Source organism: Uloborus diversus, chromosome 4 (genome assembly GCF_026930045.1).
Source record: "Uloborus diversus isolate 005 chromosome 4, Udiv.v.3.1, whole genome shotgun sequence".
Lineage (NCBI taxonomy): Eukaryota > Metazoa > Arthropoda > Arachnida > Araneae > Uloboridae > Uloborus > Uloborus diversus.
In genome coordinates this window covers 141480277-141552365 of record NC_072734.1, presented here as the reverse complement: position 1 = coordinate 141552365, position 72089 = coordinate 141480277, and the positions used below count along the sequence as shown (strand labels likewise).

Sequence of the window (72089 nt, the reverse complement as noted above, 5' to 3'; positions counted from 1 at the left end):
GTTCTAAAATATTTATATATTAGTTTATTCACAAAATTTCTTTTGTCTCCTTTAAAGTGTTCACTCTTAGATGCAATACACTTGTTAGTTCCTTTTTTCCACTGTTAGAAGCTCCCCTGGAACTCTCTAACTTTGACCATGTCCAGTGCCCGTTGCGAAGTAGTTTTTACAGCCTCTAACATCATCAAAACGCTTCATTTTCAGATTTTTTTTCATCCTCGGGAACAGAAAAAGATCACAGGGGGCTAGGTCTGGCGAATACGGGGGTCGAAGAACGACTGGCCACCCCTGAGTGGCCAATTAGCGGTTAATAGTAAAGGTTGTGTGTGCGGGAGCGTTATCATTGTGAAGGAACCATCCTTCCAATCGCCATAGCGAGCTCCAACTCACTCTTGTTTCTTCTAAATTTTCGTCAATCGTAAAACGACCACTCTCGTTGATGTTTTGGCAGATTTTTTTCAAAGTTTTCATCATTTCGAGACTTTGAAGGGCGCTCAGAGCGAGCATGATCTTCAACATTCATGCTACCGCGTTTAAAACGCCCAGACCACTCGAAAACTTATGTACAGCTCATAGCATCGGTCTTGAAAGCTTGTTGAAACATTTGGTAAGCTAATCCGTTGTCGACTTTTCAAGCAGAAGAAGCAACATTTCAAGTTTAGTTTGTTCTTTTAAATCTGCCATGTAATGAGTTCGCAGGCGGAAAGAAACAGCACCTGAGAAAACCAACCCTACGATCTGACGGTATCAATTAAACTGACGACACTTGCACACCTGGTTTGTGAAGGTCTCTACTTGAGCCATCTAGCTGGAGAACACTCTACTACATCTAGGATTGGCATCGCACCATTAGTCCGGTTTCTTTTGAGTCCCCCCTCCTTTGTGTGTGTGAGCGTGCGTCTGTGTAGGACATGGACGCCTCCGACCGGGAGAAGCGGATAGCTCATGACCGGAGCAGCCGCGCCGCCTGCAGAGGCCGGTGGGCGGTGGTGCTGGTGTCCCTGGTCCAAGCTGAAAAATTAACCGGACATCAAGGACAGTCAAGTGAGGACAATAAGCGATCGTGATTGCTCAAAAAAAACGTGGTTGAAATATAAATACCCGAGATATAAAAAAAAAAGCGCGTTGAAAATCATCCTTTTCCCGGATTTCAAACTGTTTTGTATCAACTTGCACAGCTATAGGTGCTAAAGGGCTCTTGACCATTGGAAAACTGCAGTTTCATACGTTTGAAAAGTCTCTTTCAAATTGTCGTCTCTAGTAATATATTTTGCTTTTTAGCTCCGGGTTTGAATTGAGTTGAGCCTTGAACTTTTCGCTAAAATAGATGTTCTAATTAATGGAGAAAATTGGAGCAAGCATTATCCGCAACTCCAACTAACTATAGGGGGCACTGCAGTCACTGTCTAATGGCCGACTTAAAAACTAAAACAAACGCATGTGGTAACGAAGAAAATGCTAAAAGTATTGTGATTTTTGGTCGTATGTATGATTTTTTTGCTTTATTCATTTGAAAAGATTTTTCAAAGTCTTTTGGTTATTCTGACCCATATAGAAAGAGATTAGAAACCAAAAAGTATTACGAAAGTAAACAATTAATGCAGAACACACAGTAAGTTGTTCTGAAGCAGCCATTTTCACGATGTTGAATTCGGAATTCATAAATTTTTGGTTCGCTTCGAACGGCATTTTCATTTTGTACCGTTTTTTCTATACATTAGTACATATTAAGTTCAGTTTCGTGACATTTCCAGCATTTGTTGACATTTTTGTCACATTGTGCACATACGTGGCAGACTGTCAAGAGTAACGTTTAACACTAGATAATTTATTTCTATGACTATATGATTGGATATCCAAAGAAATCATGCATTTAATTCATTCGTCATGGAAATGATTTACCTGATATGCGAAATCTTGTCAAGATACATTATTCTTTCACACAATTTTAAAACCATAACCCTATAAACATATTTTTGGCGAAATTTATTTTTTATTGTTCAAATTCTTAACGTTCTTTTTGGATTTTTCAATCTGTTCTGCGATAAATATTTTCAAGAAAATTTATTTGCATACTGTCTATTTCAGTAGGATACTGTAGTAACAAAGGTTATTTAAATCATTTATGTGGAATTAGGTTAATTAAAAGTGCCCAGTCAATGTTGTTAAGTTTTTTTTTTTTTTTTTCATCGAATTGAAAAACTGATATTTATTCAAATTCACTCAGAACAAAATAAATAAAATGTATACTCACAGTTTATATATGGTGGTAGTTTTCTTTTCAGTTGATTGACCATTATTTCTTTTTACTTACCGAATTCTGTAATCTTACTATCATTTTATTCCACTCATGATAAAAATTAAAATGGTTTAACTAAAAACGCGAAATCTCGCCAAGGCTACTTTGCTCGCACAATACTAAAACTATAACCCTAAACAAATTTGGCGAAACCTTTCAGCTGAGAATAAAAGGAATAAAGTAAATTCTTTCTCGGTTAAACATTTTTCATTTTGTTCTACGATAATAAATTCAAGAAAATATTTTGCATACTGTCCATTCCAACTAAATGCTGCTGTAAAATATGATTAGTTAAATTAATTTAAGATTAAAAAAAAACTCATATTCTTACAAATTCATACAAAACAATAAAAAATTTTACCTCGTATAACGTTATCCAATTTTGTTAATCCAGAGTTTTCTTGTTTACGCTTCCACCATTTAATACTTTTTTGAAAGAAATAAGGAAAACTAACATTATTTTGAGAAGCTCAAGAATACTACTAAGGGACGAATTAATTTCTGTAGCTGAAAGCAAACTAAGACACATGGATTGCGTTAATAAATACTTAGAACAAACTGCCTGTGTTTACGTCAACAGACACACGTGGAACGCAACGTGGCAATGTTTTAGTTTCATCGGCAGTTTTGTAAATCACCGCAAGGTAGCGTATTCGAGCGCTGGAGATCCGAATTGGACGCAGAAAAAAAAAAAAATCTTTTCAAAGACATATAGTGCTAAAGGGTTTGGGAAATCTTTCCTCCCGTTAATGCGCAATTTACGTGAAATTTAGCTTAAAATTAATTATGAAAAGAACTAATTCAAAATTTAAAATAAAAAACCCATAGGGTTCGAAATAATATTGTAAAAATTTCAAAGCTTTAGGTGCTATGGGGTCTTTTGGAAGCAGGCCCGCCACAAACAGAATTTCACAATGTCTCTCATTGACGTTACTTTTTTTTTTAAATATAGATATTGTTAAAATTGCATGAACGTCAGCTTACAACCAACTGATGTGTAGTTTTCATGATAAGATACAAAATATGATTTATGTCACTTTTTATCATCGGTCTTCAGAGTTCAAAGTGTGCGTTTGAATTTATACTCCTTAATTTATTTTTTTTAATTCAAATTCTAGTAAAAATCATGGAATGGTTTCAATCATAAAGTTAATATAAAAATTAGTGATTGTGCATCCCCTTTCTCTCCAAGATAGAAACAGGTAGTCGACATGAAGTCAAAGTAGTGGTCAAATAAAGAGCGGCTATTTTGTATTTGGCATCCCTCTTGTCACGTCATTGCGAAGTTAAATTACTTGAGGGGGCCGTGGTGGCTAAAGCCCTCGATCGGTCTCTTAAGTGGCGACACGCTCCTGCGTCCGCCATTTTGTGTCGCTCCGCAACTTTCTCCCTATCTCAACAATAGAAAAATACAGAGTTTCGCACATTGAAAAGTATCTTTTTATCAACCAATGTTTACAGATTTTTAATCGTAACTTATGTAACTGATAATATACATACCAAAATGTTGAATTTTACCTTAGTAAAATATTTTTTTTTATTATTAAACCGAATATTAGTAAAAAGGTGTTTTGAAGAAATTTTCGACCATTTTTAAGAGTAATTTCTTTTTTTCCCCCCATAAAGACCTTCTGAGTTACAAATTACTTGAAGTGCTTTAAATATGCGTGTTATTATTAGAAAGTTGGTGTAGTAGAACCAGGGGTGGATACAGAAAAATCTCTCGGAGGGGGCCCGAGAAATTGAATAGCACTTCCTCCTCCCCCTGCCACATACGATGTTTCATAACAAAGTTTTCAGTACTTTATTTTAAAATGTCTTCCTCTTTTTTTTAATTTTTTTTTTAGGATTCCTTAAACTAATGATCCACTTCTAAATACATACATATTATGTACCAATATACTTTGAATGTGGACGTAAAACATCTTTAACATTTTAAACCAATTAAATACTAAACCAAATATAATGTTACCGAAATGCTATACAATGAGCGGTTTTAATTTTAGGAACAATGTCGTAATGCTTATAATACGAGGGCAAGGTTATTCAATAAAAAAATATACCCATACCTCATTTAAGATTTTAAAATTATTTTATAGTATTTTAACTATAAAGTATTATTTAATTAAGAAAATCATAGCTATTAAACATATAAGTTTTATTGAAAAATTCAGGACAATTTCTGTGTAGATTTCAAAGCAGTTGCTGATTGTTCTTGAAGCTATGATACAGTTGAGATAACAAATTCATATCACATGCCGCCTCCATTAATATCATGGTTTTCTCAAGAAACTATGATATGATTTCTTTCATTTTCCATTTTTTATAAGCTGAAAAAGAAAAAGCTATTGTTTCGAAAATAGCTTTCTGGATCAAAATAATTCTTTTAGGCACGCATGAACATTTTTTGAAGAATGTTAGTTATTGATTCCATCAAAGAAAAATTAATGGACGAATTAAGATATTGCGCTCCCTTGAATTCAAAACCAACAAGTTAAATGTATAAATGTATTCTGCCACTCTAGGACTCCAGTATGACTTCTTTAGCAAACAAAAATGCTATTATTCAAAATATGCTCTATGTGTTTTGTGTTCTGTTTAATTAACTATATTAAAAAAATGCTATGGAGAAGTCAATTAAAAAATAGTGAATAAAATAGATAAATAAATTCATCCTTTTGGGGGGGCACGGGCCTCCTGCCCCCCCCCCTTTAATCCGCAACTGAGTAGAACAGTAGTGAGCTAAATTAACTATGTCATAAATGGTTTGTAACTTGGACAACAGTTAGAACTTATTCATGCAAAGCAACATCATTTATATTACTAATGTGTGTAGTTTTCTTATGGAAATTATTTACTTCTAAAAAATTGCAAAATTTCTTTTTGTCTTAATTAATAAGGTTTTATTTTCAGCAGGACTCTTCCATGTTTTTTTCTAACACTTTCTTTTTTCTCATGACGATTTTACTTTAAAAAATGCCTTTCATTTAAACCAGATTTTTAAGGATACTACTAGTTCTTAAAAATTCAACAAACTGGTAATAAAATGTTTTAACCATTTTTAAATCAATATTTAAAAAATAATAATAATTGAATTATTTGATACCAATAGGAATTCAAAAAAAAAAGAGTGCAGATTAGCAGATTACATATGTGACGAACTATTATAAATAGCAATAATGAATTTATAAATTAACAGATACTGGGATAAATCATATATATGTACATTTTTTATTAAAAAGATTTTCACATCAAAGTAAAAATTAAATGAAAACAGATTTTTCCCGGGGGGGGGGGAATCTTCACAAAATTATATAACTTGGCTTGAGTTACATGTTACTATAATCTCAAAGAAGCTTAATTTGTTTAATGAATAATTTCACACTTTTAATCTCTTAATAATTTTGCTAGTTATTGAGACATTTCGGAACTAACTAAACAATAGAAAATTTACATTAAAAATAAATAAAATAATTAGTACATTTAAATTTTGACGGTTTTGTTATCTTAAACTCAGAAAAATCAGTTTTAAAACCAGGGCAAATATTTTACTACTGCTAGCAATTTATTAGGTGCCGTTACATAGTTGAGCTTTACAATATTTGAAGGAACTATTTATGATGATTTTAGTGAATGTCGTAGTTATCCCATAAAAATTTACAAACCATCAGACAGTTTCATGAAGAGTAAAAAATATTACAATTTCAACAAGAGTTTCAAAAAGTATCTGAAATTGCACAGCAAAATTGAAGAAAACATTTAAAATACATAAATAATCTTTCAATGTATTTCGATATAGTAATTTTGAACTGCTAGAACATCTTAATGCACTACACCGAAGAATCTTCACATTAAAGATAGCGTTTGATGAAAAATACGCATAGCAAAGAGAAAATATCTAGTATTCCGTACACTGAAATCACACAGGCAACGACACAAAATGGCGGACTGAACTCACGTGACTGCCCGCCTCCGATCGCAGTCGAAAGCGGCGCGCAGTGCACGGATCAAATCCAGGGCTTTAGTGGTGGCCTGATCGGTAAGGCATTGGACTTGGGGCTGGAGGGTCTCGGTTTCGATCCTCGCTGATCGAAGATCCGTAGTCGTCATTTATGGTGACTGGGTGACGTTAAATATGCTCGTAGTCACAATGTCCTCCTAGTGAAACGATACCTCTGGGGGTGCCAGACCAGAAAGTTATTCGGCTCCTGTCCTGGTTCTAAATTCTCGAACTGTCCATAGATGGCACCACCATTTAGTGTGTTGCCTTCTGAAGGCAAGGCTCCTGGCACGCAGTCCTTCATAGTTTGAGGGCCGGAGGTGCCTTTGATAAATGATAGTTGAAATTACGTGAGTAGTGGAAAAGGCCGGCCTTTTCCCACTACTTACGAGTTTAACTAAGTTTGTATACAGTAAACTTCCGATTACCCGCGGATCTTATTACTTTTTTTTTTTGTAACGGTCATTAAATGTTTTTAAAACTTTTGTGTTATTGTTCGTTTTTAGCTTTGCGTATATGTTTAATATTCAATGTTTGCAGATGCAATGTTTTTAGCTATAATTGAAATGTATATGTGAGCACTATTCATATTTTTTAGCTATTGCGTACACTAGTATGGTGTTTTACCTATTATTCGGATAATCCGCGGTTACTTTGCCACCATAGTCCGTGGATAATCGGGAGTTTTCTGTACTTGGCTAAAAGAGCATTCCGCTTGTCATCAAAACTGCTTTCATGAGCGCTCTAGCTCTGTTCTTACTCTATGGTATCTGTCCTCAACATAAGTTCTGCACGCAATGTACGACACAAGTTAGATTTTAGTTAAATTTTATAAACAGAGAAAAACATTGTAGGGTTGTTCGGCGGAACAACGGCCATTTTGTCTCGCATGTAAGAGCCAATATATTTCACTATAAAATATTAATTTAAATGGTAAAGAAATTTTTTTTACTTGTTTGTGTTTTCTTAAGCAACAAAATTTCTTCATTACTTTTTGAATTATTAGTTTAAACTAAAAATACAGTCAGACCCCGATTTAACGATTTAATCGGGACCGAAACTTTTATACGTTAAATCGGGGTCATTCGTAATATCGGGGTGCGATTTTTTTTTTGCTGCATTTACCTTATTTAAAGCACCTAATAAACAACTGCGCAAAAATATCCATGATTTGAATGTGTACACTTTTTATTCAGCGTTTGGTGACTTATTACTCACTAGTTAATTTCAAACTACTGAATAATAGATGTGTAACAGTTCCCTAGATACTTGACTCGAAATAGTTCTCAATCGTCTTTATGGAGAGATGAAAATACTGTTTCATTTGCAGCGTGCTGCATGAGACATGTTTTCAGTTTCCAGGCTATGTAAAGCAATTGAAAAGTAAGTTTTAATAGGAGTTTCATCATCGCTTTCTGCATCAAAATCAATATTCGGTTGGTTGTCTCCTCGCCCGTTAAAAATTGCTGATTCCAAGAAAAATCTTTTTTTTTTTTATATTTCGGACAATATGGATAAAGCATTTGTAAAAACAATCCAATATTTCCGAACTCAAATCAACAAGAAAAAAAAATTGTTTTTTCGGCTGTTAAAATAATTTGATAATTCGGGGTTTATTATTCGGTAAATAGGGGTTTTTGCCTTTATTTTAGGCGGGGAAAAAGAAAAATTCGTTAAATCGCGAAATTCGTTAAATAGAGGTTCTTCAAATCGGGGCCTGACTGTATTACCTGTTTACGTGCGGGAGAAGACGGCCGTTTTCCCATGAAAGAGCCCTACAATGTAATTGTTTTCACTCTCTCTCTCTCGAAGTTTTCTCAAGTCTCTCCAACTGACTTCATTTTTACAAATAAATTAATCGACTGTATATTGCAACAAATGTAAAACAAGTATTCTTTGTTTTAAATAAGCGCGTATTATAGTACTTGCTAGAAAAAGGATGACACCCTATGATAAGCCCTTAATATGAGTTTCAATGATCAAGTGTTTGTTAAATACTGTCTAATGCTTTCACGGCCGGCGTCAATATGGGGAGATAACATTTCCGGGTTTATTGGCCGTGGTCTAATAGGAGTAGAAATTCCAGACGTTTTCGGCTTGCTTGCTTCGCTGCAGCCATCATCAGTGGTTTGAGTTTCGTGAGACTGATTCCTGGCTTCGGTGGGTCCGGTATTTAAGCAAACTGTTGCTGGGCTGCTGGTCCTGATTGGGAGGCGTTCTCAAGCCGCTGGGTGATCCTTGTACCTGATTGGATGGGATTCACAAGCCGTGGTAGCTACCGGTTTCTGATTGGATGGGACCACAGTATGTATTAGACTGTTGTGACGAGCGGATCTAAGGGCAGGGTGCCATGTTTTTGGTAAATTGAAATTCTCCTCTTTTCTGTTGAAATTAAAGGGGGTGTTTGAAAATTTCTATAGCTTCGCGATGAAGACGGGCAAAGCAATGAGATGTTGTAGCCAAGATTTCTGTGTCATTAAATTTGATGCTGTGGACTCCTTCTTGTTGGCTGTGTTCGACTGCAGCTGACTTATCATAGTTTCCTAAACGGCAATGAAGAGCATGCTCAGAAAGGCGTGTCTTGATGCAGCGCTTCGTAGTTCCGACGGAAACTGATCCACAGGAGCACGGAATTTTGTAAACTCCAGATGTGGAGAAAGGGTCACGGGGGTCCTTCAGCGGGCGATAACAATTCCTAAGTTGAGTGGTGGGCTTGAAAATGGTCTTTCACCATGGAGAAGGAGAGCAATAATCAGCTGCCTTTTCTTAGACGTTCTTGTGACGAAAAAGGAAGACGGGACGCTCGGCCACCAAGTGTACCGCAAGCCCACACACACAGACCGTTACCTTCATAAGAACTCAAACCACCACCCGAGACAAAAAATGGCTGTCATCAATACCCTTATGCACCGAGCAGAAAGAATCTGCGAAACGACACATTTGAAGAAGGAACTGAAACACCTTGAGCTAGCATTTCAAGCCAATGGATTCACTAGAGGAGAAATTAGAAGAGCCCTTCATCCCAGGAGGTCCCAAAATAACGAACAGAAGTCTACTCCATCTGAACCATTAGGGAAAGTGTTCTTACCCTACCTACACAGAGTTACTGACCGAATTGGAAAACTTGAAAAAAAATAGAACCGACTTCAAAATTGCTCTAAAAAGTGAAAAATAATTTTATTCTTTAAACACCATCAATAATGCTTTTAAACATAATTTTTGAAGTTGGCGCAAAAACAAAACGTAAAATCCAGTGTAACCATGCTTCGTTCATATTTTTTTCAGAAAAGCATCCAAAGTTACGAACGAAACATTTATATCATTATTTAAATATGTTGTCATCAATGCATAATTTATGTGATAGTGAAGAAACTGGGCCTGGTTAAATTTATAGTTGTAGTTGAGTTTTGGCTGTGGATGATTTTATCTATCGTTTTTGCGCCAACTTCAAAAATTATGTTTAAAAGCATTATCGATGGTGTTTAAAGAATAAAATTATTTTTCACTTTTTAGAGCAATTTTGAAGTTGGTTCTATTTTTTTTTCAAAATTTTTTTTATTTTACTCTTTTTAGTGTAAATGTAGGTATTTCAGAAATAGTAAGAAGTTACCATCACGAAACTTCACCTTATTTTTTTCATAAAAATGCTCCATACTAAAAAAAAAAAAAAAAAAAAAAACTATAAACACGCTTTAAACTTTAAGTGATTGGCACTAAAAACTTATCTTTGTTCCTCTTTGGAATTAATGTGTAGTTAATTTAATTATAACCATTTAAGTATTACGTTTTTCCTAACTAATTTACATTTCACAGCATTTAAGTTGCTCATGATGCAATTCTGTATTTTCTTACTTAGACCTCATCGTTTGTTATTGGCATAGATGATAACGAAAAAAATACTACTGTGTAGTTGAGGCAAACCTAATGGTAGCATTGTGAAGGCTAAGCAGATCCTAATCACTGCATCACCTCGCTTCCAGGTTAGGTTTACCCTCACTATGGAGCAATACACTGAAGAAGGGAAGATTTCGATAATTCACATAAGGTTCTCTAAATCAGCAAGGTTACCAAAATAAAATTATTTACGCCAAAAATGAGACGACCGCGCCACAGATTCCTGATTATTATCGAAATATCCCCCCTGAAGAAACTTGATGCTTGCTTCAGAGAAGCCTTCATTCAAAATTATCTCCTTTAAAAAATCTAGCATGTTAAAATGTTATTATATTATATTTAAAATATAAATCAATATCCAAAGCTTTTTCAATTTATTAAGCTTAGAAATTGTTTTGCGACAGCAGAAGTTCAAGCTTAATTAGTCGAACCGATTTCCGAAAGAAGTTTCATAATTTCACTATGGATATGCCTTGTAAAAAAAATCATTCCATTTCAAAAGATATTTTATTATTTCATTTTTGATTTATGAACGTTGAAAAATATAAAACAGTTTTAAAACCATACACAAATTTAATAAATAACATTTAAAAAATAAAGCTATTTTGAAAATTTTGCAAAATATATGACATCACTATTTTAGTTTTATTAAAACAGTTTGAAAGATTGATTTGCATAGAACTTAAATATTGCGCAATAATTTTACAAAATTGCTAATTTCACAAAATTGACTAGAACAATACATGTAAAATAATAAAATAAAATAGGTAAATCATTATAATTTTGGAACAAAGTAAGAAATCACTATTCAATTCAAAGCAAGTTAATGTTATGTTTACATTTTCATAAAAGAAAGCACACATTTTCTGACGTTGTTAAACCACTTGGCTTAACTGACTGCTAAGATTTGGAAAAAAACACGCTTCATATAAAAAGATACACATAACAAAGGTAAAAATGGAAGACTTTGAAGGTTTCACAAACTTCTAATAGGTTAAGCACAGTATAAAAGTTTTGGGTAGGAACAAAAACGCCATTTTTGGATTTCCGATTAAAATGAATAAATGCATTAATAAATAATTACTAAGATTAAAATCGGTTTTAAATGTCAGCTAAGTTGAATCAAATGAACCCAACAGTCGTGTTCCTGACAAGTATATAGCTTAAACAATTGGAATGCTTTTTTCGCCTTTAAACTTAGACCCCAATATGCAATATAGAATATAAAAGTTCTAATCTATTATGGTGTCATTCCTCCTGATGCTAGCGTATTTCAAAAAAAAAAAAAAAATGTTTGTATTGATATTGAACTGGCAAATTATTGATGTAACACAAAAAGTTCAAATGTTGGCACAACAGTGTTTTTTTTTTTATATTGTGTGAAAAATAAAGTATTGCTAGGGTTTACAAAAGCAGCTTCAAGTATTTGTATTACAATTATCACTAATTGCAGAAGATTTTTTGTCTAGACAGCAAAATGTCTGGTTAAGTTAATTTACTTGTTCAGCGTCATACTTGTATAACAAGAAGAAAACACTCATTAACCTGAGGTAAATAAAACTTGAATAATAATGAATGTTTCTGGTAAAGAAAAAAAAAGGTGTTTTAAGATAAACCAAATTTATACGCCATTAAAAAAGACTATTTCTGTGACACTCTATAAGAGTCTGGCATTTATGCTGTTATTGTTTTTCTGGGCAAACGTATAAGAAATCCTTAACTGACACTTACGGCATAGCACGTGTTTTAGGTTTTCTTTACAGACTTGCCAAGGACTAAAAGAATTGAAATAAAGTTTAACCTAAAATGTTATTAATTATTCAATGTTGTACGATAGAGAAGTTTTAAAGCTGAATAAATGTATAATGACTAGGCATTTCTCTTTCAACATTGCAAATAGAGATAAAAAAAAAAACAACAGATTAGTGTAACAAGTTTTTTGCTGTATTAAAACGAATTTTTTTGACATGCTTCCTACACATATTGTAATTTAAGTAAAAATAATTAAAATATATTTTCAACAAATTGAGTCAAAAATTTTAAAGCATTTCAAAGAAAAAAATTTCAATAAATCTTTGTATAAGAATGCATGTTCTTGGAGTAAAATAAGGTTTTACTTGCATTATTAAAGCATTGTTATAAAATAAATAACTTTTTTTACAGCAAATATTTAAGTTAAAAAACAACTGCAGTGCATTTAATTAACAACGAAGTCCATCACTTTGAACTTAAATCGCAATGCAGTTCAATATTCGAAGATCTGTTTTTGCACTTTGAAGCCTCAGTATCAACAATAGTCTTCGGATATTGCGCTAAATCCATTTTGACATCTTTTTAGCTTAAAAATAAAAACCGGCCATGAAAATTGTGAGCAAGTGCCGAGCCATATTAATAACAAAACGTGGAACTTATTCAGCACTTCTTGATAGATGAGTTATTCCTAAATCACAAGCTCTTTTTACCGTATTTCAAAACTTTTCGGAACCAACAGCAAATTCAAGTTGTAGATTAGATCCACTGTTGACGATCCATTTGAGCAGCATGGGGTCTTTCGTCTGTTAAAAAATCACTAGGTTATTATACTTCATGCTTAGGTTGCATAAATTAGTGGGGTCTTTGTTGCGCTGATTAATGAATGAATTTAACATAAAACGATCAAGTTACGACACAGTAACGAAAATTCAGCTCCATGGTTCTGAACCAAAACCCTGACGATTTCTTGATTCAAGTTTGAAATTTAAGTAGAATTTTAGATCAATCATCAATAATTCTTTCACTCACATTAAAAACATTCTTTCGTATTGTTCAGACTTTTGATAGCATTTGAGAATAGAAGGATTTATATGGTGTACATTTTTTGACACAGCAAACTTCGCTAAACAACTTTTTTGTTAATGGAAGCTCAGACACTGGATTTTAAACATGCCGCACACAGATCAATACGTACACCTGGGTGAAACTCTTTCGCGTAGGATTGGAAACATTCCTTAGAAAGTGCAGGACTGGAAAGATGTTGTAGCTCACACCCATCACTGATGATCCGTTTGTGCACCATGAGGCCTTTCTATCACATCAACAACAGTTGCTTCAGAAGATAATGCTTTTAGTGTAGCAAGATTATTTTGATGTTGCTTCAACTCATCCCCAAATGCCAGAAGTCCTAACTGAGCATGTGATGCTTCTCCTAAAGCACGGGATCGCAAACACGATCGATATTGGTCAACAGACAGATCAGTATCACAGACCTTTTCGTGCCAAATATGAAATATTCCAGGATCCGTCGCTCTTACAACTATCAGATCGCTCCTTACATATTTTCTATACAACATGACGTCTTCGCCACCCCAGCCAACAATGTCCTCATCGAATCCTTTAATGTTCATGAAGTCGCTACGATATTGACATGTCATCCCGAATCCAAAATCCCTCCAGAAACCCGAATCTCTGGAGATAGTTAGCTGCTCTGCGTCCGATGGAGTGTCTTTGCCCTGCAAAGAGTAGACTAGAGAGGGGTTAAAGAGGCTGAAAACGATCGGATAATACACTTTCTTGCCAGGAGCTGCGTTGAGGCGACAACGTTCGAGGAACCTATTTGTGAAAACGATGTCGACATCACAAAGGAAAAGCAAGACATCATTTTTCGGCCAGTGCTGTGCACCCACTTGCAGACCTTTTCCTCTGGAGAATGTCTCGTTTAAAGTTAAAAGTTTCAAATTGCGGAACTTAGTTTCTCGAGACACTTTAGTGAGTATTACACGCACATCATGCAAGCCTTCTTCGCCAAAGTATACAACAGTTAGGAAGACTTTTTTATCATGCTTTATAGCTACCTTCGCAAATCTATCCATGAACGTCCTAAAAGCGTCAATTCTACCCGACAAGGGAAGGATGACATTAATCAGTTCTTTACTGGTCTTTATTCTGTCATTAAATATAGTTTGAACAGGCCCAAAGGGCCTCATCAACGTCACCTTGAGATACACCCGAGAAGCATTTTTCTCTTTAAAGTACAACTCATATTGTGTGCCAGTGGTGGGTTCGCTTCTGAACAAACCTTCAGCGAAGTCGTCAACTGTATATCGTTGCTTGCCTTTTCTATCTTTATTGATCACATCAAGCGCCCTCACGAAAACCTCTAGAAGGTCTTTCCTCTTGTACCCAATCGGTTTTTCGACAACTCGTTTTCCGAGTCCCAAACTGACTGGATAGACTCTTCCAAAAGTGAAGTGGGTAAAGGGGACGATTTCGTACTCGTTGTTAAGCTGGACACCATGCTTTACTTCAGCGGATGCCACTTGCTTCCTCAAGTATTCAGAACATTCGGAAGATTTTATTCCTTCAATCGCTTGTTTTGAGGGCGGTTCTACAATTGGCACAGAGACGGAATCGACGAATGGCTTTTGTAAGTCAGACACCTGTAACAGAAATCGAGTTAGGCAATTTTAGAAAAAACACGAGAAAAGAAAAAAGACAACATTTTTAAAATACCGATTTTAATTTTAAAAAGTGATAGCAATAATTAAAAAAAAGCTCTTTTATTAAGTTATAAAAATTGTCTTGAACCTAATTTTAGGTTCTCACAGTTAGCTTCACGTGTCAAAGTACACTATATGACCAAAAGTATTGAGACACTTTCAAAAATTCACATTTTAAAGAATTTCTGAAGAAATATAAAGCCAATTGCTTTAACACTTTTGTCACATAAAAAGTACGCTCCATCAGTCATTTTGCAATAAAAATCACATCACGCGTTTCGGGGGTCAGCAATAAATTAAGGAAAGAAAAATGTTTTTTGTTCATCAATCGTCGTTAAAAGCTCAGAATAAGCTGTAAATTAGAATTTAGTTAGCTTACTATGTACAATCATTTTTCATACTTTTGAAAAGGCATCACGAAAATACAAGCATTTTATTTAAAAACTACAAATTTTATTTGAAGGTTTTTGGTTCATAACATGCAGAGTTTTTCATCAAAGCTTACGAAACTTTTAGAAAACTTGTATGCTGTCAAGAGAAGCATAATACTAAAATTTGAAGTTTAAATGTTTGAAATTTGATAAAATATGTACATTTAAAGCAATTAATTTATCACTGCGCATGTGCGATAGATAGCATTTTATAATGATCATCATCTAATGCCCAACTAGATTCCTCAACTCATAAAAAAATTCCAGTTCAATATCACAAAAATTTAGAAAGTTATCAGGAAACTAATGAGCCGAATTTGAATGACTCTTGGATAGTGTACGAATCGCGATGGATCGTTCGCAAATAAGCTGTTTTTATCATGAATCACACTGAACGGTTGCAAGGAAATAATACAAACTTCCGAGCGAATCCTCACGGTTCGTCGCCTACCCAAGAATGATTGAAATTCGGCTCATTAGATCGCTGATAACTTTCTGAACTTTTAAGATATTTAACTGGAATTTTTTTATGAGTTGAAGAAGTTAATTGGATTTTAGATTTTGAAAGTTTTAAATTGCTATCTTTTGCGCATGCTCAGTGAAAAACTAATTGCTTTAAATGCCCATATTTTATCAAATTTTAAACGTTTTAATATCAAATTTTAGTATTATGCTTCTCTTGTATGCTGTCAAGTTTTTTGAAAGTTTCGTAAGCTTTGATGAAAATCTTTGCATGTTATGAGCCAAAACCCTGCAGATAAAATTTGTAGTTTTTAAAGAAATGCTTATATTTTCGTGAATATCAGTAATACCTTCTCAAAAGTATGAAAAATGATCACACGTAGAAAGCCAACTAATTTCTGAAATTTACAGCTTATTCACATCTATTTACGATGAATGATGACTAAAAAACATTTTTGCTTTCTTCAATTAGCTACTGATCCCCGAAACGCAAGGGTAATATAATTTTTATGTCAGAATATATTTTTGTTTAAAAATAAAGGTAATTTTTTTTCTTCACTTTCTCCCGTTACATTCTGCACACACACACACACCTATTATGTAGACAAACGCATGTAAACCCTCTCCCATAATATTTAACTAATTTAATCTTTATTTACGATAGTGTTAATACAGTAGCACGTAGCAGTTCATGATCCAAACGTATTTTATTAAAAGCATAGCCTTCAATAAAGCAATATTCTAAAAGATTGAGGTTTCCTCTCCCATCTGTACCTTTTTTCTGTTTGTTATACATAGGCCTTCTGTTACATCTTGTCAACATTTGCAAAATTTACTAAAACATGGCAACGACTCGAGCAACAATGGAGAAACGAATGTAAATAAAAGAACGAGAGTCGATACTCCCTGCAATCGACTGTTAATACAAAAACAGAAAAAATTGCTTTTTTATCGCATATTCGACTTGCTGCTGTGTCAAATATGAAGTGGAAATTACTAATTCACGTGGTTTTTTTCCCCAAAGGAGAAGCTGGGCATTAAGCTATAAAATAAAAGTTACGTATAAAAAGAAATTATTTAATAGTATCTTGAATTTTATAAGGAATATAAAACAAAAATTGGCTGGAAACAGTGACGCGTAAACCAAAAGGGCAATTGAAAAGTTTGAAATAAAATTGCGACGGTCGTTTTGACGCCTGAATTGAAATTTATTCATGAATCGGAAAACGATTTGAAAAAGCAAATTACAAATTACCTAATGAGACCAGATCGGAGAAAGTATGGAAAAAGAATTCCGCTGGGTGCTTTCTTACGAAGTTATTGCTCGAATCCTTATGAGGTAATAAATAAAGGTCTAGGGCAACGGAATCGGAGGGAAAATTATCGGCTCCGTCTCCGAGAATTTTAAAGCCTTTGACGCCAACTCCTTTAACCCGAAATCAGGGTGGTCCCGACTGAGACTCTGCAGCACTTAAAGAGTATCATACTCTGGTGGAAAAGGAAAATGATCGACTCTGATTCCGACTCGGAATTTTAAAGCATTCGACTCCCAACGCCCATTCCTTTAACATTAACCCTAAAATCAGCCCGACTCTGGTTCCGTAGCCCTGATGAAAACTTTTAACTACTAGAATAGTAATTTAAGGTAGGTACAAAAATTTACTATGCATTAATATTAAACACGACTACAGATACCAACATACACAAGCTCATTTAAAAATAACTAAATACGTAAAACGTAATTGAGCAATTCCACTGACATTTTAAAAGTAAAACTGTACTTTTCAATATTCAACGTAAAATATACATTGTACAAAAGATTTTTTCTCCTCGATTATTTTATTTTTTAAGCTAATTTCAATGGTATAGTTGAATTATCCAAAATATATTTTGGGTGATCAAAAAAAAAAAAAAAAAAAAGTTATCAAAAGCATGATACCTGACTGAGATGCTACTTTTTAAAATGTCAGTTAGTTACTTTTTTTTACAATTTTTGAAAAATCATCCGAAATGTAATTCGAGAATTCAATTAAACCATTAAATTCAACTTAAAAAATACAATAATCCTAGAGAAAATATAGTTTGCACAAAGTATATTTTGCGTTGCACATTACAAAATGCTTATTGTTTTGTCTTAAAAATGTTAGTCATGGAATGCTCACCCGGGAAATTGTTCAAATACAAGTATGGGATTGAATTTCTAGAAATTTTAAAGCAAAAAACTATTTAATGGTGAATAAAATTACCATTCGATAAATTAAATAGCACAAGATTACCTTCAACAGTTTTGATCTTTTTGGTTTTAATCTATGTTTTATTTTTCTGAATTTGCGAAAGGCCTGTAAATCACTTTCTCTTTTAGCTCGGAAAGTGACCCAGAATTCACGAACTTTGAAATAAAATATTTTAATATTTCTTCAGATACAAGAAAAATAAAACCGCCTTTTTAAAGGTGACTTTCTCGCAAGTAAATAGTTTTTAAGATTTGAAATGAAAACTAAAAAAAAAAAAACGCACTTAAAATTAAAGATGTTCCTCCACTTGTGACCATATTTTGATAAGCAACAAGGCAGAAACATATTCCTCCAATCATACTTAGGCATAAAAAATGTATTTTATATAAAAAACAGACACAGATAGAAACCTTGCGGTTTGATCTTAGAGTATTAGTTGAAAGGTGGTATGCACCAACTGCAGGTTGCAATGTAAAGGGATCGAACCGGAATTCCCTACTTCTTACATTAAGCCGGCTTAATAGCATTCTCTTTGTAAACACACCCACAGCGTAGAAATATGAATGCATATTGAAGATCAAGATATAATTGCTAGGATTTTATTGCTTCGAAAAATGTACTCGCTGTCTCATGTGCCCAAGTTCAGAAAAATGAATTTTTAGTCCAAACTCAGTACAGATAGCTCCGAAGAACATAGTTAATTGGTTACAAGTTCTTCGAAACCGTCTCGCTCGAAACTACAACACATGAGATTCCGTTTCAGACGCATCCCTACCTCTTCTGATTTAAAAAAAAAAATTTGCTTTTGATCAACTTCCTTTTTTTTATCAGAAAAATGACATATTCGAAAATAATTTTGTATCAAATACTATAAAAGCACTTTTTTAAGCATTGCGAAATATTTAAACTTCATACATGTATCAGCTATCGTTTTTTTTTTCCAGCTCGCAAAAACAATTGATATTTTTATTTTTGGGAAAAATAAATGCCTAAACATTTGTAGAAAAGAATTATTCGAAAATCCTGTAACTTGAAACAGTGTACTTTGGTGAAAGGTATCCGTGTTCTTCGAAACGCATGTTCTTTAAGCAGTGTTCATCGGAGAGTAGCCTGTAGTTGACTTATTTTTATTAGTAACAAAATCACGATTCTTTAATCATATAAAAAATGACCTTTTTCTTCAGCCCATTTATCTCATCTTTCAGCCTTTTTATTTCAGCCCGGTGTTCTTCTTCCCTTCGATGCAAGAGGTCCAGGTAGTAGGAATCCGGAGACATGGACTGAGGCAGCAATGATCCTAAAGGAGAGGAACTGGCAGACGATCCCGAGATTTCGTCGTCGAGGCGCAGCCCGCAGCGACCGATGAATACCAAGAAAACGAGTGAAATGGCTGTCAACAGCAATAAGGTGCGAGTCACCAGTCGCATGCTACCGGAGAGATCATCCACCTGAATTGGGAAAGAAAGAGTCTTTCAATCGATAATAAGCGAGACAATAAAGTAAAAGTGAATTCGAATCTGTGGTCCGCGCGTCTCTACGGAGGGATGGAATACTTGTAAGGGGGTACGCAGCTGTTGCCAAAATGTCATTTTCAATGACCGTCTTTTCCACAAAAATAAAAAATAATTTAATGACGGAAAATAAGAAGCAATCGGATTTGAGAATTCACACAAGAATATCGCTATCTTTTCAATGACTCCACGGTTTGACAAAATTTTGCACTCAAATGCAAGTTTACCAATTGAGTTATTATTTCACTAAAGTTGTATTTTAAACTTCTATTTTATCTCAGAGTTTTCAAATACAGTAAATAATAAGTCAACGAACAAATTACAATGTAATCTATATAAATAAAACAGAATATATGTATATGTATGTATGTTCCCTATACAAATCCACAGTTTGCGTCGGATCCCGACCAAATTTGGCTGGGGGGTATTTGTGCTCCAGGGAAGGAAGGGAGGGGGTTTTCAAACGCCAAAAAAAGTACCGAACCGTTTGGTTTTTAATTTTAAGACCGAAACTGGCGTTTATCTATAATATGAGGGCGAAAAAATTAGAATAAAATATAAATGGAACCCCCTGATTTTTCTGCATCAGATAAAATTGTTCCTGTGTTCTAAGATAATTAGAACGGGAATTATAACTCTTCTTAACTAATATCGCGGTAAAATGTAGGTAAGCCTTTAATTAGAAATCCATTGTTGACCAATGCTTTTATTAAAATTTATAGCATGAAGGAAAGCATTGAGTTGAAAGCTATGATGCCATTTTTTGTCGGGAATATGGACAAATACAATTTCGGCTTTTGTTTTGATGACACGCGTCATCACTGTTGAACACGCGTCACTTTACATAACTTTTATTTTCCACGTAGACCGTGCTAAGCCGGCCGGCGCAACTAACAATAAATAAATGTTTTTCTGCGTAAAATCCTACTTTATATAAAGCATGATATTGTTTTTTTGTTACATTACTAAATTGTAGCTTCAGGACATAATTTTACTTCCGAAATTGGATTTTTGCTGAAATTTTCCTTGCAACACCGAAGGACGTTTCAGTAATTTTTTTAACAATTTTTGGCTGTTTAAAATGCTGTTGATTGAACTTTTCCTATTTAGCAAAAAGGAATTTATTTATTTATTGAATAACTTAAAAATTTAGTAGCCAATTAAAAGATAAAAATTCAAAGTATACAATGTGTAACATTATAAACATATTTGAAACATAGTTTCGCTTAGGATGTTTTAAATAAAAAAGTAATACTTTTAACTGCAGAAGAGTTTTCTTGTAAATATTTCATACGTATCCGCTTTTCTTGGCATTCATGCTATAGATGACCTGATTATAGATAGGATAAACCTGTCGCAATGCTAGGATTAGGATTTGCGTAGCCTTCACAATGCTGCCAGGTTAGGTTTGCCCCAACTATAGTAAGACTTTTTTTCGCTTTAGTTTGACTGGTTTATGATCCACCAGTTTAAAACCCTACAAAAAGGCCTAGGTGTTTTAGCTTTCGCTATTTTATCACAAGTACACCTTGCAATAAGTATAGTTTACACTTTCAACTTTTTTCAAAAGGCTAAAAAAAGAAGAAAAAAATGCTAAAATTTGGGCATTGCTTATTCAAAAGCTGTGCCAGGCTCGTCCTTATTTCCTTACATTATCGTTCATAACATCACCCCTTTCTTTGTTTTTCCATGCCTTGCTGTGTCAGAGTGGGGGGGGGGGGGAGTTTGCAGTGTACTGAGGTGGCAGTGAGCCTTTGCGTTAAGTAATAAACCTACATTTTCTTAAGCAGAATAGCTGAGGCAAAACAAGTTTCATGCATTTTTGATATGTGCGAGAACTTTTCCTCCTTTTCAGTTTCTTGACAAATTTTAAACGCGTTTTTATTCTTCGAGTCTAAACCAAGGTATGAAAACCGTGACCAGAGAATTCTGTTGAGTCAAAGAAGAGTTATCCTGTTAAGTTTTCCAAACCACAGAATCCCTACATTAGTAGACACGGAAAAGAATGAAGATTAAAATCTTGCAAGTCCGTCCGATTGTAGTATTGACGTGCGGCGATTTTCCAAAACTCTGTCGTATAATACGGCACAGAATGTTAAATAAACCTCGTCTTACGTAGAGTCCCTTAGCTTCATTTATAGGGACACTAGTCTTACGTATTTCGGAGTTTCTGCTGTATACGGCAAGACTAGTTTGCGTCTCTTATTTTATTATTCGTTCTTCTCTTCGAATTGACATGTTGTATTTAAATATTTAAAACCCGAGTAAAGCCGAGCGCCACAGCTACTTATTAATAAAGCACTAACCTAATCATTTTTGAAAATGAAATAAAAAATTTTAAAATGCCAAATTTGAAAGAAAAAAAAATTAAAAGCAAAGCAAAGAGCTTCAAATACTTTTTCAAATTCACACACTGCACACATTCAAGTACTGCTTATAACATAAGCGTTGATATAAAAATGTGGCTATAGTTGTTTCGTTGTTGCTAATCCTATCCGATTAGCTAAAGGCTAGACCAGATCCATGAGACCAAAAACTGTCAATCACCCTAAAACGAGCACGGGATTTCCGAAAAAGAGCTAGTTCAAAATAATTAGTTATTAAAAGATTTAAAATAATATTACTATTAAAAATATTAGATTAATATTGCTTTTTAAAATTTAATTATTTTGAAAGCCAGGATGTGAATGTATCCTTCTTCCGGTGCTGCAAGGTAGGCGTACTGCGGCGCCGGAAAGCGTACGAAACATAAACGTGTGATTAATAATTTTCGTGATGTATTTTTTAACTTTATCTTATCTGATTAAGGAAATTTTATTTTTGAAAGTCAGGGGGTGTAATTACACCACCTTGTCGGCAATCATGGACATAAACATGAGATTAATATCTTTCGTGATTTACTTAGTGGTTTAAGATTTGGTAGCATGTTTTGTGTTTAAAATGATTTTTTTTTTTTAAATTTAACACAAAGTTATTTTAAGATAGTTTAAATGTTAAAAAAAATATTTTTAAAAACTTTTTTTTTCTTTCAAAAACCGGAAAGGGGGGTGCGGGTGCAAGCGCACCCATGATATGGCTCCTTCACTTTTTCAAGGCACGAGTCACCACTGGATTTAGTTTAAGAAATTCCAAGTAAGATTCAAAAAAAAAAAAAAAAAAAAAAAAACAGGGGTGAATGAATGATTTTATATTTCCCACACACACACACACAAATGGGAAAGGTCTTGTTTCTAAATTTAAGACAAGTTAGATGTCCACTTAGGAGTCTTGATGTCTCAGTTTTCTGGTAATAAATTAAATTGCCTTTGAATTAAATTGAGTATCGTTGAACGACAGCTACAAATAGTAATCTATCAAGTTACAAGATAGTTACTTTTTTGGAAAACTAGAATCTTAACCATTGCTAACAATGAGTCTTAACCACTTTTGTGACAAAAGCAAAGAAAAAAAATTTAAGAAAACTTGTCTCTGTCAACTTCCAGAGACAAAACTTTGAAAACATAGTGTTAAGAATCGTCACAACATAGACATACACACACGCAAAATATTTTTCCTCTCATATTGAACAAAGAATTAACAAACGCTGCTATAGTCATTTTCCTGTCTATGTTTTACTAATAATAAAGCTGAAAGTCTGGATCTTTCTCTGTCAGGATCTCTGTGAGACGCATAGCGCCTAGACCGTTTGGCCGATTTTCATGAAATTTGGTACAAAATTAGTTTGTAGCATGGGAATGTTCACCTCGAAGCGATTTTTCGAAAACTCGATTTTGTTCTTTTTCTATTCCAATTTTAAGAACATTTTACCGAGCAAATTATCACAACGTGGACGAATAAATTACGAGATATCGTAACGTGGAACCGTAACATGGGCAAGTAAATGAATATAGTAAATTGGCGAGAAAATCATTATCCATTATTTGTAAATATACAGGCGAACCAAATGTCCTTTTAATTTTCTACTACGGGCAAAGCCCCATTCGGGTACACTAGTCTATAATAAATATAAATCATTTTCTTTCCTCCTTCAGGTCATATTTCTGAAAAGGATAAGAAATAAGTTTTGGCATTTTTTTTTCTGTTATACATAGATAAGTATCATAAATATTTTTTTAGTCATTTCAACTTTTTATCCAGATTATAAAAGAGAAAACCTGATTGATTCAATTCGTATTTTCCCCTAAAATTTGCTGAAAAGCTTTGTTTTACTGCTAGCATGATGGCACTGTCGCTGAAATGACGGGAAACGTTTAATCATTCGCGTGTGTACTTCTTGGCTTCATAAATTTTATGCGAATTTAATTGAGAGTATATGGAACTTGAGGGGAGAGAAACATCAGTCAATATTTGCAGGAATTTAGCATAATAATAATAAGATTCAGAAATTTGAAGTAGTTTTGGTTCGGAATGCTCTTGGACGGAGTTCATTAAGGAGCATTAGTGATTTTTATCAGAGAATTATTCTTTTTATTCTTACCATTTAAAACAGAGAGTATAGATATATATGTGTGTATGTATGTTCCATATACAAACACAGTTTATGTTGGATCTTGACCAAATTTGACAGGGAAGTACATGGGTATCCGAGAAGGAACGAGGTTGGTTTTTCGAACGCCAAAATAGGACCGTGCCGTTCGGAGTTTAATTTTAGAAACAAAAATGGTGCTTTCCTTTAATATAAGAGCAAAAAAAAAAGAAAAGAAAAGCCCGGAAAAACATAAATAAAATATTTATAGAAACCTTGATTTTTTTTTTTTTTTTTGCATCTGATAAAATTTGTTCTAATGTTCCAAGGAAATTAGAACGTGAATTACAACCGTTTTTATCTAACTTTATGCTAAAATGCAGGTATTCCTTCAAACTAGAAATTAATTGTTGATCACGGTCATTGTTGAACAATGCTTTTATTAAAATTTGTACCGTGAAGAAAATCATTGAGAAGAAAGATCTGTTCCCATTTTTTCCTCGAATATGAACAAGTAAAAATTCTGTAAAAATTCTAGCCTTTGTTTTGAGGCTTTTCCTGCCATCACAGGCTAATTCTGCAATCACTCCTTCTAATTGTAGAAAAATAACCAAAAAGGAAAATTTTTTAAATCTCCCAGCTATAGGGGGAATTTAAAAATTTTCCTTTTTTGATTATTTTTCTGCAATCTGTCGAGAAGTTTTACCGATTTTTTTTTTGTTCAAGCCTGACTGTCAAACACGCGTCACTTGGCCTAACTTTTATTTTCGAGGGTAGACCGTAAAAAGCCGGGCGACGCAGTTAGTATAAATTAAAAAATGAAAGACGTTTTGACTTGAATAAAAGTCATTTTTCGTTGTTACTTCGATAACAAAACATTAATCCTTCCACGAAATTATAAATCCATCCTCTCATCAATATCCCATCAATCACTTATTTCAAAGGGTTAATATTGCATCAATTACTTTTATCTGAAAGGGTTGGAAGGAAACTGCGGCATCTTAATTAGACGTTCTTTCAGAACATTAATGATTTTTATTTCGGATTTCTGCCACCTATTAATTAAAATGGGAAGTTGGTAAGAATTAACTTCCTGAAAGGTGATAGGATTATCGGATAAATAGCGCGCCTACCTTTCTCTTACGGAAATTTAGGCGGATACATAATTTTATTATTTAATAGATGATCTTGGTATGCCCAAACGCTGCCGAGATTAAAAGTATAACGGAAGTTTGTAAAATTATTCTCGTCGAATTGAAGAAAAAAGAAATGTAATTTGTGAAAAAATACAAATTCTCATTTAAATTGAATAATATGTTGCCTGAAAAAATACATATAATAATTCGAAATTTAAAAAAAGAAAAAAGTAGCAACAGCACTTAAGAACTAAATCATTCGCTGAAGATAAAATTCACTTCGCGCACAGTACATGGATCAAGTTAAATAAATACTTTTTGTTAACACACAACACACACATATAAAAAGTAAAATAGGAAATAACAGAGTCAAATAGCACAAATTGCAGATTACTGCAGACACGTGTTCGGCGTTACAAAGAACGCCTTTTTCAATGCAAAAAAAAAAGAGCTTACGGTTGTTTGCATTTTAAAGGCGTTCCTTATAACGCCGAAACACGTGTCTGCAGTAATCTGCAATTCGTGCTATTTGACGTCGCTATTTCTTATTTTACATGGAGCAAGTTAAAAACACCAAAAAGAAAAAACAGAAGAAGTAATGGCTAAATCCCACAAGAGCAATAAAACAAATAAATGGGAAAAAAGTCAGTCAGTTTACAGTGCTTTTAACTTCTCTTGGATTTCAGCGCCTATTCTAGATGTTTCTAACAACGGCGGGGCACGTTCTCGGGTATTCAGCATTCATTAAGGGCTGTCTATAATTGATGTTATAATTTATTTCAACATTTTAAACCCCCATCCCCTTTTGTCACAAAGTGTCACACTTCACCTTATCCTCTCCCTTTCCTTTGTCACTAGGTATGCTATTTTTTAAATAAATATGTTCTTAAAAAATGTGTGATGCTACACTTCTTATCACCTTCCCCTTGTCAAACTTTCACAATTTTACTAACCCCCCTTCCCCTTTCAAAGCGTGACATTATTTGAATATAGCTCCTCATTGAAATGTCTATGCAGATCTTGCAGTTTGGTGGTTAAAAGGATATTGTACCTACAAAGGTGACTAGTAATGCAGTTGTACATCCTAAAAGCAGCAACTGCTTGTTGTCTCGTAGAATCTAGGAAGCTATTCAGTTTCTTCCTAAACCTATCACCAATTTCTTCTTTCAAAACTGAAATGTGCGCGGAAGAAAGGCGAAACGTCATTTTCTACAACGAGGTGAGGAGTTCAATATGGTAACACCGAGCGTCTGTAGCAAGGGCGGACCCAGAAATGGTTTAAGGAGGGGCGGTTAATTATTTAGCTTACCTCTTACAACGGGGGGGGGGGGGGGGGCACATCATTTTTATCTAATAAAACTAAAATACGGAGATTTATGCAAGGAGGTTTATCAAACCTGTCTTTCCTTTTCTCATGAAAGAGGTATTCCAAAATTGCGTTTTAGAAAATTGCGTTCATTTTCGTAGCAATCTCGGGGGAATATTTCGAAACCCACTCTTCCTAACATGATCAAAGATCGTCGAAAATTGCGCTTTTTGGAACATCATCTTCAAAAATTTACCGAAGGGAAGTCATTGAACCTATTTCTTTCCGTAACACAATCTGAGATGTTTTCTGCAGTCGCGTCTTTAAGTTTACAAAATGCCACGGGGAAGGCTACCAAACTCCTCCTCGTTACGCATCACCAAAGATCGTCTGAAATTGCCTTTTTGAAACTTCAACCACGAAAAGTTTCCGGGAGGGAGATTCGAACCGCATTGCTTTTCTTAACGTCGTCAAAGACGGGCCATACTTGCGTTTCAGAGTTCAATTTGGAAAATTTGCATATGCACGGTTCCTCAATGGATCGGCCACATCGCCCCTTCCTTGTATCCGCCCTTAGTTGGTAGAGTAGAATTTGCCGTAGTATATCAACTATAAACAGGTAAGAAAGGCGAAGGATCAAAAGGGAAAATCACCCCAAAAGTACTCTGTACATTGAAGAAAGGCTGGAATTTTAAACTTTCAAACATGATTTTCTGGAGCACGGGGGGAACTGACATTTCGCTTTTCTTTTCTGTGACTTTCATTTGTTTCAATACTTAGTATCGATACTATTTTAAATAAGTTTATTGAGCACTAAAATCTGACTAAGAACTGGTCAACACGTTATATACGAGTGTTGAAACTTTAAAAGTGGCAACATTTCCGTAAAAATGTCACGCAACGAAATCGTAGAATATTCTTTATACAGACGTTAATTACGTACCAACCTTACTTCTCAGCAAAAAGACTATTTTTTTTAACTTCACGCGTACGCGGAGTAAAGCAAAGAAGTGTGACTTGTATTAACCCTTTAGTCTTAAGTAAGTGTTGTCATTAGATGCTGCCAAAACGAGAACAGAGTTGCATTTAAGATTGAATATGCCAGAGGTCGTTGGGCACGACAGTGTCATCAAGGTCTTCAAGAGGCTTGCAAGGAATTTGCATTGCTTAACAAAACTGCAGCAAGGTTAATAAAAACCTTCAACAAAGGACGCTACCTGCAGCGAGAGACACTAAAAATTACTTAGTTACAAATCTCGTCAGAGTTTGTAACTAAGTTGTTTATCAATTGCGTTTTGAAACCTCTAAATAACGTCTTGAAATAAAGCTGTCAGTTTACGAAAACGAAAGAATTTGATTGCCCCCCTCTTCCTAAAGTCACTTGGTAAAAAAAAAAAAAAAAAAACAGCACAAGCTCCCATTAGGGTCAGTCTGCATATCAAGTTTTGTTTAAACCTGGGCTGTGGAGTCGGAGGTCCAAGGTTTAAAATTCCAAGAGTCGGAGTCGGGCATGTTTCCATTAATTATGCAACCCTTCCAGTGCTTGCGGAATCGGACTGTTTTTTGGGTAAACGAGTTGGGGTTGAAGTCGAATGCTCTAAAGCTCCAGAAGCCGGAGTCGGTCATTTTCCCTCCCGACTCCGCAACCCTGGTTTTAACCATTACATTTTCCTTTGAGTTATAGCGGTTACACTAAATGAGGAAAACGCTCGATTTTCCTACCTTCCCAGCAGCAATTGGGGGCCAAAACTAATCAGCGTCAGTTCTCATTGATGTTTATGTGTAATACCAATTTTGTTTTGAAGTCTCCTTTTATTTCTTTAAATAAAGCAGTCACGCTTCTTGAGAAACATTCGATTAGTTTTCTTTACTTGTAGGAAATTGCACAAAACAATGTTGTTGTTACTAACTAAAAACAACACACTCACAGCACCAACTCCCGTTTGGCCAAAACTTGTACACGAATTTTGTTTAAATCTTTGAATTATTATTTCTAGACACCCCCCCCCCCCCAACAATCAAACTTAAAAATAATAACATACACTTGTACCCCTTCATGAAGTGATTGGTACAAAAAGTGATCAGTTACAGTTTCCCATTCAGAGGTAAATACATTTTCATTGTAATCAATTGATTTTTAACAACATAGTTAAAATATTGGCAGCTTGGTGGCGCTGCAAAATGATTAAAGTACCTTATCATTTCCTTTTGCCCCACATTCCCCTTATGTCAGATTCTTTATCGCAAATCATTAAACGCACTTTACCATTAACACATTACCATTAAAGCAACTCAAAACACAGCCCAAAATACCTTTCAACTTAACATCTTCCTTTCAACTTAGTCAAAAATACCACGTTCTCACAACCCTTCTGTTAAATTTTTCTCGGCAAAAGCGTCTATTATTTACAAGAAAGAATGAAGTTTCTGAGTCTGAATGCGGTATACAAGCTCGTTAAACAAATTTCCGTCAGCTCCGAAAAATGACAAATGAGCCTAAAACTCGATCTCGTGCAGCGGCAGCCCTTGGCACTATTGCTATGCAGGGGCTGCTTCCGGCTTCGGTAAGCACTTTAAACTTCGCACAGCTTATTCTTCAATCTTAAATTGCGTGTGCTATCAAGAGTAATTAGAAATAGTTCCGTTGTTGCCACAGGAGGCGAAGAAAAATGCTACTTCCAGCGAAAAATGAGGTCTTAAGAAAATGAAAGGAGGCAAGATAACATATGTTGCTATTAAGCGAAGAGAAAACGGGTTTTATGGTAATTTATCACAGAGAACAAAACTTAATACTTCATACATCAGAGTGTGGAAAAGCTGGTTTTTATAGTTATTGTAAAAACTGATGTTTACTATTTTCTATATTCTTATCAGAGAATTCTATAAATGAATATATATTATTTCGTCAAATGAATTTTATAAATTTTAAAAAAAAACAAGTGTTAATTTTTTTTAAAAATAATAATAGTTTTCGGAAACATTTATAAGTTTTAAATTAACAAAAAATTTCCACAAAATAATTGACTCACTTTACTCTACGAATTGGTAAAATGGCCCATTAAGCAAAAATTATGTTAACTTAAATGTTGGTGCACCTTCTATGCAATTTTTTTTCAAAACAAAAAAAGGGGGGGGTGGGGACATCTTCGATCCGTAAAGAAAATTAATTTGTTTTTATCAGTCAGGAAATGCAAAGTTTTCAAAAATCTGTTTTTGCAAAAGAAAAAGAAAAGAAGAGAAAAGAATAAGACAAAAGTAATATTTGAAAAAAAATTACCTCTCCGCGAATTTTTTACAAAAGCTCCTGTCGGCTCACGGGGCAAAAAAGGTCGACAAACGCTGGTCTAGAATAATAACAAAGCAGCTCAAAAAATGCAAACATTTCAGGAGAAGCAAAAAGATGAAAATAAAGAAATGGGGGAAAAAAGTGCGAGATACGAACTTATCCATCTAGTATGTATAAAAAAAAATTTATTATTATAATTTTTTTTTTGAGAAATGATGCTTTTATTCCAGGTCATAGATATACAGCCTGAGTAAAAACTTTAAGGTCAGTATAATTTTCTTTGAAAAAAGGAAAATGAAATTAAAGGGATTTTAATATTATTGTATTATTAATTATTAATGTTCATTGGTAAGAAATAACGCAACAGACAGGATTTGTAAAGCATGCAATAACAAGAAAAGCAGTGGTTTATTCAAAATTAGCATTTCAGCTTGAGTAAAAACTTTAAGGCCATTAGTATTTTTAAAAAACTGCAAGTACTTATACTGTAATAAATGTCACCTCAGTTAACAAGATTGTGGAAACTCTTCAACTTGCAGTTTTGTGATTAATTTCTTCAAAGTTTTTGTCATACTAATGACGATATCGTAAGGTAAAAAGTTAACTGTTCAAGAAAGTGGGCAGATTGAAGCTTTTTCTTCAACACGGATAAGTAGGCGTACTATTGCGAAAAAATAGGAAGATTGAAGACTGAAGTCAACATTTTTGTTCGATTTAAACACAATTAGGGTAAAAAGAAAACCCGGAAAAACTAAAAGCTTTTTTCTCGCGTCATGGAAGAAGAGTTTGGAAATTATTACATTACCTGAAAAGTACTCAACCAGTAAACTTATTCAGACGATTGGTTTAAATGTTTGCCAAAAACGATATATAACACAATTAGAAGGTGTGGAAATTTTATTAATGCTGCAAATTTGCTTATACCTCATTTATTGAAAATGCACAATATAGAGCGTTTCAACTTTAGCTAGGAAATCATGACCTGGGATAACCAATGAATCAAAAAAATTTTCCTAACAAAAAGAAATAGAGTTTGGATGGACCAAACGGACGGAAGTACTATTGGCATAATTTACGAAAAGAAAAAAATATTCTACAAGCGTCAATTAGATGGAGGCTCTGTCAGAACCTTGAGAGTGCTTTGCTTACAATGGTGTGTGCTCAGTTGCGTTTGTTTCGGGGAAAATGAACTCACAAGCATATCAAAATGTCCTCCCAACTCATCTGTTACCAAATGCTGAACTTATTGCTGGGAAAAATTGAAAATATCAGCAAAACAATGCATTTATCCATCCGAGTAACAGTGCAAAAAATAGGCTCCAAGTAAACAATGTTGAAAGTTTAGATGAGTTTATGCAAACACTGTTAAAAATTTTCCGGAAAATTTACGGTAATAGTTACTGGCATCCATGTTGCCAGTAACAATTACCGTAAAAATCAAATGTTACTGTAAAATTTTACGGTTTCCTTGTAGGCCGCAGCAACCAATTGGCGCTGGGATCGCTTATTTCTCCGGTAAAAATTACCGTAAAAATCGGCGATGCGTTAGCCCACCATTTTACAGTAACAATTACCAGAAAATCTTCCTGAATTTTTAACAGTGAAGGAAAGAGATTTTACTTCATCAATACAGCTGAAATCTACCGTCGAAGATGAATGCTAAAAAATACATCCCGAATTTTGTCAAAAACTAGTTTCATTCATAAAATTAAGAATATTTGAAGTAATTTGAAGGAATGTCTCCCACAAAAGCTTATAATTATTTGAATTTTTGTCCTCATATTCTTTTTTCTATGTTGGCTTTAAAGATTTTACTCAGGTTCAAATATTGATTTGTAATATTTTCTGACAATGAAATACTTACAATTAAATTTTTTTGTCTTTTTTACTTGCATTTAAGGTTCATAATTATCACTCATATGACTTTTTGATCCTAAGATTAAGGTGTGCCCAATTTCTCAAAAACTCACTGGACTTAAAGTTTTTACTCAAACTGTATCTATTCATCTATCTTGAAATAAGTCCAAAAAATACATATGATGAAAAATAAAATGTGGTGATTCTTTTAATCTAGTGATAACTTAGGTCTTTAAAGTGGCCACTGTGAGTATTCAGACGTCATTAAAAATCGCCGAAATGTTTTACACACTAGATTTTCTAAAAACCAAATGTGGCATCTGCACATGGATTTGTTCCGTAATGCAACACGTACCGCACGGTATTTCCGATAACAACGTGCTTTAGTTCAGGGCTGGCAAGTTTCGGCTTGGGCGGTTAAAACCACTGGTAGAAACCGGTGAAAACCGGCATGGCAAAAACCACTTTCTGCCACATTTTCGGCAGAAACTGGCAGAAACTCAAAATGACAAAAAAAAAAAAAAAAAAAAACCTATTGACAGACAGTAGAAAATGCATGGAAAAATTATTAATTGTTGACCAAAGCAAAGTTTAATTTACAATATTATCACAATTCAGAATCAAATGTTACATTGTTTGGACCCTGCAGTTGCTTCATGGAAAAGGTGGTTCCAAAAATCTAAATAATTTCTCAATTTAATATGCACGAATGAGAAACTTTAGAATATTCTTGCAACAGAAGAGCTAGCAGGCAATGCATCAAGGAACAAGCAATATTCATAAAACTTTAAAATTGTATATTTTTTTAAACTGGTCCATCATGTAGTAACTAGGGTAGTGGTAAAAATTCGACTGGAAAAATGTGTTTCGAGAAGTGGGGCCAATTTGTTTTGCAAGGCTGTGATATTACGTACAAAATCTAGATTAATATTGGGAAGTAAAATTTGACACTTTCTTCTTGAAGCACAAGATAATTTCAATCACAAGCAACTTAGATGAAGCTTATTTGGGGCAAATTACAAACAGTAATGCCAGTTTAATTCTGTATGTCACTCCTCTATCCTAAAAACCCATATGATTTTCGTCCTTTGTTATATTAATCCAAATGTTACGAGCATCAGCAATTGAAAAGTTCCCTTTCTGAACTAAATCAAGGGCACTAGCATAACATTTTATTTTTTACAATGATGAAATGAAGTTTAATTTTTTAGTTTAAACAAATATCATTTAGTAATTACTTTAGTTTTTTAAGATGATTTTAAGTTTTTGCCAGTTTATGCCGGTTTTAACCGGTTATAACCAGTTTCTGCCGGCAGAAAGCCAACCCTGCTTTAGTTTCATTTAAAGCAGAAATCGAGTACACCGAAATTTCATACATGAACAGGATAACTAAGCTGTTAAAAATTCAGAAAAATTTTAAGGTAAATATTGCTGAAAAATGTAGTCTGCACCGTACAGAATTTATTTTACAGTAAATTGTACTGAAAAAATAAATAATTGCAACGCTAATTGTTACACTCCGTGACTACGGGTGTAACTGATATAATTCCCCATTACCCCTCAATCGTCGAGACTCCTTTAAAAGAAAAATTCAAGTTCGTACTCCACTGCTTGAATCTCGATTTTTTTTACACAGCGTAACTAATCACAGCGTTTTTGTTTTTTTTCTAGTGTAAAAATGCACAGTAAAATAGGATTTAATGAAGAAAAGTACTGCCACCATTGATGCCAGTACTTTTTACAGTAAAATTTCAAGAAAAATTTCAGCAGCGTACTAACGAATGCACTATGTCCGCGAACGTAGAATAATCCCATATCAATAATTATCAATAAGTTAGATTCTATTTCATCAAAAGGGATAAAATAAAACCTGGATGACGGCAAAAAAAAAAAGTTTTACGAGAAAGATAAACTATGAAAATATTTTGCTCGTAAATTAATGTAAACTGGGAGATATTTTAGCTTAATTACTTCAGTTTTTTTGTTCATCACTAGCTGGGGGAAAAAACAGTTTGGAAAAATATTTTTATATTTTTGAATGAAACAAAACATTTTATGCTACGTTCACAACTTTACAAATATTAGTTTTTCAATTGATATTTTACTCATAATGTATTGTATATCACTTATGTTGTATTTCGCTGTGCTTTTAGCAAAGTTTATCCCAAAGAGCAGGAATTAGTAAATGGAGGGAGAAAGTCCAATCATTGACACAGAAAACGCTGAGGCAAAGATCCCAAGTCCCCCGTCTAACTCCGACGAATGGGAACACGTTTTACATGAAACGAGAGGAAGAAACCTGATTTCTTTCAATACTTTATTTTAAAATATATCACGTGACTTGAGATCCTTTCTTCAGGATTTAAAAGCTTCACTCTCTCCACCTTTTATACCTTCTCAATGATTTATCCGCGTCATAAATGTCAATTGAGAAAAGAAATAACTGAGCATTAAAAGAAAATCCAATGTTTAGTTCCCATGTTGTCATTTTTTATCCTGTTAGCAAGTCAAACATTCAAAATATGTTTTTGACTTTTTTTTTTTTACAACCGCATTGACATTTATTAATTATACATGTGATTGGCAACGAAAAAAAAAATAAATAAGGAGAAACTTTGAAGCTTTATAAGCAAGTTCTAAATGAAAACTGAATGAACTGAACTTGCCGCAATAAGAACCACTTTGAGTAAAAAGAATATTAATTGATTGAAAGAAGTTAATTAATCTTCTCTTCTTTGAAGGGGAAAAAGAGGAGAAAAACAACAGTGAAAGGAGGAAAAGCTGATTGATTGAACATTAATGAAGACAGAAACGGGATCTTAAATTCTAACAGTATATTCTGAGAGTAAACAGCAAAAAATTATGGCAAACCTTTTTCAGATGTGAGTTGTTTTGTTATCAATTTTTATTATTCAGTGGGTCAATGGATCCACGGGGAAGGAGGAGAGGGTATCAATACTTTAGTAATATTGAAAAGTTGCCAATAGAAAACTTTAGTTTATCTTCGTGCTGTAGAATGTGTGTAGAGAACGATGAGTAAATAACAGAATTTTTTAAAAAAAATACTAAGCACTTTTCATAATGCAGTCAAAAGGACAAAACTTCTCTGGGTCAGAGAGGACAATTTAAGAATTCCTGTAGTTTTCAAAAATTCCAAGAAAATGACACCACTAACGAAGGGGAGTACGGCTCAAATCATGAGGAGATTTTCTTATCATTATCTAGCTTTCAATCATAACTTTGAGTGCTGAAACAAGCATATTTTTCTTATTTGAAAAGTCTGGTTTGAAATGACTAGAACCGCACTTTTCTTCGTTTGTGGTGTCATTTTCTTGGAATTTTCGAAAACTGCAGGAATTCTTAAATTGTCTTTTCTGACCCAGAAAAGTTATTTTGTCCTTTTGAGTGCATTAAGAAAAGTGCTTAGTGTTTTAAAGAAATTTCTGTTATTTTATTTTTTTTTATTGTAAATGTATTTCAAAAATAGAATAATTTTACCATCAGGAAACTTCACCTTATTTTTCCATACATAAATGCTCGGTATTAAAAGGGAAAAATCCTATATACGTGTCTAAACTTGAAGCAGTTTTCACTAAAATTTAATCCTTGTCTAGGATTTATGCTTGCTAATTTCATACTTGATTCAAATAAGCCTTGATTAAAAATTTTCATTATGATTGCTTTTAACATTACTGTTGCAAGGCAGCAAAATGTGTAGCAATAGGTTTTATATTTAAATATTTAATGGAGAAATTACTTGAAATTTGCTGTTTTTCACTCAAACCGAAATAATAATTTTATTTTAGAATTTTAATTTTTCACCGCTAAGTTAAGATGAAGCAAATCATTTAGTGAAATCCCAAAGTCTTTAAGTGGTCTAGTTAGAGAGATATAAGTAAAATCAGGCCTCAGATTTCTCCGTGACAGAGGGCCAAGTATAATAAAAGTGCTTAAAAAAAACCTTTAAGAGGAGTCGGTACAATACCCTAAACACGCGTAATTGCTAAATTTTTTGAACATTTTTCTAAAAAAAGTCCTAATATTTGAAACTTACAATTTTCAGTGTTTTCAACCGATACAGAAGAGTCTTGTCATAAATACAGTTAATTTTAAAAAAAAAACTTCTTTTTTGGAAGATTTCATTAGAAATATTTTAGATACTTTCCTGTTTTTAAACAAGACACTCCGCATTAAATGAAAGGAAATATGACGAAAACAATGTTTTTTTACGACAGTATTCCCAATTACTGAAACTTTTCGCTTTTCAACCAAAAACAAAACAAAACAAAAACACTTGAACAACCGCCGGAGATCATTCCAATACTTACTTCACATTTTTCTCGATGTTTTCCGTCAACAATAAGAAACAAAAAAATAATTTTTTATCCCTTGTTTGTCCTACTTTTGTTGAGAAAGAATAAAAAAATGTAAATAGCGCAAACTTTCTAAATTTTCATCGCATATCTTATTGGGAAAAAAATATCTATTCATTTTCTTTTTTTTTTTGGAATTAGAAGAAAATAGTTTGCATTAATTAAAAGAATTGTTAAATGAAAATGAAAAGAACCTTAATTTGGCTTCTAAAAAATGCATTCCCAGAATTGTTTTTTTTTTGGTTGAAAATAGTGAAGATGTCGAAATTTCCTTGAACTCTGGAAGTAGAAGTTATTAAACGTTGATTTGAAAACGAAAAGTATCCGTAGCATAACTGCCATCATATTACAGTCGAACCCGCTTAATGGAATATCGGATAATAGAATATCCCGCTTAATGTAATAAAATTCCCATGTACTACACCGTTGATGTGTGTTATTTTTATCCCGGATAATGAAATATCCCGCTTATTAGAATAATTTTCCTTGACAAATTACCTATTCCATTAAGCGGGCTCGACTGTATATAATTACCATGTTGAGGATGCATTTAAATATCTCACAACCTTCTTGTCGGTTGCACTGAAGTCATACGGAGACTAAGACAGGGACTTTTTGGGGAAAGTGTCGAGGGGGGGGGGGCTGACATGAGATTTTATAAGAGATAACAGAAAGAGCTACGTAAAAACTAGCTTAGCTTTCTCAAATAAATGTAAAAGAAGTGGATTTTAAGACTGATTCTAAGGTAAAACCACCAGTAGAGTTCACACTTGTAATTAAAAAATCAACAAAAATGAGAACTACAGGCGCTAAGAGATTCGTTATGAGTAAGCCGAAAGGTAAGCATTGCAAATTTAAACCGTTTTGTACTTTTTATTATTTTTCTTGCTATTTTTCTTGATCAGTGCCAACTATTGTTTTTTTTTTTTTTTTTTTTTACCTTGCATGAAAATTTTTTTTTTTTCTATTCACGTTGCACCCTCAAAAAAAACGGAGTGTCTTATTAAGAAGAAAAAAAAAGTGTAGACTTAAATACTTCATAAATATTTAAAAGCAAGAAATGCTGTCGTAATGGGTGAAACGTTATGGCATAGTCGCAGAAAAGAGAATTTGCACTTTTTTCGCAATGACGTCGCAATTTAGCGATAAGGCCTTCTCTAGGTGACCTTTTGCACACGAATTGATTTAATCAAGTGTACTCGAAAATATGTACTAAATAGTTGCAGACCAATAGTTCCGATTACTAGTAACATTGCAGTCATAATTTCATATTTCAATAACTATGTGCCAACACCATTTCCCCGCGTGTACTCAGAATAAAATCAGTTGTTCTTTTTTATTTTCACTTCATATGGCACCATCAGTGTTATGGATGTCCGGAAATGTATGATGTTACAAAAGTTAACGTAACCTTAGCGGATACAATTTTTTTGTCTTTTCCCCTAAATATAAAACTTTCAACATCCCAGCTCTTATGAATAGAAATTTCCATGCAAATCTTTTAAAATTTTTCATGTACATAAATTTATGCAAACCGACTTTATTGTAAAAGTAATTAAAAATAACGTGTTTTAGACCATTTCAACTTTATTTATGTTGTATTTCTCAATCTGTTTTTGAAAAATTGTTATCATACGAAGTAAAAACAAAATGAAACCAAAGACTAAAAATATCATCGACACAAATATGGATTTTTTTTTTCAAATTAGCGATTAAACGAGACAAAAGTTGTGCGGAAGTTTATTTCGAAGTTTCAAAACTGTAGTTCCCTTTAAATTTTCTACATAATCTTTTATTATTGCTTTATATTTGTTTTCTTTGACTTTTCTTATTCTACTTTTGTTGCTTTGCTTTAGTTGCATTTATATTGAATGAGTTACTCAGATATAATTTTATTGTATTCAAATAGACTGTACTTAAAAAAATCAATGAAGTGGCATAACTGGATTTCCTTGAAGTGCCAAACAATAAGATCATAGCAATCAATTGGAATTAAATAATAGTCGTCGATTTCACTCTTGGGATTTGAAACGTAACTCAACTGTTTTTTGAAACAAGTCTGGAAAATTAACTTTAAGGAAATTCTTAGAAAAAATGCAAGGTCTTTGAAAATGTTAGATGTTAGCAGCGTTATTGCAAAATTTCCATACTTAAACACTACTTTTAACATAGATATATATTGAAAATTATGCATTATTTATAGGTAATTAAAGGATATTGACATAAAAAATGCTAACAACCAACAACTTTGATAATCTAAATGTAAAAACCTTCTTACCCGTGCACCAATTTTAGTTAATGGATTAGAAACAATATTTGTTTTATGATTATAGAACAGTTTTTAAACTCTCCATTTTTGAAAGATTTCGGACTTCAGTAAAATCGGTTTATTTTGGAGAGAAATTAAAATTTTCGAATAAAATAAAAGGGAAGCATTAGTTGGAATAACATGCCGGAACTTCGTTCCAACTAGCGTAAAAATACTGTAACGATGTATCAGCCACACCACATCCCTGGATGTGTGTACTTTTCAAAAGGTAATGGAACTACAAACGTAAAGTTAATAATTATAGAAATTTCATATCACTATGTAGTTTTTCAACCATCACACAGCATGGAAAAACATGTATTTTTTTTAAATATTTTTTCGAAGAATAAAAAAAAAAAAACTTTTTCAATTTATGTTAGGAACGTATCTAATTAGAGCTCAATGTCAAATACTTCATTCATAAGCTGTAAAAAAAAAAAAAAAAAAAAAAAAAAAAAAAAAACTAACACAATACAAAGTGAATGCAAAGTTAATAAAAGTTCAATTCTCTGTTTTCAATACGGTAAAATAACTTTTCCCGTAAGGTTAAGCAGTCATATTTTAGCTTCTTTTTCATTCCTTAGTAAGAGAAACTCGAAGGAAAGAAAGCAAACCGTAAAAAAGAATTTCTTCAGAAAGCCCGGAAGGCATTCCAATTACTGAAAACTCTTTTCTCCTCTACCGAATAAAAATATTATTTGTTGAACAGCAGTCAAGATCATTCCGATACAACTTCCTTTTTTCCCGTTGTTAGCCATCAAAAGTAGAGAACGAAAACATTTTTTTATTTTTTGGACTTGCGTTTTTATTTCAACAGAATGAGGAATCTCTGCGATAAATTATGATGCTTCCAAAACTCAATACTGTATGACAACAAAAAAATCTTTGCAGTAGTACGGCTTGTTTCGTTTGAAGTTAAGAAAAAACAAATGATTAGTAAAATAATAAGCTTTTATTACACCAATGTGTAACAAGTTTTAACCGTAACGCACTTGATTCACAAACGATTCCACACCAATTTAAACATACATTGGACATACAATGGGGTCGTTTCCAAAATTTTAAAAGTATTTTTTTCTGAAAGAGCATGCTTAAAAACATAGAATCTGATTATTTTTTAAATAATTTGTTTAAGTTTAATATTTTTAAAAAAAATACTTAAATCGGTGAACTTTCATCGTTAAACGCTTTTGCGGATGACATCACAAATGATGAAATGCCATTCAGTGTTGCCATTTTCACGGTCCAAAATATTAAATTCGCATCTTTACTCACGTGTATTGGCAACGGTATGGTTGATAGCAAGCGTCGGGCGCAATTGTAATTCGCTTCTTGATTATCATAACGTGGAAATGCGGTAGAAAGATACGCCATTGTGCATCATTTGTGACGTGATCAAGACCAAGCCTTGTTTGAAGAATCGGACATTTTAAAAAATTAATTAAAATATGACTGTTGGGAAAATGAAAGTATTTTCTAGGTCCATTGTTATTATTATTTTTTTTGCTTATTCTATCAATTTCAGTGACTAACAGTAGTACTTTTGGCTGAAGGAAACAACCCCATTGTACATAGATAAAAATGTTTAATGAATTTTATTTTTCGAATTTTTGGCTACATGTCACCTTTGATTTGCAGAGTAAAAAAAAGGATCAAACTAAATGTACAGATCCGTTATCATACTGAATATGAAATTGAATCGTTTTTATTAGAAAGTTATTTTTACTTTATTATAAAGGTCTGATTTTAAATGCTTTAACAGTTATTGCTAGGTTATTTATCTTTCAATCAACTTTAATTAAAGTGAGTGTTAATCAAGCATGTATAGAACAGTAAATTACTTAAGTTCACTACTTTCCTAGCTATGGGAGGCTAATTTGCAAGGCCTTGCACGCAAGCCATGTGTTAAGATGGCTGTGCCTCTGAAACCACCAAAGTTATGCGTAACTTTGTTGAAATCAAGGTTCTCTTCAAAATAAAATTTTGATTCTTCAGAGAATTAACAGAACTTCCCAGTTTCTTATGGCTTAGTCTCATAAAATGAAGTTACGTGACAACCAGGAGCCTCCGATTGGGAGGTCATGGGGGAAGTCGATGGGACTTTCCAAAAATTTCTTCATTCGGCAAATTTTGTCGGACGATTTTGTTGGCAAATTCGGTCATATATTGCAATTTGCACAAGCCCGAATATTCATTTTAATCCGATGTACTTTTATGCATCCGTATTTCATCATTCGGCAAAATTTGGAGTTCCATTCGACGAAGACAACCCAAAAATGTAAGTTAGGGGAGTCCCAAGTAGCGACTTCCACTTTCTACCTCATTGAATAACTTATAGTTTATTAAGTAATGGATTAATAGATGAGCCAGATAAGCTTAGCTTTAAAACAAAATAAAACAGAAAAAATCTAAGATTTTAATCTTAAATACACAATTGAAAAAAAACTAATAGCAGACAAGATGGTGATCATACAAATCAGTATCAAGTTATTTTTTACATTTAACTTCAAAGGAATGTTTAAATCAAATTATATCTCTCCCTTTATAACAGAAAGTTCTGCAGCAATTTAACAAAAACAAAGTTCAGATATTTTAATTAGTTCACAGATTAGCGCGAGAAATATTCCCTTTCGTGTTAAGTTCAATGAATGCAAAAAAGAAAAAAAATGTCGTCTGAAGTTTCGGTTCCAAATTAATAAGGCGTTATCTGGAAACGCTCTGCCGAGGAAGAGCGGATCTATATATTTATGAGGGAAAGTCGGGACACAAGCTGTTCAAGTTTTTATCGCTAATTTAAGTGCGGATGTGTAAAAGTTCGTCCTTTGTAAAGCGGGAAATTAATGATAATTTTTAATTTTCAATTTTCTAGCAGTTTAAAAGTTTCCATTTCAGTTTCAGAATAAAGTGAAAAACTGGTGGAACGAAATGTTGCGTGAAAGTTGAAATTAATTCGCTATGCTTATTTCCATTTGGGAGAAAAAATATTCATTAGTTTTTAAATAAAACGTTATCTATTGTGTGAAATAAAAATGGAAATACAACTCTTAAAATTCAGTAAATGATTCAAGCAGTGTTTTTGTTTCGTTGATTTCGGAAACATTTCACTGAAATTAAAAATAAGTTTTATGTAAATCATTAAATAGGATTATTTTTCAACACATTGATACATAGGGGTTGTTTAGGTTGATTATTATTTTTATACGGCAAAAATTTGCCTTACATTTATAATATGCTTAGTTATGTTGCAGTGGTCAGATGTAGTCTTTTTCTCATACTGAATTTAGAACCATTTTTCAAGACTATGAAAAACAAAAACTTAGGAACAAAATCAAAAACATTTCCCAATATTTATAATAAACATTTTAGTAAAAATACCTGTAAATATGTTAAAGAGCTTTATTCCAGTATTAAACCATTTAAGTTTTTGTGGGTTATCTTTTAAGTATCCAATGCTGAAATAGTCACTGTAGAAAAAACTCGCAAAATTAGCTTATAGGAATTTTCTGATTGAATTTGTCATGAGAAAAACATAATTACTTATTCAGCATTCAGACTGCTAAAACCAACTTATATTTGTAATTTAAAATCACATTAAAAATATTTGCTCTTTTTTTACAAAAAAAAAGGTTATCTCTATTATTTGTTTAGTCATTAAAATGTTTTCCGAGAATTTGTTCAAGTTGTAAATTGAATTTTAAATTCGCACGTTTCGATTGTGAGATGATTGACATGAGCACATTATCACTACAAAATTGGTTTCAGTGAAAATTTTACTTTAAGCAATGCTAGTGAGTGTCAAAAACTATCTGAAAAACTATACATTTTATTATAGCTAAATATAGTATAGAATTAACATATGTTCGGTATTAGTCTGAACCATTGAGAAGAGATAAAATGGAAGGAGTGGAGACTTTCTTAAGGTGAACCACAGACCCCTAAGTCACATGATAGATTTCAAAGCAAAGCATTGGAAGAAATCAGGTTTCTTTCGCTAGTTTCACGCAAAACGTGTCCACCATTCGTCGTTGTCGAGTCACGTGACTTGGTGTCGTAGCCTCAGCTTTTGCTAAACCAATGATTGGACTAGCTCCCTCCATTTATATTCCTGCTCTAAGGTCTGAACAGTCTTGAACAACTTTTGGGTTTACAAATATGACCGGAGTCTGAGATTGCTATGACCGGCAAGGAATTCTTGTTTAATATTTTGAACCTTTATGTTGAACTAAAATTTCTAGGATTGTTTAGGAGAGAGTATACAAGTTAGTAATGAAATCTCAAAATATTCCATCAATATGTTGTATTCGATGAACGTACATTGATACACTACGCAGTTCAAGACAAAATGCTAGACTGCATTTAAGTTCTGATAAAGTACTGAAGTACCAGATTCGATACAACTAAAAAGTAAGTAACTTTTTAAGGTGTTCCAAAAAAACTCTTACTTGGTGTATCAATATCTCTGAAATAACTAAGTTTCTTCAGATTATTTTCTCCAATGATGTCTTTTCCAATTATGGGCAATATTTGGCCTGCAGAAAAAGGTAGTCCTGCTTACTGCATTTGATAAATGTTAAAATTAATTCAGAACTTTCGAGTTGCGAGAGTTTTTATAACATGAAAGAAAGTATGCTTTTTTTCGCAAAAGTCATGAATTGAAAAGTGCAACTGAGTGACCCAACATATATTTTTGAGTGTGTGATATTTCAAAAGAAAGAAAAAAGAAAAGGTTAAGGCTTATATGTCGTATGTAGTCCCAATTCAGTCTTTAAAAACTAGGAAAATTAACACAAGCTGTGAAAAATTGATACAAAGTAATAACGAATACAGCCTAAATACTATGTCCAGGGTTGGATTTAAAAAAAAACAACAACAAAAGACGCTAGCTAGCACATTATAATGAATTCAAAGCATGTATGCCCATTAGGGTGTCCCAAGATATAATGGCGAAAAAAAAATTGTGAAATCGAATACGCATACCCTCCAAATTTTTTCCATTTCACCTCAGAAGCATGAGAAAAAAGTTTCATTGCAATAAAATAACGGGAACCCGTGCCGACTTGAGATCAAAGTTGGACCTGAAATCCTGTACGGCGTCTACAGTGGAAAGATTGCTAACTGCATAATTCCTTACTACACGCGACATCAATTTATTTAGAGCAGATATTTACAACAATATTAGACTAAAAGACACATTACTGCACATATTTTTAATTCAATGTTTGCTTTTTGCAGTCAGGATAGAGCTTCCGCTGCTCTTGAACTCAACGTAACACAGATTGTTTTTGTTCCTCATTAGCTGTTAGCAAACCATGAAAGTCCTGCATCATTTTTACAGCTCTTTCAGCTGCATCGTTTACTGCTCTAAGCATTGAGACAGTCTTTTTCACATCAAGGAATGAAATATTATTGACCATACCATAAAAGCTGGATGACTTTTTGTAGAGCAGCTTTTGAGATAATTGGGTCCACATTTTCGTACACTTTTATCAAAAAGCACAAGTCTGTTGGGTGCTTTGACTGCCAAAATGCATTGAAGCCATGGTTTCACGTATATTGTCACCACAAACAAGCAGACATCAAACAATGCTTCATTTTCCTTCGTATCTAATTTTAGTTGTGAACTAAATAAAATAGTAATAGTTTTAGGGAGTAAATCGCTTCGAGCCATCCATCGAGCTTTGTGCATGGCTCCCGGTGGTCTTATTTTAAATTCATTTTCTGTATCTCCACCTAAAAATATGATAGGCAGTTTTTTCAACTCTTGATAGTCATATTACTAAGTTTAGCACGGTAAAAGTCAAGTAAATTTTCCAAGTTAGGGTACAGTTCGAAACAACTCCGCAGCTCCTCCATACCACTGTATTTTAGTGCGATAGATCAGTACATATATATGAAGGCGGCAAGCAAAGGAAAGCATTTCTGTATCAAATTTTTGCTCAAGAATAGCGCAAGAACCACTTAAAGGACCTGTTCTGGAAGCTGTAGTACACAACAGAGAGTTTTAACTTTATCTTCGAGATTCCGATCTAAAACTGCCTTTCAAACAGCCTTTGTTTGTTCTTTTCCTGTGGAATTATCCAGTTTAGACTCAGCAATGAGTTGTTTGTCACATCCTTATGAAATAACTATAGATAAGCGATATTCTTTTGATTTTTTAGCACTCAAAGCAGGCAACAGTTTCATATCCCAAGGTAAATTCACAACAGATGGTACCTCGTACTGAAAACCAATTTTTCTTCTTTCCTCGTGATCCTTCCGCTTTTCGGTTCGAATTCTTTGAATTGAAGATTTACCTATGGGACATTCATCAATGTTACACCCAAGTGCGTCAATAGTAGCTTCAAGAATAATCTCGTATACTTGGACACCTGTCCAATGCAGCAACTGACTTTGGAGTAATAAAATCGCTCCTCATTACATATTTACTTGTTCCAGGTTCTGATAATACTTGTTCCAGGTTCTGGAATACTTGTTCCAGGTTCTGATATATTTGTTCCAGGTTCTAATATACTTGCTCCAGGTTCAGATAATCTTGTTCCAGGTACTGATTTATATGTTTCAGGGAAATTTTCTGAATTAACATTTTCACTAGAGCTCGAAGAGGAATCTTCTTGTACATGCTCATACAATTCCCAGGATGTTGAAGTGGAATCGTATTTGATGCGCCTGTTTTCTTCTTTGACAGCTGAAAGTCGATCCCTTTCCTCTTAGTCGGCAAGTTTTTTTTATCTACTCCACCTAAAGTGACCACGTCGGCTGGGCTCTCTTTGGAGTTGCAAGAAAATCCCATCTTCCTCTATTTTGATTAACTGAAGTGCATAAGCATGTGCAATATTGAATAAATTGTTTAAATTAGTCTAAAATTCTTGTTGGCGCTGCCTCAATACTACTTGCAGTTTCTTTGCATTTTTTCTTTTAAGTCTCTCTAAATTTGATTTAGATTTTTAAGTTTATTCACATAATTTGGCAACGATTTGGTGGGAATGCGTGCCTTTTCCCAAAAGATGATGCATTGCCAAATAGCGAGATTTGCACTTTCACTGATGGTTAAATTTTACTTCTCGAGTGTTATAAAACAAAACAGACAGAACTTGTCCGTTAGAGGGAAGTTTGCAAACCCGTAGTTTGGTGTTTTACGACTTCTATTAAAAATATCTATTTTTTCAAACTTTGCAATTCCACTGCCATGTTTCGTTCCCTATGGAAGGACTACACTGCGCTCGCTGACCGGAATGTATTCGTACTAACATGTTTGACGGTTTGCAAATTGCTACGGATAAGTCCCTCCCCCCTCCCCCAACATATGTTTTTCTGTTTTCATTTGTTTTCTGTGCACTATTTACAGTTGTTTTGAGCTTCGCAAAGTATCGCGTCGCCAGCATTCGCTTGCTTATGAATACGCGTGCTATTTACACGTTTAGGACTTTAGGCGCAAGTCGGCACGGGTTACTCTGCTTCAAATTGCATGAAACTTTTTTTACAACGGTTTTGATATAAAAGGAAAAAAATAAGAGGGTATGCATTTGAAGGAAACGACTTTCATTTTTTTGGGACACCCTAATGCCCATTGTCCAACCAGCGTTTGACAAGGGTGCCACATTTGGCTCGGAACCAGAAAGTGTTATAGTCGCAGTTATGAGAGCAATGAGTTTAGGTGGTATTTATGATACGTTGTCAAACTTTCACCTACTGAGGATCTCTTTTTCTCCATTACTAAAAGTAGGGAAGTCATTTAAAGCTCACTAGGAAAATTGCTTTCCTAAAAGCACTCTGTATCAAAAAAATCGTGCAAGGGGACGTCTACAAAGGATGTCACTCTTTAATAGGATTGCCAGACGTCCCGGTCTTCAGGGAAAATCCTGGTGTCCCGGCCGATTTACTTCAGGTCCCGGAAAAAGATAATTGTTATTAGATGACTAAAAAAGTCTGAGAAATATGAACTGTAAAGAATTTTTTCGATAATTACTTTGTAATATATTTGAAATATAGACTTATAAAATTAATATCGAATCAGATTGTTAGGATTTTTGCAAAAGTATTAAAACCTAAAAAGACTTTTCAAAAAAGTCCTAGCGAATGAAAAATACATGTAAATATTGTTCAAGTTTTTATTCCTTATTCAAAGTATTTCTTCTTACTAAAGTAACTAATAAATATTAACGTGTAAAAAATAAAATGTTTAAATTTATCTGCTGTGTTATTTATTATTACCCCTGTTTAGACTCATAATTAGTATTTATTCATAGCCTTGAGAATGAACAACCCTCTGAAATACGCTAAGAACCAGTCAGGGGTGTGTTCCCTTAAGGGGTGTTCGTGATCCGAAATGGGCTGACAACACATTTTAAAGCTGAAAAATTGTTTTTTAAAGAAGAAAACTTTTAAAATGTTTCTTTTTAATAATTTATGCTTGCATGTTGCAAAATTTTTTACGGGGGGGGGGGGGGGGGGGGGGGGGGGTTCGAACTCCTCATAGTTTCTGAAAATTTCACGCTGTCTTCAGAAAATTTTACTTGAGTCCACTATCACCTCCTGGTTTCCTTTTGAATACTAGAGGCCGGGAAGAGGGGGGGGGGGGTATTCCGGTGTTCCGGTTGGACATTTCAAAAATCTGGCAAGCCTACTCTTTAAGGAGGCGGGGTCGGGTCGTGAAATTGTGACAGTTTGTGTCAAGGTGGAGGGAGGGGGTCGTAAGATGTGTGAACATCATGCGTTCTTATGGAAATAGTGTAACGTGTAACAAGGGGAGGGGATTAGGTACAGTGTGACATTTTATAACAAAGGGGGTAGAGGGGGTCAAATATAATGTAAAAAGTGTGACATCATTTATGGACAGCTCCTAGTGATCTACAGCAAGCGTAAAACAGTCCGTGAATCCGTAAGTCCCGTGAGTCTGTTAAAAACAGAAAAATATGAGACGTAATTCTTTTACCATGATAAGTAGAATTTCATATCTATATATCAAGTACAGTACGCCCCACATAAGGCAGGGCCGGCAGACAAGATGCAAGCCCCTAGAACTGTATATGTAAAGCTTTCAACGCCACTTTTCGTGAAGGTTAGTACTCATTACAAATGGCATTCTGTGTATAAATAAGCAATGAAAATCGGTAATATAGCATGGGGAAATACAATCGAGTGTTTCCATTTACACCTAGTCTGTAGGGTAAATGGAAACGCGTTGGAACAAGAGGAAACATTCTTTTGCGTTAAAAAAAAAGGACAAAGTAAACTTTTTCCCACCCAGTTACTTCCAAACAGTTTTGGATACAATGCAAAAAGTTTTGCGCCTCAATTCATTCACACGAAAGAAAAAGATCTAAAGCTGAAACATCGAAATAATGTTTCTCTTTACTCCAACTGTGGTAGTGAAAAGCAAAGGGATGTAAGTGGACTTTTTAATGTTTTGGCGTTTAAAGTTTAGATCCTAGGTAGGCTTTCATTGATTTTTTCTCTAAATAATACTGTATAGCAGAACCCATCAAAGCTGCTAATATCATATCTTATCCTATAACAGAGGAAGGTTCGTCTACCATTTGTACCGGTTATCTCAAAATTTTTAATTTCTGCACTCACATCCCTTGAGTTTCTCACTGCCTCAACTGGCCTGAAACAATATTTCCTACAAGGCAAGACTATGTAAGCTTAAAACATTCGACAAAAGCGAATTAGCCGTTTTAATGTGGTCGTTTGTAATTCTTAACTTTTCGGCAAAAATCCTTTAATATTCTCATATCACATGACTTATAACTTATAGTAAGCACTTTAATCTTTTATGTGTTACATCTTTACTAATAATAAAGCTGAAAGTCTCTCTGTTTGGATATCAGGAGGATGTCTGGATGTCCGGAGGATGTCTGGATTTCTGTGACGCGCATAGCACCTAGACCGTTCAGCTGATTTTCATGAAATTTGGCACAAAGTTAGTTTATAGCATGGGGGTGTGCACCTTGAAGCGATTTTTCGAAAATTCGATGTGGTTCTTTTTCTATTCCAACAAAGCTATCATAAGGTGGACGAGTAAATTACGAAACTATCATAAATTGAAACCGTAACATGGGCATAAGCCATTTGGCGAGATACGAAATTATCATAACGTGGAACCGTAACATGGGTACAAGCCAATTGGTGAGAAAATTCACCATACATTATTTGTAAATTAGACCTTTTAATTTTTCTATAACGGGCAAAGCCGTGCGGGTACCACTAGTACCATATAAAGTGCTTATCATGTGGATTAAACATGTAATATTAAAGTTTTTCGCATTAAAGCTTTTATCATGTAACATTAAAATGTTTAATTTACAATGAATGTTACCAACCATTACACCGCAAGCATTCCTGCCTCTATATGATCGATGGATGTTTCAAATATCTTCCTATGTTAACTTATCAAAATAGAGAAGTTCATGTGTCTATTAAATGCTTATTGTCCTGTGTACTTGATGTGACGCCATAATTTTTTCTTTCTCGAAAACAACTGTTCGTAGAGAGGCAGATCTTTGGGAATTTTTTATGTTGTCCCAGAGAAAAATATGCAATTTAAAGAAAAAAAAAGAAAATACTTGCATATTAAATTTTGCAGCACTTTATTCTTTAAAGTGCTACACCTTATGGAATATTAAATACTGTTTAAAAACAACCAAATTAAAATTAATCATTGTAATCAAAGTTTAATAACCCTTTGCATTTAACGACAAAAAAAAATATTTGGCAAGGTTTGATATTTATTTGATGATGACTGATGATATTAATTACCAGTTATCAGACTAAAATAGCAAAAAATATCTCGAATAAATTGTAATTTAACTATATTTTAAGCAACTTGGGTTTGTATTTGTATGTAAAGCAAGATTCTTTATTGTATTTAACGCAACGTTCTTTATTTATAAAAAAATACCATGATTATCAAATCATACACAAGGAGAAGAATCAATTATTCATTTATACTCAATTGCATATACGCATAAACCGAATTAGCCATAACTGTATGAATTGTTTTTGATTTTGGGAATGATTTATTTTAAATTTACAATTATACTTAAAGTAGTTAAATGTACCCTGTTAAATAGAAATGCATTTATGTTTCCTCAAAATAATTAAACATTTTCTATTTTAAACGGGCGTAAAATTCAAATATTACTGTGTTAAAAATTTTGCTTCAAATATTCGGTATTCCGAAAAAGATCGTATTCGGTGCATTCCTTATTAATGTCGTGCTGTCATGCAGTGGCTCATAATCAGAACTTTTACAGTTTTAAACCACGATTACAGGTTATTGTTACCCTTTTTATCTACGCCTATTACGTACAGTGTACTTATACGAGAATAGTAAACTATTTCAAACTTATCATATACTGCTCTTATTCCTTTGAATTTTCCTTTCAGTTTTTTTTTTCTTTTCCTAACAAACCAATGTCTTTAGCTCTTTTAGGTTGCGACCACATAAGACAAATTTCAAAATAAAATATTAAAAAAAAATAAATAAATAAAATCTAAAGAATTTTCCATCAGCATGATTCGCACTAAAAAGTATGAGATAAAATAAGTATTTAATTTCTTGATTATAATGCTCAACAATTACAGCTCATCTTAATATACTTATATTTACGTTAATGCTAAAGCAGCCAGTAAAGTTAAAATTAACAATTTGATAGAAGAAACAGGCCTTATATTGTTTAGTACGAACAGCTTTTACTATACCGCCTATTTCTTCTATCAAATTTTTAATTTAACCTTTACTGGCTGCTTTAGCATTAACGTAAATATATTATGAACTGAAATTTTTGAGCATTATAATCAAGAAATCAATTACTTATTTTCTTGGCTGCTTTAGCATTAACGTAAATATAAGTATATTAAGATGAACTGTAGTTTTTGAGCATTATAATCAAGAAATTAAATACTTATTTTATTTCATACTTTTCAGTGCGAATCAAGCTGATAAAAGTGTCTTTAGATTTTAAATTTTTTAAATATTTTATTTCAAAGTTTTTCGTTTTATTATTTAAAACGAAAAAACTTTTGTACGAAAAAGCATAAACTTGTTAGCTTATATAATAATTTAATGGCCAAAATCCACAGCACACTCTCCTTTCTTCCGCTGGCCACCCCCAATATCTTCGTCTCTCGCCCTGTTACCACACGTCCCTTCCAAAATTCCGTTCTAAACGTCTTTACAGCGGAGCGGCCTGACGCATTGTGCCGTTAGAACACGAGGAATCTCACATAAGTGAAAATATTTATTTTAATGGCTTACATTTAGCTTACATAATAACTTAACTGCCAGAACCCACAAATGTATGCTTGCTTAGGTTTAGCCTTGAAACTTATGTGCGAAATTTATTAACAAAACTTTAGTTTTATGATTACAATAATTTCATTATTTCTGGCAATAACTGAAAAGCGGAGGTGTGTTACGTTTCACCGTGCTAATTTTAACCCGGCAATCGGAAAAAAAGTGTGAAAATTATGACGGAGAAAGCAAGCACAGAAAAAGTCTTTAATAACTTAAAACTGGACCAGAAGCAGTCTAAGATCTTTAAAATAACTTAGTACATAAAGAATTTAATTCCATGATTACAGAAGAAGAAAAAAACCCTCAATAATATCGTTCATTCTTTTCTCCATTAATGGTTCAACTTGCTGAACATTTTCACCATTATTATCAAATTAAAAGAACAACCATAAATGAAAACTCCTTTTCTCTTTGATGTTCTTTCTCCATTTCCCCGAAGAAATATGGCGTAAAATCGAAAATAGCCATTAATTTTTCGTCTAACAAAGTATAAAATTTTAAGCAAACATTCTTAACCAGCAAAAACTCCTCCTGAGCGTATCTTTCTGAACTTATAAATATATAGTTCATCTTAGAGTCAACAGAGCGAAAAGGGTAACGCCTGATTAATTTCCAAACGAAACTCTAGACGGCAAATTTTTTCCCCTCTTACACTAAAGTCGCTAAAAGAAATTCACAAAATTAAACGCGCCAATATATGAGCTAATTAAAATATTTTCCTCTTCGATTTCTTTCAAGTTCTCGCAGTCGCATTTCTCATTTTCCGTCCATTGAAACGAATGATCATAAGATTCATTGGGGCATTTTTAAATTGTTTAATCTTGAACGAAGTTCTAAATACTTGTTTGAATATTGATTAGCATAAATACTTTTCGTTATTGATGACGACGTTGCTACTTTTATTTGCTAGTTTTGAGAGAATGAGATTTTACTTATTTATTTTCTTCATTATGTTTTTGGCCCGCGTTACTTTCATAAAGTCTTTCATGACTTGAATTGAATATAATACATAAAGCATTCTGTTATAATGTTACACTCTAGTTTGCTTTAGTTAACTTTAAATTATTAATTTAAGTTTGTTAACTTATAATTTATATTATGTTATAATTTACATTAACTTATGATTAAACTCCCTATTATCCTCGGGGCGGATTATTTGTAAGTCAACCAACAGTCAGGAAAATGTATTTTCGCAGTAAAAAGCAAATTCCAATAGCTGTTTTTTTTTTTTTTTTTTGACGAAAAATTGTACATTTAACTCAGTTGTTTTCGCTTTATTTATTTCTTGTACATTTTTCATTGTACGTACACTTGTTCTTTATTGATGTTAAGTTCTGTTGTGCAAAAATATAAACATTTTTACTGTTGTTTGAAGAAAGTGTAATGCATCAATACAGAAAATATAGCTAAGGTTTTTGAGGAAGGACAATTTTTACTTTGTGTCCCTCATTTTAGCCTTTTCGCGGTTTATCCGCGGCTTTTATTGTCCACGGCACTTTAAACACCCAATGGGGTCGTTTCCAAAATTCTAAAAGTATTTTTTTCTGAAAGAGCATGCTTAAAAACATTGGATCTGACCATTTTTTAAATAATTCGTTTAAGTTTGATATTTTAAAAAAAATTCTTAAATCGGCGCGCTTTCAATGTTTATGCTTTTGTCCGGCGACATCACAAATGATGAAATGCCATTCTGTGTGGCCATTAACTGTGCAAACTATTTAATTCGCTTCTTTACTCACGTGTGCTGGCAAACGATATGGTTGATAGCAAGCGTAGAGCGCAATTTTAATTCGCTGCTTGATTATCATAGCGTGGAAACGCGGTACAAAGATGAGCCAAAAAGCATCATTTGTGACGTCATCAAGACCACGTCTTGTTTCAAAAATCGGACATTTAAAAAAAAAATAAGTAAAAAATAACTATCGGAGGAAATGAAAGTATTTTCTGGCTCTATGTTATTTTTTTTCTTTTGCTTATTCTATACATTTCAGTGACAAAAAGTACTACTTTTGACTGAAGGAAACAACCCCATTCCGTAGATAATCATGAGTTCACTGTTATTTGCATGTTTAACTTATAACTTATATCATATTTTATATTTCTATTTTCAACTAAAAGCAGTTAATGTTCGTTTAAAGAAACATTTCAGTGTATAAGAAACATATTGAGAATTAAAAATGGCTTTGCATGGTAATTAAAAATGTATCTACACGAAAAAAAAACCTTCATAAAGAAATTACTCTATGCCTAGTTCCGCGAGAGTATAGAGCACAGCTATCCTTTCGAAATTGCTGCCAATTTAAAATTTATATCATTTCAATTCATACAACACTGCCCGAAAGAAAACCTTCATACTCCTTAAATGTTGAAAACGTGACGGAAAAGTTTTTTTTCAGTCTTAAATATTTTTAAATAAAAAAATCAATAAATGAATAAAATAAAATAAACACTAAAGTAAACTAATGGTAGTACCTTCAGAAAATGTCTTAACACACATATTGAATGTCGTTATTTTTAATAATAATAATAACTTTGCTGCATGTTCCGTAAACCCCCAGAGGCATTGAATCGTGAAATTGCTGAAGAACGGGAAAAAATGCAAATTGACCGGCTCAGTCGATCTTCAGTGTGTTCATAATATGTCTGATATATTTATATAGCGTGATTTAGTTTTAACATAACAGACATCCTACACATTAGATATCTTTAAAAAAATAAATCACGAAGAAATGACTCATTTTATCGGCGATTTGAGGCGCTGATGGTGTGTTTATAAAACTTGTGATAAACGGATTTGTCCGATTAAATGTGGTAGGAGTTGTCGACTGAACTTGACCGCTGAGAAACAGCTGCTCAGCGAAATTTATTTTAATCATGATTTTTGAGGATGGATGCGAGTCTGTGGTTAACTGTTTAAATATTTTCTCAATATCTGTAGCATAATTATTAAAGAAAAATGCACTGTGCAGGGCTCCCAGCAAATTATTAGTTTTTCCCTATTTGAAAAGGGACTTAAATACTTAAAAAAGGGATCAAATGAGGACCTTAATCTTAACTGTATGAGTAACAATTAAGGGTGCATCGAGTAATCGTTGATAAGCAGACTATCTAAAATCGGCCAATTTCGGACAATTAATTGACTGATTTTTTAAAATTAAAATTACTTTTGCTTAGAACAAGTAGCTATGCTAAATGAATTTCATCTGATTAATCAGCTTAAATTATTTTATTTATTAAAATTACTTCGGCTTAGGACAAGAAACTTATGCTGAATTAGTTTAACCAATCGTTTTGAACTCGATCTGCCGTGCTTCCTGTTGATTTTAAATTTACAAACTATCATTTTAGGTTTCAGGGCTATGATAGAGGGACCTTCTGTAGGCTTTGCCTTCTACGGCAGTGGGTAGCGGTATGAAAAAAAGCTTTTCTTTTTTCTCTAGAAACAATGTACATGGATAAAATAATTTTCAGTGGAAAATTCAAAATAAAATTGAAATTTTAAAGGAAAAGACAAATAATCAGATTTAAAAAACAAAACAAAACAAAGAAAAACGGGACTTTTAGGTGCTTGAAACTGAAAAAGGAATTGTTGGGAGTAGGACCAGTTGGGAGCCCTGTATGGTTTTAAGATTCGCAGTATGCTGTTTTTTACTTTCTTTATAATTTACTTAAAAGAAGTTTTTGTTAGAAATGTTCAAAGAACTTTTTTTTGTTTTTTTGAACTTACAAATGACTCGTAATAGTTCTGGTGTTTTTTTTTCTGCTTAACAGATGATAAACAGCATTAGCTCGAAGTTTTTACCAATAGCAGTGCAAAATCAAATAATATTTCGGACTGATAGAACATAAATGTCTATCAGTCATCAGTCTATCATAATCTATATTTATCTTTAAAATCCGGCATCTTTTGTTTATTGTTACATGGCGTAGAAAATTTCGAATATATCAATATTTGAAATCGGGTCCATCAGTTGTGCTCATTCTGTCCGAGACGGACACACACTATAGAGTTATAAGGAAGGGGAGGGGGTGTCATGCTGAAAAAAAAATGGAGTTTTGGGTACAAAATTTTTTTGACACAGTTCAATAAAAAGTACCAAATCTACGAAGAATAAGGGCCCTAGTATGACCCAAACTTTTAAAATTAATACCAGAAGCAATGGCAAATATTGCAGTCGCCCGTACAAGTGAGTTCGATCGTAGAGACACGTCATAAAAATTTCACAATTCAGAAGACGTTCCGGACTTTTTAGTATTCATTATTAATTCAGACAAAAAAAACTAAGTAGGAAACATCACATTAGAGATGCACCGAATATTCGGTTGATATTAGGTATACTGCAAATTTGACAGACAAACCGAATATTCGGTTCGGCCGAACACTTAAATATTCTGCAACCGAATAGTAAACAATTTTAAATGTTTGAAAGTTGGTGAAAAATAAAATTTCTTACATAATGAATGAAAGTTACTATATATTATCATAGTGGAAAATTAATTCAAATTGTTTCTTACTAATTTATTACATTCAAAGTAATTTCAACGTGAGAGAGAGCAATAACATGTTAAACTTAAATATTGCTGCTTTTTAATTTTTATAAAGTTTTATGATGCAATACTATAACCTTATTATTACAAACTCAAATAAATGTAACACAGTAACCAGAAAAATAAAACTCAATGATAAGTAGTGATAAATATATGGTCAATTTATTTCTACTTAACATTAACTGCTAATCTTTACTAATAATAAAGCTCAAAGTCTCTCTGTCTGGATATCGGAATCTCTTTCTGGATCTCTGTAACGCGCACACCGTTCGGCCGATTTTCATGAAATTAGACACAAAATTAGTTTATAGCATGCGGGTGTGCACCTCGAAGCGATTTTTCAAAAATTCGATTTTGTTCTTTTTGTATTACAATTTTAATAACATTTTACCCAGGAAATTATCATAACGTGGAAGAGAAAATTATGAAATTATCATGACGCGGAACCGTAACATTTGCGAGCCATTTAACATAGCAAATTGGCGAGAAATTCATCATCCATTAATTGTAAATATTAGGCGAACCATATGACCTTTTAATTTTCTACTAAGGGCAAAGCCGTGCGGGTAGCGCTAGTTCTTCATATAAAATGTGCTGCTTAGGAAAAATTAAATAATTCAGATTTTAAATTTTGCAGTATTTCAATTTCTAAAAAGATTGAGAATTTTTTTTTGAGGAAATCTATATCGGTTGCAATACGTGGCTACTAATGAATTCCATAATTTGTACACTAAAGCACTGAAAAAATTCAGCTGCATTTTATACACAAAATCGTTGAAATTCTTAACTACAAGGTATACTGACAGGTAGAAATCGTTTTCAGTAATTACCAAGCAGACAACTTCATTTTTCCCATTGTTCATACTGAACCCTCATCAAAATTGAATCCCCATTATTCCCCATTTGTGAATCCCCATTGTTCAACACATCACAAATTTTTGGGAAAAGTTCGCTTTTTCTTCATTTTGTGAAAAATTCATTACGATGTCCATCATCTCCTCCCCCTCCCTCCCCGAAATGCTATTTGGATTATGACTATAGTGTTGTTGTGCCCTGCCACAAAGCCTTTGATTTTAACTTGTTAGTCTCAAACACTTACAAGTTCGAAAACCATGTTTATACCATATAAAATATTGTTTAAATTACAACCTAATTAAAATGAACCATTGTGGTTAACGTTTAATAATCTTTTGCACTTAACTGACAGCAAAAATATCTGACAATTTCATTCCTCAATTTCAACGGTAAAATTATTCCTCAGTTACTGAAGAGACTAAAATAGCAGAAAGTCACGTGAATAATTTGTAAGTTATAATGACATTTTAAGCTATTTTGGTTTGTATTTGTGTGTAAGGTAAATACATGCAAGATCCCTTATTATAACGTAACAAGTTATTACCATGACTATTATTTTGTAAATTCTTTACCAGGAAAGAAATTAATTAACCATTTTCTATTTTAAATTGGCATAAAATCCAAACATTGCAGTTAAAAAATGTTAACCTAATATTCGGAACTCTGCCAAAAATTCGGTTTGAACTTTAACCGAATATTCTGTATTCGGCAATATATAGCATTCGGTACATCTCTACATCACATCATAGTTTTTTTTTGCCCGTATTGTAATGTTCGAGGCAAAATCACTTTTAACGAAGTATTGCGTAAATGCGCAAAACCTTGATTTTTTCCAGCGCTATTTTTTTGAGTTGTGTCACTTTCGTTGTCTGGGTGTGATATCGTTTTAACGTAATTTCTCTAAATTATATCACGAAGTTCGAAAATAAAATATCTTAAACTTATAATTCACTGCAACAAAAAAAAAAAAAAAAAAGAATAAAAAATATGCTAATGTATTAAGTGAATTAAAATATTCCTTTAAAATAGAGCTGTTATTGAAGTAGGTAATGCAGATAACAAAACACAACACTTAGTTTCAATGATGCAGAATATGTTATAAACGAAGTTTTAGAGCAAGCACTGAAAATCTTGGTGCCATACCGACATAGAGCTAAGCATTCTTGAATCCTGATTGGAAAAATACAGAACTTGAGAAAGGTTATTTCTTTAATTGAAAAAAATTAAAAATAGAATCAAGTACATAAATACAGAATTATTTTAAGTATTTGGTTCGAAGACGTTTTAATTTATGATAAACCGATTTAGTACTTTCAAAATGGTTTTATTGATAACTATTTTAACAGGAATGACATTTTAATATAAAGTTAATAGGCTTTCAAGCAAAAAAAAAAATGCTTTCAGAATTTTTTTTCCTTTGCTATTTACGTAAACAGAATCACGAATATCACAAAAACATAATTATGTGGAAACATGAGGATAAAGTGAAATGGTAAAAAAATTTACTCTGCATAAAATTCTGCTTTTTTCGCATTACATTTACAAGTTATTTACAAGTAGTGTTCTGAGAAGTAACCTCTCTCAACTATTTAACTTTACCTCAATTCCGTTATTAACTTCAAATTATACCGCATTTTTTAAGTATGTTTCCCTCTTAAATCACGAGTTTTTCTTCAGAAAAACTCGTGAACATGATTTTTTTTTTTGCCAGGAAATGAATGTTTCAGTACAATGGAACTAAGTGATTAACATTTATGTTATTGAACAATACTACTAAAGAGGTAAGTAAAGTTAAGAGTTAAGATAAACATTTGAATTTATACAATATATTTTTATAATTTGCTATTACTAAGCGTGATTTACGGAAACTATCTTAAACTAGATTCATTTTTATAATGTTTTGATTGACTATTACATAGAAAATGCATATTTAAAAAATATAAGCGTTTCTTGCTCATAAAATTTAGCATTTATATCAAACAAAATGAAACAAAAGTCTGAATGTTTTCAAAATGTTTCTCAGTGATTATTTGCACGGTATAACTAATTCGTGTGATAGTATAACTAATTCGAATTCTCTCAGGCAGAATCCTCGAAATTTTAAGCTCAAAATAAGTAATTACTTCATTAGTTCTTAAACTTATTTCTTACATTCTATCGGTTTCGAAAACAAACCCTGAAAAACTTACAACGTTAAGTAGACTGGAAATATGCTTCTGAAATTTTTGTTACGCATCGCTAAAAATGTTTAAGTGTATTCCGACCAAGTACAACAACATACAGGAGACGCTCTTTAATCCGAACCGATTGGGGGCAGGGGGAGGGGTGTCGGAATATCAAATGGATCGGATTTCAAAACATATTACGGCTTCCACATGTCCTGTATGTAACAACTAGAACCTTGAAAAAATGGGTCATTAGTGTTACAGAAAAGAGGGAAATGTTTTGCAGTGTAAAATATTATACATTTAATTAATAGTAAAGATAGAATTTTAACAGTATCACAGTAGAAAAATTAAACATCGAATACAGAAAAGTACCATACTTTGTGCATAATTTGCTAATCAGAATAAAAGATTTTAATTCGTGCGCATGTATTTCATCTCGGCGACGTTGGGATTATTGGACGTTCGGACTACGGGAGTTTGGATTAAAGAGGCTCAACTGCAATAATATGTTGACATTTACTAATCCCTAGAGGATTGGAAGATAAAGCACTATTAGTACTTTTCAAAAAAATTGATTAACTTCAGTGCTTAGATAGTAATTTTTCAATCTGTTTATATAATCTAATTTTCATTAAATTTATTACAGCAATGCACCCGTATTTGTGGTTACGCGGTATAAATCTTATCAACATCAGTCCGCGGCGATGCTATGAAAAAAGAGGTAACGTGCTTCATCGGTTTGCGTGTTTCAAGTTTATTTGGTTTTTTCCTTCAGCTTATCTTAGAAACTCTCCCGGAAGGCAGCTTTCCCTAAATGCGTAATGCATCGAAAAAGATAATCAATGAACTTCATCTGTGTGTGGCTGAAGCATATTCCTATGAAAATCTTGAGTGTCGACATCAGTGGCGTTTGTAGCACAGGTGTCAATCCCCCCCCCCCGAAAAAAAAAACGTTGTAAGTAAATATAAACATAAACTTAGTACAATTTTCTGAAAAAGAAAAAAAAAAAAACTTATTTTTATTTTTGCTGTGTAACGTGAGATCGAATTCAAAGACAAGTATAAATTACGAATGCATCATATGTAAAATTCATTATAGGCTCATATGTAACATGTAACCGCCTTTTTACCATAATACTGTACTCTATTTTCGTTGAAGTTTGATAGATTTAATATGATTTAAGATGTATTGGGGGAAACTATTAGAATTAAAGTATTTTTTTTTTTTTATAAAATCTTAAAATCCCCTTTTTGTGTTACCCTCTGCGGATCGCAACACTTACCGCCCCTCTCCATGTAACGCTACTGATAAAACAGAAAACGAAAAACACTAACCAATTTCCAAGCTAAGAGATCTGAATCGCTTTTAAATTATTAACTGAAAAATCAGCAACACGAATTTTTTAATATTAACTATTACGTAAATGAAAGTACGAAGTATTGATAGTTAACATTCAATATTTTTAACTATTCGAAAGAGCTCTAAAAATATGATGAGCATCTGTCTTTTTTATTCTTTTTCTTTTAGAAATACGTTAATTGATAGAATGAATTATAGAATAAAATCATTTATAGAATGTCGTAAACACTAAGTGCAGTTTTTTAAAAAGATAATGGTGTATTTTTATATACTCTGTTAGTAATATTTTCATTAAGTGAAATTAAACCTAACTTTTTTATATTTTCTTATGCTGTTTGATTTTTAATAATTGTTAAAATATTGAATTTTGAAATTTCTACATCAAAACGTGTGTTTTGAAAACGTTGAAATGTTTATTTATAAAGACTGCATGAATTTCAAAGTAATGTTTAATCCTGCAGGTTTTAGGCATTTTGGAGCAAGACTTTTTTTTTGTCAAAAGTTTACGTTTGTATACATAATTGAAGGGCTCAAGGCAAGAATGTGATATGCCACATAATATGAACTTTTCAGTTGCAATATTTTGAGGAATGTTATAGTATTGAATTTAGAAATTTCTACATCAAAACGTGTTTTGAAATCGTCGATATGTTCATTTATGAAATTTTTCAACGGTATTATACATTCTATATTATGCAATATAAAACCAGATATGTTTTTCTCCAAATGACATGGACCATTGTCATGTTTATTTCAGATCGAAAAGTCTCTCCTTGTGGCTTGTCACACTTCTACCCCGAGCCCTTCAATTAAATATGAATAAGGATCGCATAATTGCTAAAAATTTCAGAATTATTAAAAATGATATTGCAAAAACTATATATTATTTTAATTAAATTCTAAGTATATGTTTATGAATATAGATTTAGAATTTAATCTATTCTAAATATGCAATTTGACATTCACGGCTGTCGTTTAAATTCAATTTAAATTCATTTCCAAATGTTTAAACATACGTTTTTCTTTTTGTAAAATTTTCTGTTGAAATTTTTTTCTCTCTGAAAACAATCCGTCTATTTTATTGTTTCCCTTCTTTTTTTTGACAACTGGATCAGGTGGAAAACTTACCTTCGAATAAATAGAAGACATTCATTCACTCAGATGCCTCGCTCCACACTTTCAATGTTTTGAAAATCGTGTCCTAATTGATTCACGAAACCATCTTCTCGCCAATATTGGCGGCTGCATCCTAGGCGAATCAAACTTCACATCGCATTGTATAAATAATTTGCCGTTGCCAAATGCACTGGCTAAATTACCGATAAGAAATGACTCCGGATTAAATTTCTCAGCACGAGCAACTTGCTCAGCAGTAGGGATATTTTTGAGGCCATGGATGCCTTTCCTTTCAGTTTAATTCCATGGGATAGGTCACGTGATACGGAATCTTCCGCCATCTAGCGGCTGAAGGAAAAGGGGATGCCGGCGTCGCCGAACATCCAATGGGAATGTTCCGAACGATTGGTTTTGGTTTATATAGAAGCGATTTTTTGGAAAGAAAGGGGATTTTCCCGCGGATGCAACTCCGTAAATTTACTTTTGCTCCACTAAGTTTCAGTTGTAGTTCTAAATCAAGTTTCTGAAGATATTGTTAAGATAGCTTCTATTTATTTTGTTGTGTTTTCTTTCCGGTGTGGTTTCACGGTGCGCCTTAAATGTTTTCTTGTTTTTGTGTTCCGGACCGGTATAAGGAATTCGTTTTCATTCTGTAATCTCCCCGTTAGACGTGAAATCGCTTCAAATTTTCGAAGAGAATTCGATTTAGCAAAACAAATATTTTATAAGGAAAAAACAAATCAAATCTTGTGTTCTTTTTTGGCTCAGAAAATAAGTTTTAGGTCGATCTTTGGTGCGGCAAATAAAAAGAATTACTACTTGCCTGAAATTCAGGTTCGTCATTTAGGGGGTCAGGACAGAGAACTTGCCTCCTCTTCCTCCCACGAATTTCAAAAATATATGTACCTTTAAATGTTGGTATGATTTTTTTTTTCATGAGCTTAATTTTTTTCAAAAAGAAAAAAAAAAGCTGGAGCCTTATGTTCTTCGGAACTTATACTCATATGCAATTTGTATGAAGTTAATCTGAATTGTGACCATAAAAATAGACAAAATTGTAAAAAAAAAAGAAAAACAAAAGAAACTTAAATGCGTTAGATACGTTTTCTCACTTTTGATAATTTTCAGTGCCGGAGCATTTGATTTTATATTATATCCAACTGCAAGAAAGTTTCAAGCCTACAATCGGGGAATTATACTATGACAAATTCGTGTTATTTTGATTGTATTTTGCATTCAAGTAGTTTTTAACTTGGTATCTTCGCATCAGAAAAAAAATAACTGAAAAAAAGTGTTTGTACGTGGGGATGCTGTATATAAACTTCAATTTGTGTGAATTTGGTTTTAAGAATTTTGAGTTTCTACATAGCCACGTTTTCCCCACGTGAACTTCAACACTAGTTCTTTTGTAATCAGATGTGAAATTTATCACGAAGTCTTAATCTAAAAAGAAAAAAAAAACAATTATTGATTGTTATCCCTACTTCATGAAATAATACGTTTTTCACTAAGTACTCAATTTTCAACTATGAAGTTTATCATTAACCTTACAGTAAAGTGACAAAAGTGGGATTTTTATGTGAATGTTGTGAAGAAATCCTACAAGGGTCTCAGTCGCGTGACGGTCACAAAACAACGTCACTGTAAGGTCTATCAACAGCTCGCAGCAATTTACGAAATCAGTTTTGGCAACGTCACAAAGTGACATTATGAAGACATCACTGCAACGTCACAAAGTGACGTTGTAGTGATGTCTTCATAATCGGTGTCAACAATCGATATCACAAAGCGACCGTCACAAGCTAAGCACGTGAAGTTAAGTGAAAACTTCTATGATACATCACAATTCTGCCACTTTGTGACTGCGACCGATGCAATAACTTGCAGTGAGGTACGTCGTTGTAGCTTTACTGTGATATGTACGGCTAATAGGCTAAGTTTTAGTTACAAAGAGCGAAACTCATCACTAGTGCAGCCAGAATTTAACCTTCCGAGAGGAGCCGCTGTAATAATAGTCATATGTACACAATATGTAATACTAGAATCGGCAATTAAAGCTGTAGTTTAGCGGTTACCAGTCACCAACGGGCGATCATTCCACTGAAAATGGCTACCAAAAAATCAAATCTTAGTCGCCAAAATTGGCGACCATATTTTTCTTTATTTGTTAAAAATCATATTGTATATCGTGCTTCGTTAACACGCTTCCAATCCTGAGACGTTCAGCGCATCAGTCGACTCCACCTTGGCAACGTAATTCAGAGTCAACTTCCCTTAAGGGGGTCCGGGACACATTTTTAAAATTTTTTTATTATGTACTTTAGAGTTTTGAAATTTTTTGAACTGATTCATCATTTATTTAATAAGCAAAATCATAGCATAAATATGAAAAAAAATTATTTTTTTATTTAAATTTAATTAGTTTTTTTCAAAAAAATGGGGTTGCTTTAAATTGCTATAACTCAAAATATTGTTGATCAATTTTCAATTTTTTTTTCAAAAAAGTATGCACAAATATCTAAGCTTTAATTTTTATTCGGCGATTTTAAAAATATTGATTCAATAAAAAATTAAAAATATTTGAAGAAAAATTTCGAAAATTTCGCAGATACTTTTTTTTTTTTTAAATCATAATTTTTGCAGTAAACGTTTTTTTCAAATTCGCCGAATGAAAATTAAAGTAAATTGCTTGAAAAAGATATGCTCCAAGTTTCATTACTTTATCTCTATTGGTTCCTGACTTATAAGAGTTTGAATGCAAGAAATCGGGAAAAATTGCATCATGGAGAAAAACGCGTTTAAAGTTTTAAAGTTATGTACACATTCGTTAGATGCATGCAACAAAAATAACTATAACTTTCGTTCTATTTAAGGTAGAAACAAGATTCAAACGTCCTCTTAAGCAGAAAAAAACGGAGCAATTTTTCAAATTATAAAAAAAAATTGCAAAATTTGAGGATTTTTGTGTCCCGGACCCCCTTAAGAGTTATTTATTTTTTTGCAGTGAATATATTTTTAAAAAATTGCTACCAATAGTCAAAACCTGCTACCATTTATTGTGGCTCATATAGCCAGTGGTTATTATTTAGCACTCCTAGGCAAGAGCTTTGCCGACAATATGTGTTAAAACCAAGGAATATATGGGGGTTGACCTCAAAACATCCTCCGCTTATTGTGATAATAAAACTTATTGTTAAGTATCTTCCAACCAAATATGAGCGATATCTTAAAGTCACCAGCTGATAAAATACACAATATATTCTTTACTAATAATAAAGCTGAAAGTGTGTCTCTAAATGTCTGTTACGCGCATAGCGCCTAGACCGTTCGGCCGATTTTCTTGAAAATTGGCACAAAAGTAGTTCGTTGCATACGGGTGAGCACCTCGAAGCGATTCTTCAAACAATTAAATTTTCTTTTTTCTTTTCCAATTTTAAGCCACCATTGGTGGATTTAATTCCTCTGCTGCAATTACCGAGCGAATTACCATAACATGGATGAGCAAATTACCATAACATGGAAGAGCAAATTAACATAGCATATTTTTAAGAAATTCATCATCCATTTTTTGTGAATATAGAGGCGAACCAAATGTCCTTTATATTTTCTACTACGGGTAAAGCCATGCGGGTACCGCTAATACTAAATTATCAGCTGCCAGATATGAAAGTTTTCATTTGCTCTCCATCTACCACATAAAAAACCGGTTCAAAGTAAAAAGATAAAATCTGTTATCCATTCACCCTCTTCAGTCATTTTAAGAGTTATTTTTCCTCCCAAACTAGGTTTTCTTACTTAGCTCCATCTAATCTTCTGGAGCTCTTTCCTTCCATGGTTGTTTTTCAAACATTGCGAGGGTTGATTGCTTTTCAACATCATTCAGTCATACCACTTTGCTCCAAACTTCCCAACGATTGCGTGGAACTTTCCCACAGGCGAACAGAAAATTCTATTCATATCTAAATTATTCAGATTTTCCCCCTTCTTCCGTGCACCTTATCTTTCTGCACCATATTTCCGCTTTGCTGATTAAAACTCACCATTCTGCTTCAAAATGGTTTTTTCAATGTGGTTTCTACTTTCTGTAAGGAACTTCACGTTTTGATTGAATTCTGTACTTATCCATTCTAATTGGAAAGTACAGTTTAATATTCACTGCAACTTTTATCATTTCTAACTTTGTTTAAAATAGTACATTTCTATTTAGTAAAATGAAAGTGAATACTTAGTTTTAACCACTTGGTTACTTTCATGCTATGGAACACAAAGGACAATTTATTTATTGAAATGTCACTGGTACTCTTAAAATCATAATTAAGAGTTCTTACTCACCTTTGATGTTTCATCAACAAGAATATTTGCCATATTGTTCTAGAATAATTAGTGAGAAGTAATTTTAAGAAAAATCGAAAATTCCACATCGGTAATGTTAGATGTAATTCAGCGCAAAAAAGGACGATATTATCGGATCCAGGACGGGATTCTCCTAAGTTGCCATTATACGGAAGATTAAAAAAGATCCGCTATTGGTCATTTGTTGGACAAAATATTACATTGGAGGGTAATTACAATGAAATGACAAGTTTCTTATATACAACAATGAAGCTTCTTCCCAAGCAGAAAATTTCATAAGCACCAATTTTATACGATATTCTTTTGTCGAATGGTTTCAGTAATTCAATGAAAATCTGCTGTGGGTTATTTGATTTATTTGAGTAAAAAAATGCAAACTAGCTATTACCAATTGATCAACGAGCTCTCATTAGAAGAATTACGTTTTTTATAAATTAGATACGTCTTTGTGGAATTCAGAACTGATAAGAATCTAACTATGTTATTTAGTATGATAATGTTATTTAGTCCGGTCTGCATTTACAAGGGACAGCGAAGGGGAAGGGTAACATTTCCATCCCAGAACCCTTGGTTATAAGCTACCTTGATACAACTAGTATGGTGCTTTATATGCATGAAACGACTGTTATGACCCCAAGACTTAGATAAACTCAAGCTGCCCTAAGGGTGCTTACCAGTGGAAAACAAAACGGTACACTTAGAAATTCAGGACACTTTTATGGTAAATATTCCTGTAAAATGGAGTGTTAACAGAACAGAAAAAAATTACATTAAATTGTACCGGAAAAAAAAACAATTGCAGCTCCAATTTATACACCACGTGACTTACAGTGCGAAGCACATAGCACCGTACTTTCCCTGAGTCGACGTGTTCTAATTCAAATGGTGGTTAGCAAGGCCACCTGCTATTAGGAAGGTCCCGAGTTCGAATCGCTGCTTGTATTTTGAGTTTTTTAACTTTCGTTTACTCTATCGTAAAATTTTACAGCAAAATAAGATTTCACGGTAAAAGCTCGCAATATGGATGCCAGTAACTTTTACCGTGAAATTTCAGGATTTTTTTTTTCTAAACTGTGTAGAGAAAAATATCCACGATTCATGTTGGATACGACGTTTCTGAAAGCTCTGAGTATGAAAAAGAAGAGTCACTAAACTCCGCCAATATATATATATAAAATAAAACTATATAAGGAATGCTCGCTTTATTTTAAAATACTCATTTTTTAGAATTCAGGCTTACTCCTTAAAATAATTCGAATTTATTTACCCATTACGAAACGGGCATTGTATAAACAAAACAGTACATTTGATGGATACTGAATAATATACTTATACCAGCTTTATTGGTGATAATGAGTAATTACCGGTAATTAGATATAATCACCAGTTAATGCATTTACCAAAACATATCTTTATTATTATTATTACTAATAATAAAGCTGAAGTTCTCTCTGTCTGGATGTCCGGAGGATGTATGTAGGATGTCTGGATCTCTTTGACGCGCATAGCGCCTAGACCGTTCGGCCGATTTTCATGAAATTTGGCTCAAAGTTATTTTGTAGCATGGGTGTGTGCACCTTTAAGCGATTTTTCAAAAACTCGATGTGGTTCTTTTTCTATTCCAATTTTAAGAACAAAATTATCATAAGATGGACGAGTAAATTACGAAATTATCATAACGTGGAACCGTAACATGGGCACAAGCCAATTGGTGAGATACGAAATTATCATAACGTGGAACCGTAACATGGGTACAAGCCAGTTGGCGAGAAAATTCGCGATACATTTTTTGTAAGTATACAGGCGAACCAAAAGACCTTTTAATTTTTCTATTACGTTCAAAGCCGCGCGGGTACCACCAGTATTTAATAAAACCCCTTTTTTTATTTTAAGCCCTTACATTGTTTCTACTTGCGTCTTTCTTCCAAACCTTCTACTTCTATGATTTTAGAGGAGGCTGAGAAATTGGATTTTGAATATGTTCAGGCTGTGTGCCGCGGTTCTTCTATTTCCTTTTCGCTTTCTTTTTATGGTCTGAAAATTGGATAGCTTCTTCTGAGAGTCATTTTTCTATTAAATTTTTGATTTTGAAGTCAGAAAACAACATTTTCGAAATGTGCTACAAAATATTTCTTGGGACGCAAGAAATAAAAATATTTTGAGGCTCTGAAAGCGTTGCTAGTCTCTTTCGTTTCTTGATATTTAGTTTTGTTTAATGTTATGAAATCAAATAAGCTTCTTATTTGAAACTTCTTTTTAAAAATATAAGCCAAATAATATTGTAAGATGCACGGTATATGTTCACATTTAATCAATTTTTCGTTTTTAGAACTCATGTTCTCTTTCTTAGATATTGTTTGAGGCAAATAATATTGTGTTTAGAGTTATCCAACGCTAGTTTCCGTATTTTCAGATTCAATATTAAATTTTCACACAAAACTAAATTTTAATTGATATTCATGAACTTTTGTCCAAAACTAAATCAAAATGGGTGGAAAGTCACACCTGATTGATTTAATAAAGTAGTCACATCACAAAATACTCATTTGGAAGAAGATTGCCACAATACGAAGAAGTGGAATTTTACAGGAGAAGCGTTTGGAGTTGTTCTCTTCAGGCAATTTGCATCAAGAAAATATGTTTGCTGTGATCTCCAGTTTGGAATATTGGAACAAAAATCTGTCATTATTTTTCAAACAAGATAACGTTATTTGAAGCCCTTTAAACAAAAAAAAAAAGAAAATTAAAAATTTCGAATTGTGGCACTCTTTTCCCAAATAAGCGATATACTCAGCAATGTAAAAAAAATCCGTTATAAAAATGCCTTCAGGCAATTTCCAACTGTTAGTAATTTTAGTTGCAACAAAGGATACATTTGAAGTTGAATCGAGTTACTTCACGTTGAATCGACTTTTGAACAAACGGTTATTAGGAAGTGTAACCAAGTATACATGTATTGGAATCACCTGTCATCCTTCACGTGACAGTCAACTGCGCCCGACATACAGTAAAACCTATGAAGTTGACCACCCTTCTAAGTCTACCCTTCTAAGCCACCTGTCTAAGTTGACCGCTTTTTTCAGACACGGCATTAGCCCTTACCATATAAATCAACCTTTGTAAGTTGACCACTAAAGTAGTGCACCACAAGTAGTCAACTTACACAGGTTTCACTGTACCAGGCACCATTTGCAGCTACCATTTTCCATCCGAAGAGAGTAATCAACTTTTTAGTTAGTTACACTCCTCGGGACATAGTCAAGCGTTTGTTTTACACATGAGTAAACTAGTTGAGAGTCAAATCGGAACTGTTTTAAAAGTTTAGTGGATGAGCTGCTCAAATAAGCATCATGGCATACATCCATCAGGAGCGTGATCCCGACATTACTCCAGCTGAAGTACTGATGATAAACCTTTTGCTTGACAGTGCTTCATTCTAACTTTGTGTTCGTGTAGAGCAATCGGTCGACCGCGATAAATCGGTGACTAACCAGAAGCGTTCTAATACAGCTATCAGTTAACTGGTAGTTGCCGAAGGTGTTCTCATAGCTACACCGGTCGATCCGCCAGTAGATCGCAGATTAAGCTGGTTGATAAACCACGTGACATTTTTGACCAATTAAAATAAATTATTTTTCACCTCGCGTTATTCGTGTGCTCGAGTAATCGCGCATTAACCAAAAGCGTTTGATGGAGCATCGGCTGGTAAACAACCGGTCAATAATCATTGACGTCATTAACTGTCGTGTGACCAGCCAACCGCGGCCTACCGGTTGCTCTATTCGAACGCGAGGCTATTCCACGCGTGTTTAAACGCCACACATGTTAGTAGACCTATTTTTTATTAAGAAAGATTGAAATTTTTTTTATAAATTTAAATTTTTTGTAAAAAATTCTATATAAGTTTGTAACGAAACTTTATTTTTTATCGTAATAAACGGCAAGACTGCTACTTATGTAAGTATCTGTCATGCTGATTTTCTGGATTTTTGATTCTTCGGATTTCCTTTGGTATCAGTTAGTCCGGAAACGAGATTGGAATATTAATAAATTTCAAAAAAAAAAACCTTTTGAGTAGATGTTAATATTTCTATGAATGAAATACGAAATTGAGGATTCAAACTATAAAGTTGTTTGAATTTCCTGCCTATTTTTCTGCATTTTATTTTCATTCAAGGGCTGTCATAAATAATGTCAAACAGTTTTTCAATATTTTTGACTCCTGCCTCTTTTGTCACATTTCACCACCCACTCCCCCTTGTCACATGTCAAGCTATTCTTAGACATCTTATAGAAATGCGCGAGGTCACACTTTTCATTACTCCATTACTCTTCCTTGTCAAACTTTCCTAATTTCACCAACCCCTCTCCCCCCTCAAAGCGTGACGTCATTTGTGAACAACCCCTCATCGAAGCTTTTCATAACGAAAGTTTAGCTCACTAAAAAGATATCTTCATAAAATGTCTTGTGCTACCATTTTGATCCTCCACGGTTTTCGCTCAAACTAATCTTTTTCTTCCATTTCTGCGTCTCAAATCGCCTTTTCACTAACTGAAAACTTCATTTAGGGCTCTCCCGACGAGTTAAATCAGCAGTAAAAAGCTCCACGTCATTAGAAAGAAAAGGGCTCATTATTCCTGAGTTAAGAAAGTCGGTGTCCCGATTTCTACCTCCAATAATCTTAATCCAAGTTTTAATTGGCCACCATCCCGATAGTTAGAGAAGGTCAAACGATCTTCGTATCCGCCGAAAGTGAAAAGAATATATAATGAAGAATTGTTTGTTGTATGTTCTTTTAACAAGCTGTGAAAATCGTAAACTCCTTTTTGATTTTGTAAAGGGAATAAAGGTAATTTTAGCGATGGGTAAGGATGTAAAAGCGTATTTAGAGACTTCGATAATAGATTTTTTTTAACCATATCAGACGCAAAAAAAAAAAAAAAAAAAAAGATGTAAAAATATTTTACTGGGAGAAAAAGAACTTCTAACAGTTTCACGGATTTGACCGACCTGACTTAAGTTATTCAAAATAATGAAGAACTTGGTTAGGGAATATCAGTTCTTAGTAGAAACAGCTTTTTACAAATATTGCGAAATAAATAATTAAAATGAAGATAAATTAAAATAAATGAATAATTTAATGAACAATAATAATGAGATTAAAAGAAAAATCATACATTTAAAAATATTTTTCCTCATGCCACTTTTATTACAACTGCAGTGGAGCCACGTATGTGAGGCATGCGTTCCAAGACCATTTGCGTAAGTCTAAATTTCGCGTTGTGAAAAAATGTAATATATACAACGTTGTGATAAACATACACAATTATGTTATACACTTATAAACACAAAACAATGTCTTAACTATACATTACCGTTTCCTAGATGAAAAATCGGATTCATACCGTATTGGAGAAAAAAAAAGCTAGGTGATTCTGCACAAAAATACTGTTACGATGAATAAAATCAATAATCAATGAAAGAGACACACTCAAAAACTAGTATGTTGTGGTCATCACGAAACTTTCTTCTATATTTTTCTTTTCTTTTTTTTTTTCAGATCCCTCCCCATGCTTGACGAGGAAGCAATATTCCCAACAAAAACAAAATTACACATGCAAAAACTTGACGGCCATCCCAATGTCTGAATTATTGCAAAAGCAAAGCAAAGAGCGAAAATTGAAAGTTATTTTAAAAGCCTTGCTTAAATTAATTACAAATATTTTATTTGTTAACAAACATAAGATGACAACAGTTAAAAATTTTAAATCATTGAGATAATATTTCCGATAATTTCCATACAATTACTAGTATGTTGGGGCCATCACGAAACTTTCTTCTATATACATATATTTTTTTTCTGATCCCTACCCATGCTTGATAAGGAAGCAATATTCCCAACAAAAACAAAATTACACATGCAAAAACTTGACGACCATCCCAATGTCTGAATTATTACAAAAGCAAAGCAAAGCGCGAAAATTGAAAGTTATTTTAAAAGCCTTGCTGGAATTAATTACAAATATTTTATTTGTTAACAAACATAAGATGGCAACAGTTAAAAATTTTAAATCATTGAGATAATATTTCCGGTCATTTCATAGACTAATAATAAGAGTAGACCGAGCTATGGCAACCCTTTTGCTGCTCATAAACCAAACCATGTGACTGGTGGATATCCTAGCAACAGCGGGCGTTAATCGTAGCAGACGATCAACGCCAGCGCGAAATAAAATAAATAGAATTGATGGAACACGGAAGAATGATCTTTTATGGAGTCCGATTTGTAAATTTGTTATTCTAAGTTGTAAATATTTTGTTAATATAGTGAGTTTTTCGTTTAGATAGCATTGTGCATTTTCTTTAGTCAATTTCAATAACTCTCTAAGCAATAAAAGATGCAAGCGCCCAAGAAGAATCAGCAAACGGTAAGATTTTTACCTACAGTTTCAATTTAAGATACCGATTAATACATTTTTGCGTTAACGCAAAACGTTTACGCCATTTCGTTCACGCCAACGCTGACAGCTCCAAATGAAATAAAAGTTACCGAAAACTGATCAAAAACTATTACTAATGTCAAAATAATGCATAACTAAAAGAAAAACAGTTCAATCTCAGCACCTGGAAGTTTTTTTAATGAAAACACATTGTCTTAAAATACATGTCGAGTGCCAAACTATAGATAATGCTGCCATCTAGCAACCATGCTGCCAAAGTCTTCGCCAAGCCCTTCCGCTAGTCACATGATACATCTATGAACCAATTTTCTTTATCAGCAAGAATGAGAAAGCTCGGTCTACTCTTATTATTAGTCTATGGGTCATTTCCATACAATTAAAATCACGAGAAATACGCAGACGACAATCTATTACGATTTATCTTTCTTATTGTTGCATTAATAAAGCTATTTTTATTCGCAAAAAAAAAAAAAAGAAAAAAAAAATCAACACCTCTTGGAGCGATTGGCGTCAAAATTGAACCAAAGTCTGTTTACATATGGATTCACATATATTCCAAATTCCAACCAGAACGTAGCATTACTTCTTGAGATAGGGCACTCACAATGGAAAAAAAGAACGGGTTGATTGCGCTACCCCCTTTTTACTTTCTTCTATATCTAATACATAGAAGAAAGTATTGGATTCGTGCAAATTTTCGAATTTCGAATTTTGACGGATTCGAACGTTTTGAGGTGTGCTGAGTCCATTTCGACTATTTTTGGAAAATGTCTGTCTGTCTGTGTGTGTGTATGTATGTGTGTATGTGTGTGTGTGTGTTTCACGTCTGTGTGTGACCAGTTTTTTGTGGCCGCTCTACAGCAAAACTACCGCATGAAATCGAACGAAATTT

The 72089-nt window shown here is 33.2% G+C and overlaps 1 protein-coding gene across 1 annotated transcript; it reads right to left on the bottom strand.

Annotated features, from left to right (window-relative positions):
* Positions 1–13222: 13222 nt before the first annotated feature.
* Positions 13223–60629, bottom strand: LOC129220875 (chondroitin sulfate N-acetylgalactosaminyltransferase 2-like). The gene is made up of 3 exons (XM_054855308.1): positions 60395–60629; positions 18968–19243; positions 13223–14608 (listed from the first exon to the last, which is right to left on the bottom strand). Exons 1-3 carry the CDS (start codon positions 60413–60415, stop codon positions 13223–13225), a joined length of 1683 nt encoding a protein of 560 aa, XP_054711283.1. The 5' UTR covers positions 60416–60629.
* Positions 60630–72089: the final 11460 nt, after the last annotated feature.

Coding starts and splice junctions, on each gene's coding strand:
- LOC129220875 (XM_054855308.1), bottom strand. CDS start 60,415: ATGTCTTCTATTTATTCGAAG. Junction 19,244..60,394: donor TGTCTTCTATTTATTCGAAG/GTAAGTTTTCCA, acceptor TTCCCAATTCAG/GTGGATGATCTCTCCGGTAG. Junction 14,609..18,967: donor TAAATGGGCTGAAGAAAAAG/GTCATTTTTTAT, acceptor TTTCTGTTACAG/GTGTCTGACTTACAAAAGCC.